The sequence below is a fragment of the Sminthopsis crassicaudata genome, chromosome 3 (assembly GCF_048593235.1).
Source record: "Sminthopsis crassicaudata isolate SCR6 chromosome 3, ASM4859323v1, whole genome shotgun sequence".
Classification (NCBI taxonomy): Eukaryota; Metazoa; Chordata; class Mammalia; order Dasyuromorphia; family Dasyuridae; genus Sminthopsis; species Sminthopsis crassicaudata.
Genome location: NC_133619.1, coordinates 593,367,348 through 593,421,849, shown reverse-complemented (window position 1 = coordinate 593,421,849; position 54,502 = coordinate 593,367,348). Strand labels below are relative to the sequence as shown.

General features: G+C 38.3%; 1 long non-coding RNA gene across 1 annotated transcript; it reads left to right on the top strand.

The window, feature by feature from the left end:
* Window positions 1-16,476: 16,476 nt before the first annotated feature.
* On the top strand, window positions 16,477-38,300 carry LOC141563754 (uncharacterized). The gene is made up of 3 exons (XR_012488505.1): window positions 16,477-16,628; window positions 32,927-33,150; window positions 35,574-38,300. It is a non-coding gene; the product is annotated as an uncharacterized LOC141563754 (long non-coding RNA).
* The last annotated feature ends 16,202 nt before the right edge of the window (window positions 38,301-54,502 follow it).

Here is a 54,502-nt window from a genome sequence, read left to right as displayed (position 1 = left end):
TCCCATTTCCAATTTTTTGCCACTACAAAAAGAATAGCTGTAAATACTTTTACACATATAGGTCCTTTTCTCCATGCCTTGAATTAGGCTGATAACAACCCTAACTCACAACAACAACCCTCGAAGGTAGGGACTCCTTTTTTTTCTTCGTTCAGTTATGTCCAACTTTCTGTGATCCTCTTTAAGGTTTTCTTGGCAGAGACACTCTGGTAGTTTGTCATTTACTTCTCTAGCTTATTTACAGATGAGGAAACTGAGGCAAACAGAATTAAGGGATTTGTCCAGGATCACGCAGCTAGTGAGTGTCTGAGGCTAGATTTGAACTCAGGAAAATGAGTCTCCTTAACTCTAAGATGGGTACTCTGCCCACGTGTCAGTGTAGGAGCTACTACCATTTCCATTTTACAGTTGAGGAAATGGAAGCAGACAGAAGTTACCTGCTTAGGGTCACAAAGCAAGTAAGGGTCAGAAACCAGATGTGACCACAGTCCACTGCACCAACCTATCTGCCTCAAAGTACTTTACCAAAAGCTTTGCTAAAGCCCTGGTTAACTACATCCATGACACTCTCCTTATCTGTTACCATAGTAATCCTGTCAAAAAAGGGAAATAATGCTCATCTGGCACAACCCAATCTTTGAAATCACTACTCTTTCTAGATATTTGACAATAATTTCTTTAATGATCCATTTTAGAATTCTCCCCGATATCAAAGTCATTATCAATTTGACTTTTGATTTGCAGATTCTGTTCTCTTCCCTTCCCCCTCCCCCCAAATCAGAACATCTATTGTTTCCAGTTTTGTGATGCTTCTTCTATTTCCTATGATCTTTCTTTTTTCTTTAAATAATATTCATTGAGTTAGCAATAAGAGAAGAAAAAGAAATTGAAGGAATTAGAGTAGATAATGAGAAAAAATTATCACTCTTTGCAGATTATATGACAATATACTTATAGAATCCTAGGGAATCAACAAAACAACTACTAGAAACAATTATCAACTTCAGCAAAGTTGCAGGATATAAAATAAACCCATATAAATCCTCAGAATTTCAATATGTTGCCAACAAAGTTCAGCAGCAAGAGATAGAAAGAGAAATTCCATTTAAAATAACTGTAGTCAATATAAAATATTTGGGAGTCCACCTGCCAAGGCAAAGCCTTGAATTATATATATGTATTTTTTAAATTTTTTTTTCCCTTTTCTGAGGCTGTGGTTAAGTGACTTGCCCAGGGTCACACAGCTAGGAAGTGTTAAGTGTCTGAGACCAGATTTGAACTCAGGTCTTCCTGAATTCAAGGCTGGTGTACTGCACCACTTAGCTGCCCTGGCCTTAAATTATATAAACACAATTACAAAACACTTTTCACACAAATAAAGTTAGACCTAAACAATTAGAAAAATATCAAGTGTTCCCAGCTAATATAAAAAAAATGACAATTCTACCTAAATTAATCTATTTATTCAGTGCCATACTAATCAAACTGCCAAGAAATTACTTTATAGAGCTAGAAAAAAAGAATAAAATTCATTTGTCAAGAATTTCTAGGGAACTAATGGAAAAAAAAAGTCTACCTGTGGCAGTGGCCATCAAAACCATTTGGTACTGGCTAAAAATAGAGTAGTGGACCAGTGGAATAAGTTATGTTCATAAGACAAAATAGTCAATGACTACACTAATGTAATGTTTGATAAACCCAAAGACTCCAGTTTCTGGAATAAGAACTCACTATTTGACAAAAATTGCTAGAAAAATTGGAAAACAGTATGGCAGAAACCAGGCATTGACCAACACTTAACAATCTATACTAAGACAAGGTCAAAATGGGTTAATGATATATAAGCAAATTAGGAGAACAAGGGATAGTCTACCTCTCACATTTATGGAGCAGGAAGAAATTTATGATTAAAGAAGAACTAGGGAATATTATGAAATACAAAATGGATAATTTTGATTATATTAAGTTAAAAAGTTTTTGTACAAACAAAACCAATGCAACCAAGATTAGAAAGAAAACAGAAACATGGGGGAAATTTTATATCCAAGAGTTCTGATAAAGGTTTCATTTCTAAAATATATAGAGAATTGACTCAAATTTATAAGAATACAACCATTACCCACTTGATAAGGGAATAGACAATTTTCAGATGAAGAAATTAAAGCCATTTGTAGTCATATGAAAAAATGCTCTAAATCACTATTAATTAGAGAAATACAAGTTAAGACACTGCACACCTAAGATTGGCTAAGATGACAGGAAAAGATAAAGATAAATGTTGGATGGAATATAGGAAAACTGGGACACCAATACATTTTTGGTGAAGAAAGGGAGAAAAATTTGGAATATAAAGTTTTGCAAGGGTGAATGTTGAAAATTATCTTTGTGTGTAATTTGAAAAAATAAATAGCTATTAGTAAGAAAAAATAAAAAATTTTAAAAATATTCAATGATATCTTTTATTTTATATTACTCATATTTTCCAATGTATTCCTATTCCCATCTCCCAAAGGAGGCACATGTAATCTCTGGACTTAACCCTCCCAACCCCTACTTGTACTGGCAAATTAGGTTTCCAGAGAATAGCTACTGCTTCTGACCTTTGGATCTCTAGAGGTAGCCCTAAAGGATTGTGGGATTTTCTCAAATATTATCACCTGCCCCTATTGGCGTATTCCTCTGATATGCACAACCAGTTTATGGTCTTTGCAATATCATTTACCCCAGCTGATATCTCCTCAAAATGAGCTAACAAATAAATCCCAAATAGCTTTTACAAAGGGATAGTTATTGAGAAAATAGACCAAGCATAGAATTATAAAAACTGTCTGAAACCTAAAGTACACTTTAGCCTCTTGGTTTCTGAGGAGCCTAGACTCAACAATAGTTCCTCCACCAAGTGTATTTCTAGGCACGACATAGCAATGGACAAGATGTTCTCTTGCTTTCAGGACCACGCTGCCAGATCAATTCTTTTCTGAGCTAGATCAAGCAGGTTGCTCTTCAGTGTGGCTCAGCTTCTGTATCAGCTGCAGACTCTGGTATAGATGCTAGTTGTGGGACTTCTGATCTTTCAAATCTCACAAGCTGTGACCTGGCTGTTACCATCCCAACTCTCCATCCATTTACTATGAGAAAAGAGAAACCTGACAGACATAAAAGACACAAGAGACTTCCTTGTTCATGGCCACATGTCCTAATAGCAGCTCTCTTTGTCTCTGTCTCCATCTCTCTGACTCTGTCTTTCTCTGTCTGTCTTTCCTTCTCTCCCTCTCTTTGTCTCTCTCTTTGTCTCTTTCCTTCTCTCCCTCTCTTTGTCTCTCTCTCTGTCTGTCTTTCCTTCTCTCCCTCTCTTTGTCTCTCTCTCTGTCTGTCTTTCCTTCTCTCCCTCTCTTTGTCTCTCTCTTTGTCTCTTTCCTTCTCTCCCTCTCTTTGTCTCTCTCTCTGTCTGTCTTTCCTTCTCTCCCTCTCTTTGTCTCTCTCTCTCTGTCTTTCCTTCTCTCCCTCTCTTTGTCTCTCTCTCTCTCTCTCTCTCTCTCTCTCTCTCTCTCTCTCTCTCTCTCTCTCTCTCTCTCTCTCTCTCTCTCTCTGTCTTTCCCTCTCCTTCTCTGTCTCTCTTTGTCTCTCTCTCTGTCTGTCTTTCCTTCTCTCTCTCTCTCTCTTTGTCTCTCTCTCTCTCTGTCTTTCCCTCTCCTTCTCTGTCTCTCTTTGTCTCTGAATTTCTCTGTTTCTGATTCTCTCTCTCTTTATTTCTCTCTCTCTTTTTTCTCTGTCTCTGCTTTTTTTCTCTCCTTTCACCTACCCACCCAGAAGCTTCCCACAGAAGCTTCTCCTCCTCCTTTCCAAAGGCAAAGCTCTCATCTCTTCCTGTCTTTTTGTGTACACACTTAGTTCTGGTTCAGCACCCAATTCAAGCATTTCTGTGATAAGGCAGTAAAATCAACAGAAAACAAAGGACGTTTGTTTATGTAACCGATTTGGGAGTAAGACCCCTCTGTTACATTTCAGCATGCATTTCCAGAAGCAGACTTTTCAAACCTCCCTGTGAATATAAGTATTTAATAAATGTTTTTGATTGATTGATGGATATACCACAGGCAGAGAACACTGGGAATGCTCCAAGGAGTGGGCCCTTATCAGCCAGTCCCTTTGTTACTTTTATAATAAAAGGAATTCTTTTATTCTTATAATATTACTTATTATAAATAATTTTTTAAAAAGATTTAAAAATCATAGTTTGACAAAACTAACCAACCTATGGGGCAAGGGGGAGGGAATCTGACGTTTAGGCTGTATCTATGGTTCTCCTCTCCTGCAAAGAAGTGGGGGAGGTGCTTTCTCATATCTGTTTTGTGGGACCAAATTCGGTCATTGCTATTTCCTAGCATTGAGCATCGATTATATCATTGTCATTTTTTGTCCTGTCTATTTTTTGTATCAAATAATTTAACCAGGAACAACAAAGCTAGAATGACTGCTTTCCTGGTAGCTCGGTTGTCACCTAGGTGATTGAGAACTGTGGGTTCTTTCAGTGCCAGAGGATTGAGTTCTCCTGAACTAGGTTGACTTGAATTCAGCAAAGACAACAAGATGCTTTCCTACTTAACATCCCCTTCCCTTTCTTGGTTATCAGCTCTAGTTATTCTTGTTGGTTATCAATTCCTATTCAAAGGTCATTCCCCTTGACAGAGAAAATGGAAGCAAAATAAAAATTGAGCAGCTCTCCCTTCTCCTGTGATCAGTTATCCCCAAAAAATCAACTCCTACAAAAAAAAAAAAGCCCTGCCTTTTCTTTGAATCTCTTTTTTTCCCTCCCAATATAGAAAAAAACAAACAAAAAACCTTGCTGTTGGTTATTCTTTAGTTTTCCTCCCCCTACTTCCAGAGAAAATAGATGACCTCCTTCTCCCTCTTTTTTCTCTCCTTCTCTTCTTTTTCCTTGCTCTCTTTCCTTCCTTTCCTCCCTTTCTCTCTACCATCTTTCTCTCTCCCTCATCTCCTCCTTCTCTTCCAATTGTCAGAAATTTGTTTTCTTTTTCCTTTCCTAATCAAGCTTAATTTTGCTAATTTGCAAATTTTATACATTTCCGGTGGTCCACTAAATTTTCCAGATCTTCTTCAGTCAAATTATTACCCAGCCATACCTATTTGGAATGTCTACCATGTGCAATGTATCACAATAAAATAGCATTTGTGACTCCATTTTCCCTTATTCACCATTTTGTTAAGTTTTGACTTCTTGGAAAACACCTAATTTTAGAGAAGTCACAAGATTAATTCCCCTCCCAACTGTCATTCCACTTAAAGAATGTTACAAAACTACCTCTGCTCTCTCTCATCTCGGTGTCTCCCAATATTCTCCATCAAGAAAAATCCAGATAGTATTCTGTTTTTCACTTTCTCTAAATTGTATGTAATTGTGTGGAAACCACTGGTAATTAGCCTGGTAATGAGAGCCTTGGACCAGGTTTGTTTCTGCAAGTGCAATCATGGTCTGGATGTAACTACTTATTTCACCATAACAACCAAGGTGCCATATTCCCATTAGGATTAAAGCTTCTCAGAAATTCAGAGGAATCATAGAAGGGCAGAGCTGGAAGGGACTCTAGGATCAATTAGTTCAACTCCAATCAAAGGTTAGCCAAATATACCTGGGAGTACCCATTACCTCATGTGCTTCCTGGGTATCAAGACTGGGATACAGTTGGCCATGGTGCATCTGGGTAAGCCCCCAGATAGAGCTTTTAATGCAAGATTCCTCAGCTTCCCCCACTGTAAAGGCCAGAACGAGATCTTGGAACTCAATATTCCAAATCTTCTGACATATACAGATGTGACTTGCTTTATGTCCTCATGAGTCCCAGCTTCCTTTTCAGTGCCCAAGTCCAGAGATTTCTGGTTTAATCCAAAGATGGCATAGTGGTTAGAGTATCAAACTCGGAGTTCCTTCCTGAGTTCAAATTTGGCTCAGATACCCAGTAGCTGTGTCACTTTGGGCTCCTGTTTGGCTCAGTTTCCTTATCTGTAAAATGAGCTGGAGAAGGAAATGGCAAACCACTCCAGTATCTCTGCCAAGAACACCCTAAATGGGATTGTGAAGTCAGACACAACTGAACAAAATGCTAGTATTAATCTAAAGGTATAAATGCATTCCTGATAATAAACCATAGTTTATATGGCTCATTATTGCCCCTATCCCATATTCTAATCTCCTTTCCACTTTATGTGACCCAAAAACATTTTTTGAAAAGATTTTCATGTGAATCAAATGAACATTTTTAATGGAGAAAATGAAACTAAACATACAAGTTTTTTTAAACAGTATTGTATTTTTCCAAATACATGTAAATATAGTTTTCAATGTTCATTTTTGTAAGATGTGTAAGATTTGACAAATTTTTTCTCCCTGCCTTTTTTACCTTTTTCCTCTCCAAGATACCAAGCAATGTGATATAGATTAAATATATACAATCTTTTTAAATATTAAAGACACAAGTTTTAAAACTGCAAAGCTGTCAGTAATCCACTTCTCCTAATGGGATCTGAAACCTTAACTCCATCCCTCCCCTCCCCCCCACCATACACATACCTTCCCAGTCTGTACCTGGGGAGCCGGTTCAAAGATAGCTATCATTGAGGGTAAAAGTTTAACTGACTCATTGTGGGGAAAAGTGAATACCTGACATACTCCATTGTTTGTTCTTTTTTTTTTTTTTTTAATAGCTTTTTATTTACAAGATATATGCATGGGTAATTTTTCAGCATGGATAATTGTAAAACCTTTTGTTTCAACTTTTCCCCTCCTTCCCCCCACGGCAGGTTGACTAATGCATGTTCAATATGTTAAAGTATAAATTAAATATAATATATGTATACATGTCCAAATAGTTATTTTGTTGTACAAAAAGAATTGGACTTTGAAATGGTGTACAATCCAAAATGCAGGCAGACAAAAGTAGGGGTATTGGGAATTCTATGTAGTGGTTCACAGTCATCTCCCAGATTTCTTTTGCTGGGACACACTCTGTTGTTAACATTTTCTCCATTACTCTGTTGTTGGTTTTTTAATAATGGCTTTTTATTTTCAAAATACATGAAAAATTAGTTTTCAACATTCACTCTTGCAAAACCTCGTGTTCCAAATTTTTCTCCTTCCCTTCCTCCCATCCCTCCCCTACAATAATCCAATATTGTTAAATATGTTAAATATAACCAATATATGTTAAACATGTGCAATTCTTTACATATTTCAGCATTTATCATGCTGCACAAGAAAATCAAACCAAAAAGGAAAAAAATGAGAAAGAAAAAACCCCCAAACAAATAGCAACAAAAAGGTGAAAATGTTAAGTTGTGATCCACATTCAGTCCCCACAGGTGTTTTTCTGGATGCAGATGGCTCTCTCCATCACAGGTCTTTTGGAATTGGACTGAATCACTTTTTTTGCTTTAAAAAGCCACGTCCAAAACAACTGATCATCACATAGTCTGTGAACAATGCTTGGTTCTATTCACTTCATCAGTTCATATAAGTCTCTCCAGGCCTCTCTGTATTCATCCTGCTGGTCGTTTCTTACAGAACAATAATTTTCCATAACATTCATAGACCATAATTTATTCAGCCATTCTCCAGCTGATGATTTCCAGTTTCTAGCCACTACAAAAAGGGCTGCCACAAACATTTTTGCCCATTTTGCTCCTTTAAGATCTCTCTGGGATATAAGCCCAGAAGAAACACTGCTAGATCAAATGGTAGGCACAGTTTGATAGCCCTTTGGGATAGTTCCAAATTGCACCAGAATGGTTGGATCAGTTCACAACTCCACCAACAATGTATCAGTGCTCTGGTTTTCCCACATCCCCTCCAACACATTTACATTTATCTTTATCTTTTCCTGTCATTTTAGCCAGTCTCACAGGTATGAAATGGTACCTCAAAGTTGTCTTAATTTCCCTAGTCAATGATTTAGAGCATTTTTTCATATGACTAGAAATGTCTTTTAATTTCTTCATCTCAAAATCATCTGTTCATCTCCTTTGACCATTTGTCAATTCTCCTTCACTTTCTTAAGTCTAAACAATCAACAGCAACCACAAAATAAAACAAGCCCTGATTGTTGTATTTGTGATTTTTGATGATCACACTGAAAATTTAACAATTGACTTTTGGAAGACAGTAAGAGCCAGCTGTTCAGTCCACCACTGGTACATCTCTCAAATATTTTTTAATCTCGAAGGTAAAGGTTCAAAGAGCTCTCTGTTTCTGCTTGCCACATGTGCTTCCACCTACAAATTGGATCTGTAATGACTGTTCTTCAAACTCTTTCATGGGGTCTTCAGTGGTTAAACCATGATTCTTCCAAATAAAAATTCTGCCATGTTTTATGATCTATCCCAAACCTCCAACTTCAGCTTCTTAAATTGTGGGGTCTCATAACGAAAGGTGGGGTTGTGAAATTATGATTAATATCAGCAAATGTTTGATTTGTATACCCATTTTATATACCTCTATACCGGGGGCAGCCTAAAAATTTCTTGAGTGAAAAGGTGTTAACAAGTAGAAAAAGTTTAAGAAGCTCTAAGTTATCTAAGCACTTTCCACACCCTTTCTTATATATTTCATTGGAACCTGGAAGAAAACAAAGGAGAAAATACCAGGGATCTGTGATTGTAAAGGATTATTGGAATTTAATCTTTTCATTCTTCTTGTACCTTACTCCTCTATATTCTGCAATCCAGTGACTGGCCTTCCTGGTGTTCCCCAAATAAAATACTTTATCTCCAGACTGCAGGCATTCTCATTGGCTGCCCTGAGTACATGGAATGCTTTCTCACCTTATCTCTGATTCCTGACTTCCTTGAGGCGCCAGCTAGTCTCATTTTTTTTTATAAGAAGCTCTTCCAAATCTCTTTTAATTCTAGTGTCTTCTCTCTGTTAACTATCTCCAATTTATCATATATGTATACACATATACAAATACACATACATATTTATGAAAATTATATATTCATATGTATTTTTGTTACTTTTTTTTTTCATATTGTCTCCTTCTTTTAGACTGTGAGCACCTTGAAAGTGGGAACTGACTTTTTTTTTTTTTTTTTTTTTTTTTGTCAAGGCAATTGGGGTTAAGTGACTTGCCTAGGTTACACAGCTAGGGAGTGTTAAGTGTCTGAGATCAAATTTGAACTCAGGTCCTCCTGACTTCAGGGCTGGTGTTCTATCCACTGCGCCACCTAGCTGCCTGGAACTGAATTTTTTTAAATCTTCATGTTTCCTTAATGTTTAGCACAGGACATGACACATAATAAGTGTATAACTAGTACTTATTGACTTCTCAACATTACCCAAATTTTACTATTCCTAAATAACCCTATGCAACTTCACCCATTCCATCTTCAATGATGTCCCTTGGTTGTATGCATACATAATTCAGTGGTCCCATGATCTCCATTCAACAGTATAGATATAGATCCATCCATCTCGTCATCCTAACGGTCACTCAGTAAGCTTTTAAAGTGCCTACTATATGTCAAGCAGGGCCTAAGATCTGGGGAAGCAAAGGATGGAGCTCATAATTTAATGAGGGAGACAAGTGAACAAATAGGTCCTATCTATCATATAGGATAAATAGGAAATAATTAAAAGAGGAAAGGTTCATAGAATTAAGAGAGGTGGGGAAAGGCTTCCTATAGATGATGGGATTTTAGATAAGACTTAAAGGGAGCCAGGGAAGCCAAAAGATGGAGATGAGGAGGAGGAGTCTTCCAAAGCCAAGAGATGGGGTGTCCTGTTTGTAGAATAGCTGGAGGCTAGTAGTGTTGATGGGTTGAAAAGTATGTGGCAGAGAGTAGGGGAAAAAGAATGGGAAGGCAGGAAGAAACTAGCTTGTGAAGGGCCTGGAACACCAAATAGAGGCTTTTTGCATTTGATCTTGAAGGCAATAGCGAGCCACTGGAGTTTATTGAATAAGGAGGTGACACGTCCTGCCTAATGTACCGGAGGTCTTCCAGGTCTTTGGACATTCTGTGGGAGGCAGCTTCCCCTGGAGAACAATTCAATGATTTTAGGGATCTGTGATTTCATTGATGTGTGTGTTCCTCCACTGACAGAGATTCTAACCTTCCTATCACTTAGCATACAAATTGTTAGAGTTGCTACCTTTAAAAATTAATTACCTTTAGAATTAAAGCACATTATGTGTTGGCTTAGCTGACAATGAGCCCCTCTGGTCTTTACTAGGTCCATCCCTGGACAATAGAGAGCTAGTGCATCATTGGACTCAAGCTCTGGATTGCTGGGACCTGCCAATATTTGTACTCAACACCAAGAGAAGGTTGGTCTTATTCTCCAATTTCCTTCCAATAGAAGCATTTATTATATACCAACTACGTGACAGATACTTTAAAAGTATTATCTCATTTAATTCTTTTTTTTTTTTTTTCTTTTTTTTCTGAGGCCGGGGTTAAGTGACTTGCCCAGGTCACACAGCTAGGAAGTGTTGCGTGTCTGAGACCAGATTTGAACCCCGGTCCTCCTGAATTCAAGGCTGGTGCTCTATCCACTGCGCCCCCTAGCTGCCCCTCATTTAATTCTTATAATTAACCTGAAAGGTAGGTTCTAACTATTATTCCTGTTTTATAGGATTAAGTGATTTGCCCAGAGTCACACATCTGACGCTGAAGCTGGATTTGAATTCAGATCTTCCTAATTCCAGGCCCAGAACTCTAACCATTTAGCTTCAAGCATAAAGAAGTATGTGTTTAAAAAATGTCATGAGCAGCTTGATGTCATTGGGTGTGCTGTACAGTTTCTCAAATTCAGTCTAGCCATTCTCTTCCCGCATTCAATTCTGTGCCCAGATCCTTTCCTAATCCTGTCCAAGATATTGTACTTTGAATGAACTCAATAGATCGTCCATCCAACTTCATGTCATAGACTGGACATTAATCATCTTCATCCTTCTTTTGGGGGGGTTCCTATTTGGAATATTAAGGGAATTTCTCTTGAGAGGTCTTGGCTCACCATTCTGGAGAGCAATATGGAACTATGTCCAAAGAGTTATCAAACTGTGTGTGCCCTTTGATCCAGCAGTGCTACTACTGGGCTTCTGTCCCAAAGAGATCTTAAAGGAGGGAAAAGGACCTGTATGTGTCAAAATGTTTGTGGCAGCCCTTTTTATGGTGGCCAGAAACTGGAAACTGAGTGGATGCCCATCAACTGGAGAATGGTTGAATAAATTATGATATATGAATGTTATGGAATATTATTGTTCTGTAAGACATGAGCAGCAGGATGAGTACAGACGGGCTTGGAGAGACTTACATGAACTGATGCTGAGTGAAATGAGCAGGAGATCATTGTACACAGCAACAAGATTATATGATGATCAATTCTGATGGATGTGGCTCTCTTCAACAATGGGATGATTCAAATCAGTTCCAACGGTCCTGTGATGGAGAGAGCCATCTACATCCAGAGACAAGCCTGTGGGAACTGAGTGTGGATCACAACATAGCATTTTTCACTCTTTCTGTTGACATTTGCTTGCATTTTTTTTTCCTTCTCAGGCTTTTTTCCTTTCTAGATTTTTCTTGTGCAGAAAGATAACTGTATACATATATTGGATTTAATATATTTTAATATTTTTTTTATATATTTAACATGGATTGGACTACCTGCCATCTAGGAGGGGGGAAAGGGAAAGAGGGAAAAATTTGGAACAGAAAATTTTGCAAGGGTCAATGTTAAAAAAAACTACCCATGCATGTGTTTTGTAAATAAAAAGCCTACTAATTTTTTTTTTTTAAAGAAAGGTCTTGGCTCATACGAAGAATGCTCTATTGTATTTAGGGGCTTAATGTAAAAAGAATAATTATTTTTCAGTAGGGGCATCTGGATTTTCCTACTCTTTCTGGAATCCATTCTTATATTTGGACTCTAATAAAGATCTTCCTCTATGACATCTATGAACACTTTATAAAGTTTATGTTCTCCTCTTTTAAGCCTTGCCTGCTCCTAATCATGCAGAGATCATTGGATAAACTTATCTCAGTGGTTCCATCTATCCAGAAATCTTATAGGACTTTAACATGCATGAGAGATGCCTTAGAATAGATAGAAGCATATTTTTCCACTTTATTTTTCTTGCTCTTTGCAACATATTTATTGTAAAAATATGTTTTATGTGACTTGACATGTATAATGGGTTTCTTTTTTTTTAATGGGAGGGGGAGGATCTGGAGGAAAGGAGAGAATTAGGAACTCAAAATTTAAAAAAAGAATTTTAAAAGGACATGCAAAACAGTTTTGAAAGAAATATATGTCATCATATAGCTTTCTTGGAAAAATCAAATGGTATGAGATGGAGATTCCTAGTTTCATATATGATCCTCTTTTGTGTTCTATTCTGTTTATAGAATGTCTTTTTTTGGAGTGTTGAAATTCAGAATATTTTAAAAGTAAAAAAAGAAAGAATGAAGAAAATTAAAATTAAAAATTTCAAGGTCATACTGGTAATAAGCCTCAGAGAAAAGATTTGAATCCAGGGCCTCTAATTCTTGAAATGATGCTCTTTGGATCGTAAAGCATTGCTTCCCATACATAGTCTGTCCTCAATCCCATCCTTGATGTCTTTCCAATTTGGAAGAAACTGCTAAAATGTGTTCTCTATCATTGTAGCCTTGAATTGACCAGATTCATCTCCACATTCTAGGAAGTAAGAAAAGAGGTCTTCATCTAAGGCATTTAGACAAAGTTTTTGAAATAGTCCAAGTAACTTCAGGATTATGGTTTGTCATGCTGCCATGTTGATTTATCCCTGTGCTTACCTTTCCATTTTTCTACTTTCTGCTTGTACCTTTTTTTATTTTGAAGGAAAATAAACAGAAATGCGATGAAATACACAGAATTAAAAGCGACAAGATGTCATGAATTGCCATACTAAGCATGAGTTTTTGTTTTCTTAAAAAATCACACTGATTTCTCCAAGACATCTACAACAAAGATGCAAGTTACCAGGTGGGGCCACAAACCAATGCTATGAGAGAGAACCCCCCGAAAGGGGGTTTCTTTGCCTAGTAGAGGACTACCTATATCTCTTTCTGGAGCAGCTGGGAATCAGAGGCCACAGCCATCTGCAATGCAAGAGACATGAAAGGGACCTGCTGGAGCCCATCCAGAAGGGAAGCGAGATAGTGGAGATGGTATGGCTGGTTGCTGAGCAGGAATTCAAGGGAAAAGATCCAGATGGCTCCTAACCCTGACTCAGCTAATGCATTTGTTTAACAAGCCAGGCAGGTACCACGAGATGGTTTTTTCCATCACTCTGCGACTGTGACAGTAACAGGAAATGAATGCTACCTCTCCTCGGCTTCAGCAAGTTGTTTAAAAGATAAAACGATGAACTTGGTCATTTCTTGGGGAGTTGCTGAGTTAGCAGAGGGTGTCCTTGATCAGAAACTTTACCACTTTTTAAAGCTAGTTTGTATACATATTGTCTCCTCCAGGAAAGTGGAAGTTCCCGGAAGGCAGAGACTATTTCACTTTTGTTTTTGTTTGTGTCTCTGGCGCAAAGTAGAGGTTTAAAAAATGACTGTTGACAGAAAGATTGATTTTACAGCTGCAAAGGCATATAAACCATAGTGTGTGTGTGTTTCTTTGTGAGCCAGAGAGCAGGGAAATGAGATACTAGCCACAACTAAGTTACATTTAGATACTTTCCTGGAACAAATTCCAAGCAGAGGCAAAATTATGATAAAAGTCTGAAATATTTATGGGGATGATTCTTTTACCTACTTAAATTCAGGACCAAGTCTGGAGGAACTCTGATCGACACTGCACCCCGATATACATTAATAAATGGTTGATGATCATATTGCCCTTAAATGTTTTCAGTGTTTTGTAAATATTACCTCATTTGATCCTCATAACAACTCTATGAGATGGCTGCTATTATCACCTTCCTTTTACAGATGGATAAGCAGATTCACAGAGGTTGGCGCATAGGTGATAAATATGTGAGGTGAGGTTTTAACCCAGGTCTTCTCCACTCTTGGGCTAGGGTTTTTATTCACTTTACCTGACATGTTCTCCTCGCACAGGGGACTACTGACTCCATCAGGAAAACTATTGTCCAGTTCCATGTAAAAAATTGTAACCTCCCCACCTACTCACCCTCCTTACTTTTACACAAAATCCTTATCTCACATGATTGTTTGCTTTCTTTGTAAGTGTTCTTATGGCTTATTCACATAAATACCCATATTCTTCCTTCTCACAAAATCATATAGTTGAAAGTCATTTCAAAGTTTAATCCAACCCAACCTGGAACATATGTCTCCTTTTCAGTAATCGTTGACAGATGGTCAATAGCTTCCATTTGAAGATCTCTAGGGAGCTCACTACTTCCTGAAACGTCTCCTGCATGGGTCTGATTTTCAGGGGCTGAGCTAAAAATCTGCTTCCCTAGAACTTTCCCTGCATTGCTCCTGGGTCTGCCTTCTGAGGTCAGGCAAGACAACCCCATGGCACCCTCTCCCTTGAGAGTCCATATCACTAAGTAAATTGATGTCTGATTTATCCATTCACCAACTAGATGATCCAGGAAAGAGAAAACACAGAACTAAAAGAAAGAAAAAAAAGGAAGGAAGGAAGGCAGGAAGGAAGGAAGGAAGAAAAGAAGAAAAGAAGGAAGGAAGGAATAAAAGGATGGAAGAAAGGAAGAAAGGAAGAAAAGAAGGAAAGAAGGAAGGAAGAAAAGAAGAAAAGAAGGAAGGAAGGAATAAAAGGATGGAAGAAAGGAAGAAAGGAAGAAAAGAAGGAAAGAAGGAAGGAAGGAAGGAAGGAAGAAAGGAAGGAAGGAAGGAAAGAAGGAAGGAAGGAAGAAAAGAAGTAAGGAAGGAAGGAAGGAAGGAAAAAAAGAAGGAAAGAAGGAAGGAAGGAAGGAAGGAAGGAAAGAAGGAAGGAAGGAAGGAAGGAAGGAAGGAAGGAAGGAAGGAAGGAAGGAAGGAAGGAAGGGGGCAGCTAGGTGGCGAAGTAGATAGAGCACCAGTGCTGACATCAGGAGGATCTGAGTTCAAATTTGACCTCAGACACTTAATACTTCCTAGCTGTGTGGCCCTGGGCAAGTCACTTAACCCCAATTACGGGGGGGGGGGGGGGGGGGGAGGAAGGACAAAGGAACAAAGAAAGAGAAAAGAAAAGGGAATAAAAAGAAAACACTGGCCCTAATTAAAAAAAAAAAACAACTTGAGTTCAAATTCTGCCTCAGCTACTTACTAACTGTGTGATCCTGAGCAAGTGACTTAATCTGTTTGCCTCATTTTCCTCACCTATAAAATGGGGAAAACAATAGTACATATGTCCCAAGAGTATGGTGGGGATCAAATGAGATAATATTTATACAGAACTTTGCATACCTTAAAGTACTTTAAAAATAAACTTTATAAATAAAATAATTTATAAATAACTTTTTTCAGTTATTGTTGTTGTTAATACTATTTTTGAATTTGACCAGAATAAGTCTGTCCCCAAAGACTGACCTCCACTAGATGTACTAATAAGATCAAGTTCTTGAGCCTTCAACCCTCAGGACCAGACTGGGGTGGGGGGTGGGGATGGTGACGGAACAATAGATTGCATGCCTTTTCCCTCAATACTGAGATCTAGGGAGGAAAGAGACCCTTCAGAAATCTGGCATGTAGAACAGGAAGCATTTGGTCTCACTGAAGGTGTCCAGAGAGCTCCCATAATGAAAGCCATAATGAAACTTCCCAGAGCTAGAAAGCTCATATATCCCAGGAAAGAATAAAAGGTAATACAATTCTTGCTCTTTTTATTAGCTTGAAAATTCCATGTTTTATTTCCCCCAGTAGAATGTAGACCCCATACCAGACCAGTACCGGACAGATATTTCATTAATGCTTATTGAATAATTGGGGAAGGAGGGGAAGCTTGAGAATGCTCAGATTCATCATTTGTGATGTTATGTATTAGAATTAACTATCTGGTCTTAATACCCTAGACTGTAAACTGCAAAGATACCTTCATAGAGTTAGCAACCCTCTCATGTGATCTCTAGCTCAATAATTCACCATTTAAAAAAATAATTATTTCTCCACTTACTGGTTTTGTTAATTTTTTTTTTTGCAAGAGAACTGGAGGTTCAGAACTGTTCCATTCATCACCACAACTCCCAAAATATGGATATTCATCATCCATTCAATCTCAGGGCACAAAGTACCAATGCAATTTACCAGCCTCCCCTTCACCACCCACTTTCTCTGCATTCCCAAATTCGCTAGCAATTCACACCTGAAAACTGGAAACTCTCCATCAGATTACCTAGGGATGTGGACTAGAACACTCTCCCACTGACTCATGCATTAAATTATAACTCACTGACAAATAGTCACACCAAGAAACACTCCCTCACCTTCCACACAGTCAGTTACCTAATCTCCCCTTGATCTCTCAAGCCAAACACTAACTTTCCACCCTCCACATATTCAAGCTGTGTTCTCAACACATGCCATCATAAGAAAATCACAGGCCAGCCTCCGTATACTCCTACTCTACCTATTACCAGCATCAGGAAAGTGTTTGGATGTTTTCTTCTCTCCTGGAGGTAAGAGGTGCTAGGCTGTTCACTAAATTACAGGAAGCTGTGAAATTTCCTTCTTTGACTTGTCAAAAAAACTGCCATTCTTTTCAGTTCGATTGTCTTTGGGGAAGCATTCCGTGACGAAATTCAATTCAATAACCAGTTATTAGAAGCTTACTACCTGCTAGGTCCTGTGGTAGGTGGGCACTGAACTATATAAATGAAAATGAAAGTCTCTACCTCACAGAGGCTGTGTGTGTGTGTGGGGGGGAATGACCTATACTTAATATATGTGGCACTCCCTCTGGATTCACTCTCCCACCTCTCATTCTTTGGCAGCTTGAGGACTGATCAGGATTCTCCGGATAATCTACAGAAGATAGGATTTCCTAGTTTATGAGCCCCTGTGTGATGTGTTCCTTATTAATAATCAATCAATAGAACTCTTAGCTTCTAGAAAAGGGTTTTTGCTGAGATGTTTCCCTTGGATGTAGCTTTTTGTTAGGCCTCAAGGATGGGTTCCTTTCTACAATCTATGGCCAGCATTTCTCACTGTAGCCTCATTGTCAGGGGATCATATTTCTCTTTCCACTGCAGATATTTTCTATGTTACCAGTCATTACCCATCCAGCAGACACTGTTGGATACTACTGATTCTGTTGGACCTGTGATCACTCTGATGAATATCTTGGTTCCCTGGGTATTCCCTTCTATAAAGATCTTCCTTCCTTCCTTCCTTCCTTCCTTCCTTCCTTCCTTCCTTCCTTCCTTCCTTCCTTCCTTCCTTCCTTCCTTCCTTCCTTCCTTCCTTCCTTCCTTCCTTCCTTTTCTTTCTTCCTTCCTTCCTTCCTTCCTTCCTTCCTTCCTTCCTTCCTTTTCTTCCTTCCTTCCTTCCTTCCTTCCTTCCTTCCTTCCTTCCTTCCTTCCTTTCTTCCTTCCTTCCTTCCTTCCTTCCTTTTCTTTCTTCCTTGCTTCCTTCTTTCCTTCCTTCCTTTTCTTCCTTCCTTCCTTCCTTCCTTCCTTCCTTCCTTCCTTCCTTCCTTTTCTTCCTTCCTTCCTTCTTCCTTCCTTCCTTCCTTCCTTCCTTCCTTCCTTCCTTCCTTCCTTCCTTCCTTCCTTCCTTCCTTCCTTCCTTTCTTTCCTTTCTTTCTTTCTTTCTTTCTTTCTTTCTTTCTTTCTTTCTTTCTTTCTTTCTTTCTTTCTTTCTTTCTTTCTTTCTTTCTTTCTTTCTTTCTTTCTTTCTTTCTTTCTTTCTTTCTTTCTTTCTTTCCTTCTTTCTTTCTTTCTTTCCTTCTTTCTTTCTTTCTTTCCTTCTTTCTTTCCTTCTTTCTTCCTTCCTTCCTTCCTTCCTTCCTTCCTTCCTTCCTTCCTTCTTTCCTTCCTTCTTTCTCTCTCTCCTTTCTTTCTTCTTCTTTCTTTCTTTCTTTCTTTCTTTCTTTCTTTCTTTCTTTCTTTCTTTCTTTCTTTCTTTCTTTCTTTCTTTCTTTCTTTCTTTCCTTCTTTCTTTCTTTCTTTCCTTCTTTCTTTCTTTCTTTCTTTCTTTCTTTCTTTCTTTCTTTCTTTCTTTCTTTCTTTCTTTCTTTCTTTCTTTCTTTCTTTCTTTCTTTCTTTCTTTCTTTCTTCATTTAATGTTTTCTCTTTCCTATATCATCTAGTTGGTGAATGATAAATCAAATACCAATTTACTTAGTGATCTGGACTATCAAGAGAGAGGGTGCTGTGGGGTTCTCTTGCCTGACCTCAGAAGATCATCATTAGCTCAAGATTTAATGATCTTCATTAGGTCTTCTAGATCTAGATTAGGAAACAATAAATACAAAAGAAACAGAGATGCCATATAATCACTAGTGGAAGAGGAGGCAGCTGCCTTTCCCCTCACTGAGCAGCTCACAGTGGTTCTACCATATTTAACTTTAGGCAGGAAAAGAAGCAAAAAGGAGGCCACTAGAGAAGCAGATCACTCCTTCCTATGCACTTTCGGTTCTGGATCAATAACTCAGGGTCATCATTCCTTCCAGTTCCTAACCCAGTTTGTCAACATCCTACACCAGTCCCTCAGTAATTTGTGATTAGAAGTAATCTTATCAATTTCCATGTATTAATTAGAATAATGTAGGAATATCTGAACATGCTCTACATAGCCCACCAGGAAGGGCAAATATAAGTATGCTCTAAGGACTGGGTTCTCATTTGCCAGTTTTCCCCTCCTGCTAACCCTCTATTTGTCTCCCCCCTATTACACAGACAAAATAAATTAAAAGTAACTTTTATAGAGGAGGATTGTAAATTAGGGGAATTAGAAAAGGACTGTATAGAAAGCTGCTCTTTGTCTTGCAGAAAGCTATAGTTTCCTAGAGATGGAGCTGAGCAGGGAAAACTTTACACACATGGAAATAGCCTATGCAAAGCCACAGAAGTGAGAAATATATAGGAAACATCATTGTTGGCTAGTTTGGTTAAAACCCCCACTGAAATCATAGCAACTGGTCCCACCATTTCCTGGCAAATAGAGAAATTGAAATAGTTTCAGATCTTATATTTTTGGGCTCAAAGATCACTGAAGATGGCGACTGCAGCCATGAAAATTAAAAGCTATTGGCTCCTTGGACAGATCGACACAAATCTGGACAGCATATTAAAAAGTGGAGTCATCACTTTGCTGACTAAGGTACATATCGTCCAAGTTATGTCTTTTCCAGGATCAATGTGTGGCTATGAGAGGTGGATCAATAGGAAAACTGAGCACCACAGAATCAACATTTTCAAACTGTGGTGCTAAAGAAGACTTCTGGGAGTTCCTTGGATTACAAGGAGCTACAAAAGGAATTAATTCAGATTACTCATTAGGACAAATACTGAAGCTGAAGATGAAATACTTTGGCCACACAATGAAAATATGGGATTGTCAAAAACATCTTGACATTGGGAAAGATTGATGTCAAAAGGAGAAGGGGACGGCAGAGGGTGAGCTAGTTTCACGCAAACAATGAACATGAGTTTGGACCGATTGATTTTAGGAGATAGTGGAGGACTGGAGGGTCTGGTGTGCTGTGGTCTATGAGGTCTTGAAGAACTGGACATGACTGAATAAATGTACAACAATAAAATTTCTTGAGCAAGGTCAGACCTGTACTTTAGTAAGTTTGGCAGCCATGAGATAAATGGATTTGAAAGGGGAGAGACTGGAAGCCAAGAGATCAATTCAAAAGCTATTACAATAATGGTGGTGAGTGGTGATGTGGACCTGAACCAAGGTGGTGACCATGAGATGTGGGGACAGATACAAGAAATGGTGTATAAGCAGAAATGACAATATTTGGCAACAGATCACATGTAAGGGGAGAGAGAGAAGGAAGGAAGAGTTGAGAATTAATCTGAGACTACAAACCTGGACGGCTGGAAAGGATGACAGTGTCAATGTCAGAAATAGCGAAATCTGGAGGAAGGAGGTTAGGAGGAAGGATAAAGATAAGCATGATTTGTTAATCACTTAAATAGTGATAATAGTTGAAACTCCGGGGGCTGACAAGAATACCAAGAGAGAAAATGTAGAGAATGAAGAGGCAGGGGCAGCTAGTGGCACAGGGCTGTAGTCAGGAGGCCCTAAATTCAAATTTGGCTTTAGATGTTTATTTACTGTGTGACCCCTGGCAAGTTTAATCTTGATTTCTTCCAAAAAAATAAGAAGAGGAAAAAGAAGAAAAAGAAAGAGAAGGAGGACAAAGAGGAGGAGGAAAAGGAAAAGGAGGAGGAAAAGGCAGAGGATATAGGCTAGGAGTACTTTTACAGACATGGATGATGCTACGGTAAGGGATACTAGGGGAAAAAATGCCTGGTAGGAAGAGAATCAGCAGATCCCCCTAACTCTTTTTTTTTTTTTCTTTTTCCCCCTGAGGCTGGGTTAAGTGACTTGCCCAGGGTCACACAGCTAGGAAGTGTTAAGGTCTGAGATCAGATTTGAACTCCGGTCCTCCTGAATTCAGGGCTGGTGCTCTATCCACTGCGCCCCCTAGCTGCCCCTCCCTGACTCTTCTAGTATTCCAATTCTTTGCCTGAATTCTTCCTTTTCCCATCACTCCTACCTTGTGTTATACTTACCTTTGAAAATGATCTAATAGAATCTTTTAATAGAATGTAAGCTCATCAGAGGCAGAGATCACCTCCTTTTTTTCTTTTTTCTTTTTTTAAACCTCATTTCTCCAGCACCCAGAACAAGGCTCCATAAATTATGGATCGTACATAATTGTTCATTGACAGCTACACAAAAAAAAGAAGAACTTTAGGCAGTCAGAGAAAAACTCAGCTCAAACACCATTTTTGTCTACTTGTTAGTTATTTTGATTCTACTTTCTTGTGATGAGTTTAATGTTTTATGTGTGATTGTATGCCTCATTTAAAAATTATTTTTATGGTTATGTTTATGATAACTTTTAAAAATCAACATTTCTTTGCTCGAAATAATGGCAAGTCTTAATAAGTACTTGTTGCTCGATTGATGAAGTGATTGATTGAATGATTATTATAGAAGTTATATCTTCACTGGGAAGAAAGTTGTACTAGGTGATCTCCAAAGTGGATGTGAAATCAGATGATCCAGTCACAGAATCATAGAATCCCTGACTTGGAAGGGGCCTAAGGCACCTAGTTTGAGTCATTAGGAGCCGGAATTTTTTCTATGGTGTACTTGTCTCTGCTTGAAAACCTTTATGGATAATGGAATCACAAGTTCTCAATGTGGGCTGACCAGAATATGACGGGACTATTTCCTCAAAGTTCTGGAAGCTGTGCTTCTATAAATGCCCAGGTTATTACACATTGACTCACACTGAGTTTGCAGTTCACTAAAATCCATGGATCTTTCTCGGATAAAGTGCTATCTGTCCCCTGTTTTGTAGTTAGGAAGTTGCTTTGGAGGTCAAAGTGTTTTTTATTTTATATTTACTCCTTATAAGGTTTTGCCCAATGTTTCAGGCTGTTGAAACCTTTTTGAATCCCAATGTTGCCCAAAGTGTTAGCTAGCTACCATGGGAGGTAAAGTTCTTTTTTTATTTTTTATTTTATTAATTTTATAATTATACATTTTTGACAGTACATATGCATGAGTAATTTTTTATAACATTATTCCTTGTATTCATTTTTCCAAAATTTCCCCTCCCTCCTTCTACTCCCTCCCCTAGATGACAGGCAATCCCATACATATTAAATGTGTTACAGTATAACCTAGATACAATATATGTGTGTAAATCCCATTTTCTTGTTGCATGTTAAGTATTAGATTCCGAGGGAGGTAAAGTTCTAATACCAATATTTTCCTGGTTGGATTTGGATTTGGGGACAAAAATTATTGAATATTTAGCAAAGGAGGTTTATTTTGCTCTGATGTAATGAAAATATTCAAATTACAGTGGCACTTAGGTGTTTGGGGCATGACCCCTTTGTCGCCATCTGGAAATATATCTGCTTGGGTATTGGAGAGTCACTCGGTCTTGGGGACCCACCAAGTCTGAGATGCGCAGGTTCAGTGTGGCTGGGACTTTTTAACACCCATAGATGACCAGGAAGTTTTGTCAGGGCCAATCAGATCTCAGCTTTGTCTTGGATGGATTGGGGGACAGGGAAAGAAGCTGAGTCAGGAAAGCTGAATCCAGTTAGATTCTGAGAATAATTTGTCTTCTTTTTGTTAAAGCTTTTAAATTGTCTGAGGGAAACTCAGGTCCTATCCCAGCTGGCCATGGTAGCTTTGTGTCATCTTTAAATTTGATAAGCATGTCATTTAGGCCTTTATCCAAATCACTATTTAAAGAAAAAAAAAAAAGAATGTGACAGGATCAAACACAAATCACTGGAGTAAACCATTAGAAACTTGGTTCTGAAACTATCACAGAGTCATAATAAACTTACTGAGGCTCCCTGGAATCTTTAAATTTTTTGACCTAACTACTTAATAAGTGGAATTGTTAATTGTTTCTTTTGGCCTGGGGGTACCATGAAAAAATCACTGGCTTTATACAGGCTCTATAACCAAGAAAGATGGGGAGGCTCTTAATAAAAGATACCCTTCCAAGTTGACGTGGCAACATTAATGACTATTCTTCATCGATCAGGTGGCTCAGTGGATAGAACACATCCTTTTCCACCAAAAGGAAAGATCAGAAGAGGGGAGATTAGTAGTGGGGAGGATGGAGAGAATGCAATGAGAAGTATTGTGAAGATTACATCCTGTACATGTCAGTTCATCATGAGTGACTCATAGGGGCTCTTACTCAGCATCCTTTGCTTTTATTGCAGAACCCTTATAAGGGTACCTGCTGAAATCATAAGTTGATGTGGGAGAGAGGGAAGCAGGGTGTGGCTGTACTGAGGGCAGGGAATATTTTGTCAGCACTGCATTATTCAGGTTCTTCTGCAGTTAGGTTATAGTGGTACTGGAAAGCTTACTCCCAGGGTTGGAGGGTGTGTGTGTGTGCGTGTAGGGGATTGCCAGATAACATTTGAAAGTCAAGGACAGGATTGTAGGACACTATGTAGGAGCCCTGAGTGACCCATCCTTCCATCCCCAATCTATAATTCCATGAAGGTCTGCCCTAGCCTATGTAAGGTACAGGGCCCCCACTTCAGAGACTTCTGCTCCAGAATGCAGTTCAATTGGTTCTAAAGATATTAAATCACCACCTTCAGGCCAGTTCCAATGGTCTTTTGATGAAGAGAGCTATCTGCACCCAGAGAGAGAACTGTGGGGACTGAGTGTGGATCACAGCATAGTATTTTTTTTTAATTGATGTTTGCTTGCATTTTGTTTTCTTTCAAAAATTTCCCTTTTTGTCTGATTTTTCCTGTGCAGCGTGATAATTGTGGAAATATATAGAAGAATTGTACATATTTAATATATATATCGGATTGCTTGTCATCTAGAGGAAGGGGTTAGGAGGAAAGGAGGGAAAATTTTTTTGGAACACAAGGTTTTGCAAGGGTGAATGTTGAAAATTATCTATGTATAGGTTTTGAAAATAAAAGGCTTTAATTTAAAAAAAGATGTTAAAGCTTCTTAAATGGTAGATTATATAACTGAATGTGGAACTTGTGAAAAATTTGGCAACAGTAAAAGGTATCAAATGTTCCACCAAAGATTTAATTTTTTATAATACGATAGCTTTTTATTTTCAACAATATATGCAAAGATAGTTTTTAATATCTACTCTTGCAAAACCTTGTGCTCCAAATTTTCTCCCTCCCTGCCTCCAGGTTCCTGGCAGCTTGTTCTCCCTCATCATCATTCCATCAACCCTTCTCCAAAACAGTTTATAAATACAAAATCTTTCTGTTTTCCTTATCTTTCCTGGATGGTCTCAGCACATTCTGAGTTTGAATTCTCCAAACACTATTACGTTAGGACCAGGTGGACTTTTGTACTCATCAGTCAGTACATAAACGTTTATTAAGCACCCTACTATGTGCTGGGCATTATGCTAAGAATTGGAGATATAATAAGAGGCAAAAAATGGATCTTGCCCTCAAGGAGCTGACAATGTAATGGGGAAAACAACAAACAAATATATATAAAGCAAGTCATGTGCCAGATAAATGGGAAATAATTTTTTTTTTTTGAGGCTGGGGTTAAGTGACTTGCCCAGGGTCACACAGTTAGGAAGTGTTAAGTGTCTGAGACCACATTTGAACTCGGGTCCTCCTGAATTCAGGGCTGATCTATCCACTGCGCCACCTAGCTGCCCCCTGGGAAATAATTAACAGAGGGGAAGGCCCTGGACTTCAGAGGGATTAGGAAAGGCTTCCTATAGCAGCTAGGTATTTAGTTGGGACTTAAAGGAATCTAGGGAGGTCAGTAGTCAGAATAGAGGAGATACAATGTACACTTGCATTTGTATATGCAAAATTAATATGAAGAGAATTTTTTGGATATTATTCAGTTATTTTAGTCATGTCCACCTCTTTGTGATCCCACTTGAGGTTTTCTCTTTATTTATTTATTAATTTAAGGGTTTTTTTAGGTTTTCTTGACAAAGACACTGGAGTGTTTTGCCATTTTCTTCTCCAGTACATTTGACAGATGAGGAAACTGAGGTAAACAGGGTTAAGGGACTTTCCCAGGATCACACAGTATCTGAGATCACATTTGAACTTGGGTCTTCTTGACTCTAGGCCCTGCACTCTATCCACTGTGCCATCTAGCTGCTGTCATGAAGAGAATAAATACAATTAAATAAAGCTAGCTCTAGCAGTTGGGGGATGAAGAAAATCTCCAGGTGGAAGCTGGTTCTTGAGCGGTGTCTTGAAGAAAGAATTCTAAGAGGTGAAAATAAGTAGGAGGGCATTCCAGACATGGAGGACTGCTGGACAAGAACATGGAGAATTGTGTGTGAGGAACAGAAAAAGGCTGGAGCATCGAGCCAGGGATGGAGAGTAATATATACTGAGGTTAAAAAAAATTAGTGTGGGTGGGGCCAGCTTTGAAGGACTTACAAATTAAACAGGGGAGCTTCTAAAATATTCTAGAATCCATTAGTAGAGGAATAACCAGATTAATTTAAACTTTAGAAAACTCACTCAGGTTGGAATGTGGAAGTTAGTCTGAAGTGGGAAGACACTTGAGGAAGGGAAACCAACTTTGAGTCCATTGCAGTCCTGAACAAAGGTGGCAGCTACCTATGAGAAGAGAGGAGATGTAGATGCAAAAAACGTCAGGAAAGAAGAAACAACAGGATTTGTAAACTGCTTCGGTGTGTGGGGTGACGAAGAGGAAGAGCCAAGGACAGAGCTTAGGCATGAACCAGGGGACTAGAATAGCAGTATCTTCAGTAGAAATACAGAAGTTTGAACAGAGATGGGCTTGAGGGGGAAAGATCATTTGTTCTATCTTGGACACACTGTGCTTGAGATATTTCTGGGACAACCAGCTTGAAATGTCTGATGTCAAATATGAATCTGAAGCTCGGGGGAAAGACTGGCACAGGAGACAGAAAACTCTATGTGTGTTTGTATATATGTATATGTAATTATGCACACAAATTTATCTCTATTTACACATAAGTGTAAACATATATCTATATACAGCACATATGCACTATGTGTAAACATGAATACATAGCTTACTGCAGACACATATTGTAAATTTGCAGACATACGTCCATGATGCACACGTGTAAACCTATAAGTTTCTGTACACGTGTGTATACACTGTGCAAACATGCAAACATATCTATGCATGTGTAAATAGCCACAAAACCTATGCATGTGTGTACATGCACATAGGTATGAATATGCACACCTGTCTATAATGCATTGCTGTACATGTGTACAAATATGCACACATATAACTTTGCATCAGTTTCCATTACTTTGTCTTTTCCATTGACATTATTGTGGTCATCGTGTATGTTGTTTTCCTGGTTCTTCTTACCTCACTTTAGCTCAGTTGAATCATTCCAGGTTTCTCTTTGTTTATCACATTCATCATTTCTTACAAAAGAATAATGTTCCATTATGCTCACGTGATGATGGTGAAATCCAGGTCACGGCTACGTGTGGCTAAGAGAAGTCAGGAATCTGATTTCAGGAATCTGAGAAATTGGGAAGTTAGGGAGTTGGCTGTCTTGATATGGATATTAGGGCAGATGCAAGCTTTCCACTGGCTATCTCTGGCTATAGTCGCTGCCCATTCCCCGCCCCCCCCCCAGTCAGACATAGCAGTTAACACTCTATAACAGTTAACAGTGATATAAATTAGCTATGATTTATTAAGCACCTACTATGTGCCAGGCAGTATGCTAAGCAGTGGAGATATAAGAAATAACAAAAACTCTCACTTCTCTAAAGTTCTCTCTCTAAAGCCACTCTTTATTGGGGGACACTATGTAAACCATTATATACAAACAAGACAAAGGCAAGATCAGTTGGAGATAATTTCAAAGAGAAGGCACTAAGATAAAGGAGGATTGGGCCAGGTAAAACTTTAGCTGAGACTTCCCTGGAGTCCTTGGAAGCCAGAAGGTGGAGATGAAAGAGAATATTTGAGACATAGGGGACAGAGGGAGATCACTTGCAGTCAGGAGATGGAGTATCACTGGATGGAGAGGAGAATAAGAACTAATGAGGGAATTGTGGGAATTGAGTGAACCACACTGACTTCACTTTATAACTCAATTCTGGAGCTAGCTCAGTTCCCTTTTGATTCAGTTATGGGTCTAACCCAATTTTTGTCTTATCAGAAAACTTTATTCAATTATGGGAGTTGTGAGAAAACTTTATTGCACTGTTTGAACTTAGCTCTACATAACAGGAAGCTGAACCACCTCTGCTTGCTGCTTAGAGACCCTCAACTAAGGACCTAGTTTATCCTGACCAGAGATCTAGTCAGCTCTGAAAATCGATGGAAGGAGATGTACAATTGTACATCTCAAGCAACCCATATGTGTTAATGAAAACTGGCCCCATAATACTGATCGATTCGTTATTGTTTCTGTGATCCTTTGATTGAATTCAGACCCCTGGGGAAAGGGACACAGAATACCTCTTTTTCTGATTTTAGGAAATTACACCTGTCCACTTTCCTCCTACCAACTTGGACAGAACTTACTCCTAATCTTTTTAATTAAATTAAATTATTTTTATTATAGCTTTTTATTTACAAGATATATGCATGGGTAATTTTTCAGCATTGACAATTGGAAAACCTTTTGTTCCAACTTTTCCCCTCCTTCCCCCCACCCCCTCCCCCAGATGGCAGGTTGACCAATACATGTTACATATGTTATAGTATAAGTCAAATACAATACATGTATACATGTCCAAACAGTTATTTTGCTGTACAAAAGAATCAGATTTTGAAATAGTGTACAATTAGCCTGTGAAGGAAATAAAAAATGCAGGTGGACAAAAACAGAGGGATTGGGAATTCTATGTAGTGGTTCAGTCATCTCCCATCTTCATTGGGAGTAACTGGTTCAATTCATTACTGCTCTATTGGAACTGATTTGGTTCATCTCATTGTTGAAGATGGCCATGTCCTTCAGAATTGATCATCACACAGTATTGTTGTTGAAGTATATAATGATCTCCTGGTCCTGCTCACTTCACTCAGCATCAGTTCATGTAAGTCTCTCCAGGCCTCTCTGCAATCATGCTGTTGGTCATTTCTTACAGAACAATAATATTTCATAACATTCATATACCACAGTTTATTCAGCCATTCTCCACCTGATGACCATCCCCTTAGTTTCCAGTTTCTGGCCACTACAAAGAGAACTGCCACAAATATCCTTGCACATACAGGTCCCTTGGGATATAAGCCCAGTAGTAATGCTGCTGGACCAAAGGGACTTACTCCTAATCTTATATCTTGGTTTAAATCCTATTATTTTCATTTAATGGGTAAAAAGTCTATAGATCCTGTATTGGGGGTTCAGTGATAAGTTGGTCCTGATTTGTCATGCAATTGGCACGCATTGCTTATTAAATCAATATGCTCAGAAGCTTGAAGCTTTGTTTCTTCAATTATTTCAGATTTACTCCTGTCAAGATCAGAAAGGTGGAAAGGGAACAGGTTATGAGGAATTGCCAAACAGGACTTTATATTTGATACTGGGGGTGATAAGGAACCACTGGAATTTATTAGCTGGGGGTGGGAGGAAAGGTGATATGGAGAGACTTGTGCTTTAGGAAAATCAATTTGACTGCTGATTGGAAGATGGCCTAGAAGGGAGAAAGAGTTGAAACAGAAAGAAAGCATTGCAATAGTCCAGGCTTGAGGTGTATCAGGAAATTGATTGAATCAGAGGAGATAAGGAGGTGTACAGGAGCCTGTCATGAAGGTAGAATTGACAGGATTTGATGACTGATTGAATAGAAGAGAGAATGAGAAGTTGAGGATGACACGTGGGGGGCTGCCACACTACAGATCCTAGGTTCAGGCCTCCTAAGCCAGTGCATAGACTACAGTGCTCTCCAGTACTCTACAAAGTTTCTATAATTTTCTCATATTTATTGATTTTAACCTTATCCCCAAAATGTATGTGCTAACTTCATTTAAAAAATAAATTTCATTGATATATTTTTTATGAAGTCACCTCTTATCTCCAAACATAGCTCTTCTCTTTTCAGTCATCTATTCCTTTCAATGAAGAATAAAAATAAAAAGGGGGGAGTTCACCCAAATCACCCAACATAAGCCTGATGTTATATATGTCTTACCCTCATAATCCCCTGCCTCTGCAATGGAAGTTGATGTCTTTTCCTATTTTTCATTTGGAGCCATTTTTATTGACTCTAACCCACATTGTTCTTGGTTCTGTCATCTTCCTCATCTCATTTTCTGTCTCCGAAATGTTAAATGTCAGATGAATGATATAAGCAAAGAAGTGTGGAGAAAAGCAAATGCCATCATCTTCTAAAAGGTGGATTCAAGAAACTGCAAACCAGTTAGCAGACCAATGATATTTATTCCTCAGTGCAGTGAAAACAACGCCAGATTTTTTTGTTTTGTTATTTTTATTATTACCAGTAACATGTAAAACAATTTTTTATATTTGTTTTTAAAACTTTGAATTACAGATTCTCTTCCTCCCCCTCCCCCTCCTCATTAAGAAGGTACATGTGAAGTTATACAAACATTTCTATAAATCTTATGTTGCAAAAGAAAACAGAGATCTCTCCCTCAAAAAAATCTTCAAGAAAAAAAAAGTATGCTTTAGTCTATATTCAGACACAATCAGTTGTTTCTCTGGGCATGGATGGCATTTTTCATCAGAAGTCCTTCAGAGTAGTCTTGGATCATTGTATTGCTGAGAATAGCAAAGTCATTCACAGGAGATTATCCCACAGTTTTGCTATTCCTATGTACACAGTACATCTCACTTTGCTTGAGTTCATGAAGGACTTTCCAGGTTTTTCTGAGAGCATCTTGCTCATCATTTCTTATAGAACAATAATATTCCATCATAATCACAAACCACAATGTATTCAGCCATTCCCCAGTTTTGCTCTGAGAAGAGAGCTGCCATAAATATTGTTGTACATATAGGATTCTTTTTTTTATAGATCATATCGTTTTCCTTTTAAAAAAATCTATTTTGGGATTCATGCTTAGAAGTGGTATTGTTAGGTATGATTTTATAGCCCTTTGGACATAATTTACTTCTTTTGATCATCTTGTCAATTGGGGAATGAAGAGCATTAGATTTAAACTGGATTCAGATCCTTGCTCTTCCATTCACCCCCATATAATCAGATGATTTTTTGATTCTGGATTCTGGATCTGATTTCTCATAAATGTAGGGGTTGTATTAGATGGCTCCAGAGATTCCTTCTAAGATTCTCTAAATCTGAGAGGATTTATGATTTTATAGCTGTGAAACCTTTCTTGAAACCTCCTCTATACTGTAACAGGTGAAGTTTGGATTTGGGTATTGGTGTTTTTCTGTTTGTTTTGTTTTGTGTGGGAATAATTGTTGGGCCTGGAAAATCCATCACTCTTTGAGGCATGTGAACAGGCAGTTTTCACAAGAAGAAAATGCAAATTACTAACAACCACGTGAAGGAATGTTCTAAATCATTAATTAGATAAATGCAAATTAAAAATAACTCACACCCAATAAATAAACAAAGATAAAAAGAGATGAAAGGAAGGGAATGCGCATTTACGTAGCACCTTCAGTTGTGTTAGGCTCTTTACAAAAATTATCTCAGTTGATCTCACACAACCCTTGGAGGTAGGTGCTATTATTTCTCCCTTTTTATAGATGAAGAAACTTAGGAGGGGGAGCTACAATGACTTGCCCAGCATTATAGAGCTGGTAAGTGTCTGAGGCTGTGTTTGAATGTCTATTCTGATTTAGCTGCCACCTCACTCAAAAACTAGGAAGAGAATGAGAGTGCATCCAATCTGAACTTTTTGTATGTATATTTAGTTTCAGTTCAGCAGCTATTGAGTCATTGTCTCCTGAGGCTCTACAGTCAACCAGAAAATTACTTATAACCATATAGCAAAGTAATTTGTGGTCAGAAACAGAAGCACCAAGCCTCCATACATGGTTGGATTGAAAATAGGCCAAGAAACATCTGCATTAATATTCTGAAGTAACTGAGCTCTCACTGCTGATTCCTCCCCCATCCTCTCCTGACCCACATCCTTTATTTTATTTTATTTTTTCTGCAAGGCAATTGGGGTTAAATGACTTGCCCTTAAATATTAAGTGTCTGAGGTTGAATTTGACCTCAGGTAATCCTCACTCTGTAGCTGGTGCCCTATCCACTGCACCATCTAGCTGGCCCCCATCCCTTATCCTTTAACACAGTCTATTTATCAAACCTTCTTCCACATACCCTGCTGGTTTTTTAAGTATCACTCATTACAAACACCAGCCAAGAGAACACCTCAGTGCTTCTTAAATAGTTTAGAGCTGCTTAATTTGGGGCAGGTGCATATGCCCACCGCTTGAACCCCCTTTGTTGATAGCCCCCAAATTTAATATAGGAAGACTGATTCATAAGCTAGAACATCAGTTTCTTAATTTATAATGGGATAAAGTGCAAATGATGTATACCAATGATCAGAATGGTTTTTGTTTTTATTTGTTTTTGTTTGTTTGTTTGTTTTTGAGGTAACTGGGTTTAATCCCAGGGTCACACAGCTAGGAAGTGTTAAGTGTCAGAGACCAGATTTTTAAAACTCAGGTCCTCCTGACTTCAGGGCTGATGCTCTAGGATCAGAATGTAACAAGAAATTCCAGTGCTGGGAGGTGGGGGAGAGCAGAGGACAGTCCCTCACCCCTGTGATCCTATTATCTTGGACTTGTAGATTTGAGTGGGAACTTGGAAAAAGGAAAGTTGGTGGAAAATAGGTATCTGCTCTATAGACCTTATGTGAAACATGTCCTCTGCCTACAATGGACTTTTTCTTTACTTACAGAATCAAAAAGGATTTCATTCTTAAAAACACACACACACACACACACACACACACACACACACACTCACACACATGAAAGGTCAAGTCTTTTCCCAGAAATCAGGTACATCCTGTACAGGGCCAAGGATCCCAAATCCCTGCTGTTTCCCAAGCTTTGGGAAAAGATTGGTGGGAAAGTACACTCAGGGTGGCAGCCTAGGGCTAAGTGCAATAACACAGATGATCACAGTGCATAGTACTGGACCACAGAGAATAGCAGAGTCTTGTATATGAGCTTCTCTTGGCCTCTTGGCTTGCTTTGGGAAGGACCCTCCTGGCCCTTGCCTAGAGGCTCTCTCCCTACTTTGACCCTCTGGTTTATAATTTGCTAAGGGAGGCCTCCAGATTCCTCATCTCTTACCAAACCAGAACCTTGGAATCCCAATCCCTAAGACCAGAGAAGAAAGCAACTAGGTGAGTTTCCAGGCTCCTGCTCCCTTATCAGGGGCAAATTTTGAATACCAGAATTTAAATTTGCCTAGAGTGTATTCACCATCTATGTCTGCCATTTGAACTCTTATTCATTCTATAAACCTTAATTCAAATTACTATGGCCTCCTGGAGACTTTCACTTTTTATTCTAGTCAGAAATAACCTTGCCTCTTCCCTTATTACTCCCAAGTGCAACGATAATATAGGATATTGCCATCTCCCAACAGTGCTGCACCCAAAGTAAGCCTATTGATTTTTGTTGCATTATATATATAACATGGCCACAGAACCATGTTGCTTTTCTGGTCTGTAGAGGGCGGGAACTCTGGAGAAGTATACTTGAACAAGGTGTTAACCCAGTGGAACTCATGAGATAATGGTTCACTAGTTCACATATATATTTAGTACTTAGTATGGTGATGTAATGATTCTCTAGTTTACACATAGCATACTGCAATGATGTAATTGTAATTAGGTGTTTAAACTGGGGACAAAGTCAGACTTGGGGGGAGACTGGTTGAGACTGGCAGACTGCTGGAGGAGATTGGGTCAGACTATGACAGGCACAGACTGTGAAGGAGACAATAAAGATTTTAGACTCTATTCTTGTCCATTTTTATGTCCTGCTGAGACCAAGGCCTTCTGGAGGACCACCAGAAAGCTAGCCCGGACATGGCACGGTCAAGCTCTGTGGCTGTTGCACGGCCTTGGTTCTAGCTGCACCTGATGGGCTCTGAAAGGAACTTACTAACTCCAGCCTACACAACACGTAGAGCTTCTCAGGGAGATTTTCAAAAAGAAAAGTTCTGATCCGAGAATCTTCTGGTTTGTATCATCTCCCTGAGACCCAGGCCTGACCAACATAAGGACTGAAAAGCCCCCAAGTTGCTCCTATGTAAGAGAGTGATTCCCATTTTTTTTTGAATTCTAGGAACCGTGGACAGCTCCGGTAGATGGCAGCAGCTCACTGGAAAAGAAACCCAGCATCAGACAATGGATCAGGTCTGAACCTGAGCAGCTTGGGAGGAGGAGAAAGGCTCATGTGTTGCTAGGAGCCCAGATCAGAACTGTGGGAGGTCTTCCAGCTGTGATGCAATTCTAGCATTATGACTTGTCTGAGAAGCAGCCCCTCTCCCACCGGCAGCATCATACTCAGTGAGCAATTTCACTTAGTTGCATATGGAAGGTTTCTTCAATACTGATCACCTTTTTCTTCTGTTTAAACCAGTGAATTGCTTTGCTTTGAATTGTATGGCTCAGGAATGTATCAGGGGACATATGGGAGGGGGAAAGGGAAAGACAACTGTGACTAGATAGGTGGTGATAAATATTTAACAAGCAGCTCCCCAGGGGGAAAAGAAATATGTGTGATGCATTTGCAAGTTTAATCTGCAGTTTGATATTTTCTCCATCATTTTCTTAAATCTACAAAGGAACAAAAACAATTAATTGAACCTTGGTTTGTAGTGTTTGCCAATTTCCAAAGTATGAATGCTCATAATGAAAATTTAACAATCAGTTCTACCAACTCCCTTCCACTACTCCAGTAGTATCATAACCCTGGTAGTAGCGAAGAAGGAAACCACTCTGAAAAACATCTAGGGCTACAGATTGTATCATATAATCTCTGTTGGTGTTATCTTGTGGCCATTCAATCACTTTTCAGTCAGGCCCAACTTTTTGTGATCCTATTTGGTGTTTTCTTAGCAAAAATGCTGGAGTAGTTTGCCATTTTCTTCTCCAGATCATTTTGCAGATAAGAAAAATGAGGCAAGCAAAGTTAAATGACTTGCCCAGGTTCACACAGTTAATGTCTAAAGCCGGGTTTGAACTCAGGTAGATGAGTCTTTCTGACTTCCATTTAGTGGCTCATTGGTAGCATCTTATCCCTGTACTAAACTAAACATTCAGGACAGGACTATGTCTCACCTCAACTTTCCAGTGGATCGAACAATACTCTGCATACATTAGACACCTAATGGATACTTGCTCTATGCAAATATTATCAGTCCACCCAGAGAGGATCAGGCTCTGAGGGATCAGTGCACCTAGAAAACCTGTCTTCAGCCTGGGATTTTATATTGAGAAACAGAAATTAGACAGCTCTGTAGGCTTTCTTCCTTCAATTATCTAAGGCTATGGAAGGGCCTGAAACTGAATGGCTCATCCAACAAACATTTATTGGGGAACTAGCTGTGTGCAATAGTTTTCCGAAAAGAAAAAAAAATCATCAATTAATTGGCTGTCAATAAATTTCAGACACTACTGAAACAAATGAACAATTTTCAGGGAAAAAAAAATGCTAGCTAGGCTAGCATTTGGTCATAGAAACCTGTTGTTCTTTTATACTATGTCATGTTAAGGCCAGTTATTTTGTGTTATTGTGTGGATTTTGGTAACCCTAGAAGGCACTTGTCTGTCACCACTAAGCCAGGAAGAACAATGCGGGTGGGGACCGTGTAGCAGAATTCAGAGGAAGCTGGGACAGGCCACAAATAACCAAGCTCATAAATACATAAGCCTAGCAATTCTTAAAGTATGATCAGAAGATTCCTGGAGTTCTCCACAGTCAAAACTATTTCCATAACAATACTAGGAAAATATTTGCCTACTAAACTATTTCTCCCTTTTCCAACTATGTATCTGTGTGAAGCCAGATTTTCTTCATCTCCTTCCACCATAGCAACACATCGTAACAGATTGGAAGTAGAAGCAGATATGAGACACCAGCTGTCTTCTATTGAGCTAGGCATTAAAAAGATTTGTAAAAATATGTAAGACAAGGCCACTGTTCACTTACTTTTATTTTGGAAAATACGATTATTTTTCATAAGGGCATCATTGCTAACATATAATTGGGTTTATTATTAATTATCCATCATAACTAATTAATAAAAATTTTAAAATTGTGTCAGTTTTAATTTCTAATATGATAACACTGATATGTTGACAGTATTGATAAATATAAGCCACATAAACAAAGGTCTTTGGGGTCCTCAACAATTTTTAAGATTATATAAAGTAAAGTAGGGGAAGCTAGGTAGAGCAGTGGATAGAGCATCAGCTCTGAGGTCAAGAGGACCTGAGTTCAAATGTGACCTCAGACACTTAACACTTCCTAGCTGAGTGACTCTGGGCAAGTCACTTAACCCCATTTGCCTTGGGGGAAAAAAGAATATATAAAGTGTTCCTAAGACCAAAAAGCTTAAGAACTACTTCATTAGTCCAAAGAGTATCAAGTACAGAAAACTGAGAACTTTTTTCCAAACTCAGTCATGTTTTGTCAAACTTGTTATCAAATCCCTAGAGTCTTATTCTGTGCCTTGGCTCTGGCCAGCTTCCTGATTTTGACCAGCCTCTAATAGAGGTATGGATGACTGCTGCTGGCCCTTTAATTCCTTAGCTCACTTCCTGGTACTGACCTTCTCACAACTGAGCAGAAACTTCCCAGGGAGACCATTCCTCTCCTTTCCTAACTTAGCCTTCATCTGTTGCCATGGACCTCATTCTGCTGTAGCTATGATGGTCATGATGATAACAGTTCCTTTTATCTTCTTGTATTTATTTTCTGGTCTTAGGTGAATGAGTACCAGATGTAGAAAGGACCAAATTACATCCTTTTGAGCTTCAAAAGGTAAGAAGAAACATTAAATGTTTCTTTAGCAACCAGAGGAAGTATCAAGTAAGAGCTAAGTATGATGAGGAGCCAGTCCCGAGGAGAAATCTGTTTGTCCCAATCCGGCAATGAATCAACTCAGCAAAGGAGACATTGTACCTTGAGAGCAAGACATCTTTTGGCTATAGTCCATCAGAAAAGAACTTGGAAGAAACTCCAAGAAAAGAAAAAAGAGTTGCCATAAACATAAAGCAGACTAGAAACAGACTAGAATGGGGGAGTCATAGAGAAACCTCTCCTACCTCCTGCTAAGGCAGTGGTTGTATTTTATATTAATAACTTTAAGATGGAATATACTCTCTCTAAGGTCTCAGTAGATGTAAAAAGTAATAACTGAACCCTGGGGTTTGGGAGGGGAGAGTAAACTTTTTTATTTTAGTCTTTGCTATTTCTTTTTAGTAAATATTCTTTTGTAAAAGCTGATTGGTGTCATTGATTAATATTAGGGAGATGTTAAATGGTCAGTTAATAATTGGAGAGAACATATCAATAGTACTAAAAAAACCCTTCCTATAACCCCACAGATTACTCCTGGAGCCCAGCGGAAAGCAGCAACCACACTCTGAGGACCCAAGGCAGTAGAGGAAATTAGAGTAGATAGATTAATCCTAGGGCCTATATTATATGTGGGGTTTTTTTTGGGGGGGGACTTTTCTTTTCAGGGTAGGTTATTTCTAGGTTTATTATTTCAATAGAGACATGAATGTTGCAGTCTATTATATTGCCACCAGTATCTCATTGTATCTTTAAAGACTTCAAGCAGAGCTCAGATGTCTGCTTGTTAGTGATATCATAGAAGGGAATCCTGCCCTCATATGTATTGAGCCAGATGGCTCCTACGGCCCTTCTCAACACCAAGGATAGCTGATTCTGCATTTCTATAGCTTCAAATCAATTCGAAAAACTAGGGAGGAAACAGAGCTTTCTTTGAGCTAGGCATTTTGCTAAGTTAGGGATGCAAAGAGAAAAAGAGAAAAAAAAAGAAGAAAGGAGAAGAGAGAAAAGGATATCCTTGTTGGATATCTTCCCTTTAATTCTGCAGTCTGCAAACAAACCCTCTTTCTTTTTTTTAATTTACAAAGCATATGCAAGGGTAATTTTTCCAACATTGACCCTTGCAAAACCTTTTGTTCCAAATTTTCCCTTCTTTCCCTCTCCCCTCTCCCCTAGCTGGCAGGTAGTCCAATACATTTTAAATATGTTGAAATACATGTTAAATGTTAAATATGTTGAAATACATGTTAAATCCAACCCCTTTTTCTTATCTTATATATGTATATTATATTATATCTCTAATATGTGTTCTTTCTTTGTGTTCTAATATGTGTAAAACTTTCAGATAATTCCCACCCAATGTGATGCAGAGGAACTCCCTGAGAACAAGGGAAAAACATTTATTAAGTGCCTACGATGTACCAGGCACTATGCTAAGTCCTTTACAAATAGTATATTATTTCATCTTCACAACAGTTCTATAAGGTAGGTGTTATTATTATCCCCATTTTACAGATGAGGAAAATAAGACAAAATGAACCCTTCTGACTCCAGACCCAGCTCTATTCACCACACCACTTTCCAGCCACATAGAGAACAAGGACTGTCTTTGTCCTTTCTTGTATCCCCAGTACTTAGCACAGTGCCTGACACATAGGAGACATTTAATAAATGCTTATTGATACACTGCCTGACAAACAGCAGTTTTGTTAAATGTAACTATATACTTTAAAAAAAATTAGACAGATCATCACGCACAATTCTTCTTTTTGTTCTTTATATATTACAATGTTCATATTTGATGTTTAAGTTCATAATTTTTAAAATAAATAAAATTTAAAATTAGAGAGACCCTAGTATAGCACTCCTACTGCCCATCCATTATCCCTCTTTTCTGGTAAAAGAGTCTGGCTTGACTCTCTCATTAGCTAGAAACAACAGTGTAAGGGGATAAGCCTTGGATCCTCTCCCTCAAAGCCCTTTCTGATGGTACCTCTCCACCTTTTACTCCAATTTCTGGGCACAAGCTGTAACTGGACTTACAAGCATATATTCATAATTTAGAGCTGGAAATGACCTCAGAGGTCACTAGTCCAGCCCTCTCATTTTACAAAAGAGAAAACTTAGACCCGGAGAAATTGTGATTTATCCAAGATCACAGAAGGATGGTCCTGACTTCTACTACAGCACGCTGTCTCCTCCCAGAGGTGTCATGCCCGCTCATCATTAACACTTTCTTTGAGAAAAGGATCAGAAGGCTCTGGAGATGAAAAGCACAGAATAAAATTTTAAAAAATGAAATTATACTTAAACAGGCAGGAAATGATTTAGTGCCAATATTGGAGTCGTTCTCAGTCAGCTGTATGTGAACAGTTAGACTTGTTAGAGCAAAGAGAATATTAATATGATAACATGATGTATCCTGTTTATACCCAGCACAGGTTTTTGCAAATGATTTCTTTCAATGGAATCAAGCTGCTCTTTTAAAGAAAAATTCTTTTAAGGAGAAAAAAAAAAGCAGATTATCTTGTAAATGCCTATGACTATGAATCATTAAACTTTATAAATTTTTTTCCTGAAGCAATTGGGATTACGTGACTTGCCCAGGGTCACCCAGCTAAGAAGTATTAAGTGTCTGAGAACAGATTTGAACTCGGGTCCTCCTGACTTCAGGGCTGGTGCTTTATCCACTGTGCCACCTAGCTACTCCCTAAAGCTCATAATTTCTAAAGATGACTCAAAAAGCAGTGGAGAGATATATGTGTGGGGTATAAGTAATTTCATTCATCATAATAAATCAGTTGTTGTTCAATCATTTTCTGTCATGTCTGAGTCTTGGTGATTCCATTTGGAGTTTTCTTGGTAAAAGAGTAGCTTCCCATTTCCTTTTCCAGGTCATTTTACAGAGGTAAATAGAGCTTAAGTTACTTGCCCAGGATGACTCAGCTAGTAAATGTCTGATGATCTATTTGAATTTAGGAAGATAAATCTTGTCTTCAGACCTAGCATTCTATCCACTGTTCCACCTCTCTGCCCCAATAATAAATGAATGAGGGAAGAAACAATGTGTTAATTAATTGATAAATCAGATGACATTATAATTCCAAATAATAAAACAGTGAGTATATTCTCCAAACAAATTTAGAATCATTTAGAATCCATCTCAAGGTTTGTTTCTTTTAAAATCTTTTAAAATCTTTTAAAAGATTAGTTGTATATGGAAAAATCCAGACGAAGTACTTGGAGCTTACTCTCTCCACATCTTGGCCTGGTGAGATCTTTTGAATTCCAGTTCTGTAATATAATATGTTAATTTTTCCTTACAGCTTTGTGAATTTGATAAACTAGGGTTTATGTCTTTATCCATGTTACTTACAAAAGTATAGATTCTTGTGGTTGTCTTGTAAGCTTCTTGAGGGCAGAGACAGTAGCTTCTTATCTTTTTAAAGTATACTCAGAGTCTTGTAGTGTTTAGAGGCTTTTAAAATGTTTGATGAATAAATGATTGAAATAAAATATTTATTGAATAAATTATTGAAATCAATTCAAGTCTTATGAATATATGGAAACATCCATTTTCATGTAGGTTTTGGTATTTTCAACCCTATGCTGTCTATAGCTGTCTTGTTAAAAAAAAAAGTTTCATCCAGTTGGCCAATAGTGATGAAAAATTAAAAAAAAATGTTTGAGGGATGATGGTAAATTCAGTGTTGGATTGGAGGAGAAAGAGAAGTTTATAGTTTACTAAGACAGGTCTTCAGATAAGTAAAAGAGAATAAGAAGCACAATGGCAAGACCTAGATATAATGTTCTAAAAAAAAAATCTGAGGGAACTTCTTAATCTTAAATCCAAAAGCCCTTTTCTGTCCTTTCCTTCTCTACAGCATGGAATCTAGTGGACAGCTGTCTTCCGGATGCCTTTTCCTCCCTTGACTTATGTGACACTGAGCTCAACTGGTTTCCCCCTAGTGACTCATTCTCTCCCCTAAAATGGCTCAGTATTTTCCTTTTGTTCCTTAAATGTGGGCGTTTCCCATTATTCTTTCCCTAGTCCATTTCCCCCACTCCCTGCCTCCACACTTTCTCCTTTGGTGATCTCATCAACTATCATGTCTTCAATAATTATCTGTATGAAGGTGATCTGTATAATCTCAGTGTAAAAAGAGGTAGATTCAACTTCAGGATTCCCAGATACTCAGACACCTGAAGGCTTGTACCCTTTGTTTTCTTGATCTTTGGAAACGTACATGGTCACGGGCTCCAGATTAATGTCCTTGACTTAAAACAAAACTTAAAACAAAAGAACTTGTATTCATGGGACCACATGTTGGCTTTGAGGGAGAGGATCCAAGGCTTATCTCCTTACATTATTGTTTCTAGCAAACAAGAGAGAGTCCAGTCCAGAGCAGGAATACAATCAGACTCTCAAAGAAGCCAAGGTTGATTAAGGTCTTTTGAAAGTGCCCTAATTCTGGTTATGAAACTGTAGGTAATCAAAGAAGCTGCTATCTACTAACCATATGATTAGCACGTTAGAACCAGTTATAGAATGTCTTTGCACACTCCAAAAGTTCTTTCAAAGCATTCTATTACATGTCATTATAACTTTTCTATCCTATATATACACAATAATTTCAGTAGGGAAGGAGCACTAATAATTAGCGAGAATAGGAAAAGTTTCACAGAATATTGACAGCAGCTCTTTTTTTGTGTGTGTTGGCAAAGAATATGAATGCTAGAGGATTCTCTTTCATTTGGAAATGACCAGACAAATCATGGCATATAAATATAAGGGAATTTGGTTGTGCTAGAAGAAAAGATGAAGGGGATGGTATTAGAAAAACTTGAGAAGATTGGTATGAACTAATAAAAAATGAAATGAATAGACCCAGGTAAAGAATTCACACAAATAGCAGCAATATTGAGAAGACAAACAACTCTGAAAGATTTGGGTCCACAGAATGACCAATCACAATTCCAGAGGGTTTGAGATGAAACATGTTTCTAGTATTGATAGAGAGATTATGAAGTCAAAATACAAATTTAGACATTTTTGGGAGAGGGTTGGCAGGCAGGGAGACATGCCCAATGTGGGAATTTGTTTTTCTTGACTATATTATAGTGACGTAATTGTGTCCAATTCTTTATGACCCCATTTGGGGTTTTCTTGACAGAGATACAAGATACAAGAGATACAAGCTTGCCATTTCTTTCTCCAGGTCATTTTATAGTTGAGGAAACTGAGGCCTCAGGGTCACACAGTTAGTCTGAAGCCAGTTTTTTTATTTAAAAGATGGGGTCTTCCTGATTCCAGGCCTGGAGCTCTATCCACTGTGCCATCTAGACACCTATTCCTACATGTTTATAATAGAAATTTAATTTTTCTGGCTTCTCAATGTGTGTGTGTAGGTAAAATTAGGGAGGAATAGTGGGAGGATATTGAAAGGAGAGAAGAAGGATATGAAAATAAAATATAACTTAATTAAAAAAAAAACTTCTTCACAGAAGTAGGTATCCCTGGGCTCAGCCTTGGAGGAAGCAAGGAATTCTTTTTTTTTTTTTAATTAATTTTATAATTATAACATTTTCTTTGACAGTACATATGCATAGGTAATTTTTTTTTTACAACATTATCCCTTGTACTCCCTTCTGTTCTGAATTTTTCCCCTCCTTCCCTCCACTCCCTCCCCTAGATGGCAGGCATTCCCATACATATTAAATATGTTATAGTATATCCTAGATACAATATATATGTGCAGAACCGAATTTTGTTGTTGTTGTTGTTGCAAAGGAAGAATTGTATTGGGAAGGTAAAAATAACCTGGGGAGAAAAACAAAAAAATGCTCACAGTTTACACTCATTTCCCAGGGAAGCAAAGAATTCTAAGAGGCAAAGATAAAGAGGGAGTACTTGCCAGACTTAAAAGGAAAGTTTGCACAGGGACAAGAAATGTATATCATATTGAAGGGAAGAGTAAGTAAGTCAGTTTGGCTAAAATGTAGAATGTGTGAAGAAAGAAATCTGGAGAGGGTAGGGGGATTCAAACTGGGAAAGGCTTTAAATGTTAGACTGGGATATTTGAATTTTATCAAAGAATCAACAGGGAGCCACTGAAGATTTCAATGGGAAAGTAATTACAGTTAACTTTGAGTCTTAAGAATATTAATTTGGGGGCAGGTAGGTGATACAGTGGATAGATCACCAGCCCTGAAGTCAGGAGGACCTGAGTTCAAATATGACTTCAGACACTTAATACTTACTTGCTGTGTGACCTTGGGCAAGTCACTTAACTCCAACTGTCTCAGCAAAAAAGAAAAAGAAAAAGAAAAAAAGAAAAATAAAAAAAAAAAGAACAGATGGATAGAAGATCAGAAGCAAGAGAGTAAAGTGAGAAAGGAGAAAGGAGGCTATTGCTTGGTCCAAGTAAGGAGCCTGCAACTAGACTGTAGCTGTGTGAATGGAGAGAAAAATATAGATAGACAGGTGTGTTTAACAAGAAAAATTTGGAGAGAAAATATGTATGTATGTATATGTATGCATATATATACATTATATATAATTCAGATACATATATACACACAACACATTTTAAAGTATAGTTAGCATTACTAAAAATAGTTTTCTTCATCGCTTTCTTAAATCTAGACAAAAAAGGGAAAAGAAAAATAACAAATTAAGCCCAGATTTGTAGCATTCGCTGATGTTTAAGGTTTAAATACTCAAATTGAAATTTTAACAATTGTCTCTTCCTCTTAAGAATCCCTATTGGTGTTCCAGCATACTCCTGGATAGAACTGAAAAGGGCCACGCAATGATTGATTGGTCATGGAGAATGAGGGGGAAGAGGGAAGAAGGCCTCTAGAATGATGAATCTGGGTGATTGAAAGGATTGTGACCCCATCAGTAGAAATAAGGAAGTTTGAAAGAAGGATGAATTTTAGGAAAACCACAATGATTTCCATTTCGCTCATTTGAACTTGAGATGCCTAATATTATCAATTCTATGTCTACAATATTTTTCATATCCACCCCATTCCCTTCACTCTCACCACAACCATTCTGATTTAGATCCTTATTAACTCATACCTGGACTGTCACAATAGCCTCTTAATTGGAGTAAATATAGCTAGTCTTCTTTCTCCTCTCCCCAGTCCATTCTCTACACAGCTTCCAAACTGATATCCCTAAAGTACAGGTGTGATGATGGCTTTACTCCTTTACTTAAGAAACCTTGAGGGCTCCCTATTACCTCTCGAAATATGCAAATTCCTTTGTTTGTCATTTAAAGTCCTATATTTTTTGCCTCTAGCCTATCTTTATGGATTGATTTCCCATTTCTTCCTTTTTTATTCCTAATTCACCTGCTGCTGAAGGAAGATGGAATCATGGGACTGAACTGACAAAATCCAATAAAATTTATGTTACATAATCTCAGCTCTGCCCTCACTGTATCCTCTTACACATCTCTAATCATTTCAATATTCCATTCCCCACAACAGTTCTTTAAAACCTTTTCATCTCTTCTCAAATTTCCCAAGGCTCTCCCTCCTCCAATCCTCTCAGCTGAAAACTTTGCCTCATATTTCACTAAAATGCTGAAACCATTTGCCAAGAGTTCTCTCTCCTCTCCTCCTCCTCATCTCATATTACTCTGATGCTTTCCATTTACATCGCCTGTCCCATCACCTGACTTGAAGAGGTGGCCTTTCTTACCAAAGCAAACCCCTCCTCATGGGCAACAATTCCATCCAATCCTGAATTCTCCAGCAAATTACTCCCTTTATCATCTCTCTCTCTCTCTCTCTCTCTCTCTCTCTCTCTCTCTCTCTCTCTCTCTCTCTCTCTGTCTCTCTCTGTCTCTCTCTCTCTCTCTCTCTCTCTCTCTCTCTCTGTCTCTCTCTGTCTCTCTCTCTCTCTCTGTCTCTCTCTCTGTCTCTCTCTCTCTCTCTCTGTCTCTCTCTCTGTCTCTCTCTCTCTCTGTCTCTCTCTCTGTCTCTCTCTGTCTCTCTCTCTGTCTCTCTCTCTGTCTCTCTCTTTCTCTCTCTGTCTCTCTCTGTCTCTCTCTGTCTCTCTCTCTGTCTCTCTCTCTCTCTCTGTCTCTCTCTCTCTGTCTCTGAGTGTCTCTGTCTCTGTCTCTCTATCTCTTTCTCTCTCTCTCTCTCTCTCTCTCTCTCTCTCTCTCTCTCTCTCTCTCTCTTTCTCTTTCTTTCTCTCTCATCTTCAGTCTCTCCCTATTGGCTGCTTCCCTGTGCCTACAAACCCACTCAAATCTATCTCCATCTTCAAAAACCCTCCCTTGATTATGCATCCATCTCTGCTAGCTATTGTCCTATATCTTTTTTTGAGCTCCTTGAGAAAGTCATGCACAATCAATGCCTCCCCTTGCTCTCCTTTCACTCTCCTAACTCTGCAGTCTGGTTCCTAACTCGTAATTCAGCTGAAAATTCTCTTTCCAAATTTTCCAATGATCTATTAAATTATTAAATCCTTTATGATTTCCCAATAGCTCTTGACATTTTTGATTAACCTCTTTTCCTGGTTACTATCTTCTCTTTAAGTTTTTGTAACACTTTTCTCTCCAGGTCCTCCTGCTATCTGTCTGCTGGATCCTTCTCAGTCTCTTTTATTGGATCATCTTATAGATTATGCTCTGTTCTGAACCGTCTCCTCTTCTCCTTATATCCTATTTCACTTGATAATGTCCAGGTCCCACGAATTAGATTATTGTTGATAGAATCTTTAGGATTCAATAGTGACATTTTAACCATCATTCTTCCATAGTTCTCATTCCTTGAGGATACAGTGAGGAAGGTGTTTTTTTCTTTAATATATGAGGAATCTATGAGGATATAGAGTTTTAATTCATCTGCAAAAAGTATGAGTTTTAACTGTCATTTGTAAAAAAAAAGACTGAGGTTGTTGTCTATGAAGATACTGGCAGTTTCATTTTCAATCTGGAAAGACTGTTATGTCATGCTTGGAATAAGACTGAGAGGACACAGAGGAACACTTTTTTTCCCTAAAGGAAATGAATTCTTGAGGGATTTTTTCTGTAATCTTAAAAATTGAATGGTGGGACTGTGTTTCAGAAGTGAGGAGAAGTTGAGACTGATAGTTGGAGGTGACTGGATGTGATCTTTTTCAGAGCTAAAGTATTGTAAATAATTTATGTCTTTGTGTTATTATTGATCACATCATGAATAAATTGGAAAGGCAATAACTGGGGTTTTGTTATAGAAAGATAAATAACTACTTATGGGAAAAGAGGTTTCTCTAGCACAAAATTAAAATGATTGAATGTAATAAAATAATTATTGAACTACTAAGTGTTCAGGATTGTGTTAGGTACTATCAGTCTAAAAAAGGAGTAAAAAATATGATTCATCTTCCTTATATTATTTATGATTTCATTGAGGAGATAAGACCCATATATATTTAATGCATATAATGGAGGTAAGGTGTATGTATATATATATATATTTAATATAACTATATATGTAATGTATATTTATTATATATATTTATAAATATACATTTATTTATGTAACAATATTTATTTATATTTTTATATTTAAAGTAATTATGCAGAATTATAGAGTACAAAATCAGGGTCATTAATAACACTTGCTAGTGGATATAGAAAAGAGAGAAATCATTATGGGTGACAAAAGTACTTTTTTTTTTTTTTTTTTTTTTTTTCCTGAGGCTGGGTTAAGTGACTTGCCCAGGGTCACACAGCTAGGAAGTGTTAAGTGTCTGAGACCAGATTTGAACTTGGGTCCTCCTGAATTCAGGGCTGGTGCTCTATCCACTGTGCCATCTAGCTGCCCCACAAAAGTACTTAATAATTGTTGACTGACTGTCTTATTCAGGCTGTTGTACTAATAAAAAAAATGATGATCTACTTCATTATCATTCTATTTTGAGGACTGCTTTGTGCTGGTCCCAAGATTAGGTTAGGGAAGGGAAACCTCTTTCTCTCTCTGGCTGTGGAGGTTGTAAGCATATAGCTGTGTATCTTTCTATATATTCTTGCCTACTTTTAGGCAAATGGGGTATTCTAAAATAAAAGTACCCACACACCTTGTGATATAAAGAAATCCAAAGACCTCATCAAAAATCACACTGGTAACATGAGGAAGTATCAATGGCCACCACAATAATGATAATCAAAAGCAGTAGAAGCATCTACAAATAAATGTAGAAAGACAATCATCCAAAGGAGGTAGGAGCTTTAGTGGCAGCAATCCTTCCTGAAAAAGAGATATGATAGCTTGAGATTTAGAAAAGCACCAAAATTCCCAGCAGAGAGCTATATGTAAGAGTGACTCCATGAAGACTTCATGAATGACAGAAAAATTGGATACCTCTTTGCCACGTGTGTTCTCCCTAAATGCATGTCACTTAAATGTTCAAGGTACTAATTTGCTCCTGGTTTGGATAGTATATTTTTGTATAAATTATTCTTGTTAAATCTTATTAAATCCTTCTTATTAAAATCCTAATAATTAGGAAGGAAATTAAGAAAATATTTAAACATATCCCTGCATTATTATAGAACTCAGGATGGTGGGAATGAAAATGGAAATGGAATGATTAGCAGGCTGAAGGATGAATCACTTATGTAGGATATACATGAGCATTGTTAAACTTTCCCCCCCAAACCCTGCTATTCTTGGTAAAGTAGGAGGGAAGATGTACTGAAAAGGAAGGGGGACTAGGTAATCTCAGAGAATAAAAAAAGTATAGGGTAGCTATTTGGAGAGTATGAGAAAATCAACTAGGGAAGAAAGAGTAAAAGGATTGCCTTACAACAGTAAGGGCTCAGTGATATTAGATAACAAAACTGCATGAGTTTCTCTAGTGGCCTTCAGTAGCATTTGAATGGACATGATGAAAGAAGATGGTTGAGAGGGATTCATGTTTGGTGTTTGGAAAGGCATAAGTGGCAATAGGAAAGAAGGAATGGGTGGGTATTCAAAGGAAGAGCACAGAATTCAAGGCTGTGAAAGGAAGAAAGGAAGAACAGAATAAGAATGATAGAGTGGAAGAACAGGGAAGAGAGGAAGAATTAGAGTTTCTAGAGAGGATGCCATGGGCCATTTCTCTATTCAATAAATTTAAGTGATTCCCTATTTTCTCTAATATCAAATATAAACTTCTCTGTTTGTCCCCAACCTACCTGTCTCTTTCTATCATCTAGCCAAACTTATCGTCCTACATGGTGCTCTATTTTTCATTTTTGTGCCTTTGTATTGACTGCTCTTTATCCCAGAAAGCATTTCTGCCTCAGAGAATCCATAGATTCTTCAAAGCTCATCTCAAATGCCATCTTCTACAGGAAATCTTTCTTAATCCCCTCAGTTGCTGCTGCCCTCCATCCTTAATTGCCTTGTATTTACTTTGTACTTATTCTATATATAATTATATATGTTCATGCTGTCTTCCCAAAATAGAATGTAAGCTCCGTGAGGATAGGAACTGTTGCATTTTTGTTTTTGTATTTCGTATCTCATATCTCAAACACAGCAGTCTCTGGCTACACAGTTTTTTGCTTAATTGATTAGGAGAAATGAGGCAGAAATGAAAGGATATAAATTTTAAAAAAAAGAAATGGAAGGATAGAAGATAATAATCAGAGAGGAATTTCAGATGTAGCCTTAGTCCAAAAGCTCATTGGTATGGAACTCTTTTCCCTGGTGGAGATCCATGCCTTGCAACATGTGAGGGAGAATAGAAGAGGGGAGAAATTTGTTCTTTAAGTTTGAGATTCTTTTCAAGTCTCTTCCAGCTTTTGGCTTCTACCTTTGAGAAAGAAGATGGAAAACACCAACCCCATTTTGAACTGTTGAAGGAAAAGATTCATGAAAGAAACCTACATGAGAGGAGTGATCCACCATATCCTAACCCCTAATTTGCTACCTAGAGATCTCAGGGAACTTCTCACATCTTTGAGTGAGACCCAGGACTCTCTCTTAGTTGAGGTGTTACCTCACTCCCAGGAGGAAAGCTCCTTCATTCTGTATTATCTGGCCTATATTCTCCCATATATACTTTCTTTGATATCTGTTTGCTATGGACTTAGATAAATGGGTTTATTTGCTACCTGCTAGATGTATTCATTGTGAAACTAGTATAGGAATCAGGTTTTAGATATAATGTTTGGAGTCCAGCCCCCACCCCAATTAGTGAAATCATGATCAGAAGTTAGCTTGAATCCAAAAATCACCTTTCCTACACTAATAATATTTAAGGGAGCAGATAGATGTAATTCTAGCCTGGTACTCCATGCCTCTGAGGGGAGCAGAATGATCAAGTGTCTGGCCTGAATCTCCTGCCTCCCCTCCCTGGTGGGGAATTAAAATCTCCCTTGGAATGGAGTGGAAAGGTGGCTAGAGCTATCTATTCTGTCTCCCTCTGAGCCGCACAGCACCCTCATGCTATATATGGAGGACAGCCCTCGATATACAGAATTCTGGATTATGAGAGTATCTCAGCTATAAGGGATGTTGTGATCAAGGGGATGATCATTCCTGAAGATGACTATGTAGTGGTGGGGATGCAGATCATGGGAGCCAAGAATGTTGATAAACTAGGGTAGTTAAAACATTTGAGGAGTCACTAATGTGTCCCTTTAAGCCTCTGATATATGGAGATGAGCATTAAGATGGAGAGAAAGACTGTGAACATGAGAAAGGAAAAAATAGTAACCTGGAGAGTGGTAAGTGATCCGAAGATCCGAAGACAGTGATTTAGATGTAGAAAATAAAGGGTATGCTGGTAAATGTTTAGCTCCCCCAAAATGTAACCCCAGAACACTTTTAAGTTCAATCTGTATTATTAACATCTTCATTTTCACTGTCTTAAGACTAATCACAAAACAACAAATCAAGCCCAATTAAAATTTCTGAGATGTAAATGCTCATGCTAAAAATTTGGGCATACAAATTTTGTGCGTGATGAGGTGACGATGAATGACAAAAGCATGTCTGCCCCTCCTGCTCCTAGACCAGTGCGCCAAGAAGGCATGTGAGGAGACTCCAATGCTGGAGAAGCTGTCCAGGAAAGCAGATTTCTCTTCTGAATGATCCAGACAAACTAGCGGTAGGTAGGTGACACAAGGGTATTTTCCATATAAAGATACCAAAACTTACTTGTAGTTACCTAAGTCACAATAATGATGTGTCTGTAACATTGTCTAGTTTAAAAAGTGCTTTCCTGGTAATTACTCCATGAGATGGATAGTTATAGGTCCTGGATTCAAATCCTTCCTGGGATACTTCTTATGAAATGATACTTATAGGAACTGGATTCAAATCTTTCCTAAGATACTTTTTATGAAATGACGTAGGACATGTGATCTACCCGCCCTGAGCTTCATTGCCTGTAAAATGAAGGGGTTAGCTTAAAAATGGCCTCTGAGAAGGAACACTGGGAAGTGAATGTAAATTGTTAGCACTACTGTCTTTCTACCCAGGTTACTTATACCTTCGGAAGCTAATGATTAATGTGCAACAAGAAAATGGTATTTACACACATATATTGTATCTAGGTTATATTGTAACTCATGTAAAATGTATGGGATTACCTGCCATCGGGGGGAGGGAGTGGAAGGAGGGAGGAGATAATTTGGAAAAATGAATTAAAAAAAAATGGCCTCTGAGATCCTTTCCAGCCATATGTTATTCTGGGACTAGTTTACCGAGGAGGACCCAGAGTTTAGGGCTCACTCCATTATACCCCCACTCCCACCTCACTATTTTCTCATTTATTATTTCCTTTTGTATTCATCGTTCCTAAAAAAGGACCCTGGAGAAGAAGTTAGGGCTTCTTGTTTCAGATTGGGTAACAGAGTCATAGAGATACAACACGATTGACTCAGATTCCCACAAAACAGTAAAGGGGCATCCTGAGAACCAGACAGCTTTCCAGAGGAAGACATGGAGAGTTCTGATTGGTTCCAGCAGGTGGAGCTCTGCTCCTGCTTGTCTCTCAGTCTCTAGTTTGTCCAGCTCTTTGGGGATGGCTGTATTGGATTCTCAGAGCTTGGGAAGCTGCTATTGCCTCCCTGCATTGTCCCCCAGAATGCCCGGCCTTAGAAGGCAGTTGCTAGATCTCACTGGGTGATGAGATTCATCGTTTCATAATTTCATAAATTTTCTGATCTTATTTTTCAACAATGAGATGATTCAAGGCAGTTTCATAGACTTGCAATGGAGAGAGCCATCTGTGTCCAGAGAGAGGACTATGAGGACTGAATGTGGATCAAAGCATAGTATCTTCACCTTTTGTTGTTGTTTGCTTGTTTTTTCCCCTTTTGTTCTGATTTTTCTTGCACAGCATGACGAATACGGAAATATGCTTAGAAGAATTCCACATGTTTAATCTATATTGGATTACTTGTTGTGTAGGAGAGGGGAGAGAAGGGAGGAAGAAAAATATGGAACATAAGGTTTTGCAAAAGTGAATGGTGAAAACTATCTTTGCATATATCTAGAAAAATAAAAGGCTATTAATAAAGTAGTTTTTCTTTGTTTTTTTTTTTTTCTTTTTTTTTTTTTTAAACATCTGAGGTTATCTGCAAACTTCAAGAATCTGATTTTTCATTACGTGGCCATCCCTTCCACTGGAGCAGACCTCAGCTTCTCCGTGTAACTTAGAAGATGATCTCTAGGAGCTGTCCTTACCAAAAATGCCATTGCTCTGGGGAGGTCAGATTTAGCTAGGCAGACCCTGGGGACAAATCTCCACTTGTATCCAGGCTCATGTTTTGTTTTTTTTTTTTCCTGGTTATACATGTACATTCATCTTTTTGAGAACGTATTTCTTTTTTTTTTTATTCATTTTTCCAAATTATCCCCTCCCTCTCTCTACTCCCTCCCCCCGATGACAGGCAATCCCATACATTTTACATGTGTTACAATATAACCTAGATACAATGTATGTGTGTAAATACCATTTTCTTGTTGCACATTAAGTATTAGATTCCGAGGGTATAAGTAACCTGGGTACATAGACAGTAGTGCTAACAATTTACATTCGCTTCCCAGTGTTCCTTCTCTGGGTGTAATTATTTCTGTCCATCATTGATCAACTGGAAGTGAGTTGGATCTTCTTTATGTTGAAGATTTCCACTTCCATCAGAATACATCCTCATACAGTATTGTTGTTGAAGTGTATAGTGATATTCTGGTTCTGCTCGTTTCACTCAGCATCAGTTGATGTAAGTCTCTCCAAGCTTCTCTGTATTCCTCCTGATGGTCATTTCTTACAGAGCAATAATATTCTATAACCTTCATATACCACAATTTACCCAACCATTCTCCAATTGATGGACATCCATTCATCTTCCAGCTTCTAGCCACTATGAAAAGAGCTGCCACAAACATTTTGGCACATACAGGTCCCTTTCCGCTCTTTAGTATTTCTTTGGGATATAAACCCAGTAGTAGCACTGCTGGGTCAAAGGGTATGCACAGTTTGATAACTTTTTGGGCATAGTTCCAGATTGTTCTCCAGAATGGCTGGATTCTTTCACAACTCCACCAACAATGCATCAGTGTCCCAGTTTTCCCACATCCCCTCCAACATTCATCATTATTTGTTCCTGTCATCTTAGCCAATCTGACAGGTGTGTAGTGGTATCTCAGAGTTGTCTTAATTTGCATTTCTCTGATCAGTAGTGATTTGGAACACTCTTTCATATGAGTGGATATAGTTTCAATTTCATTATCTGAGAATTGTCTGTTCATATCCCTTGACCATTTAACAATTGGAGAATGGTTTGGTTTCCTATAAATCAGGGTCAGTTCTCTATATATTTTGGAAATGAGACCTTTGTCAGAACCTTTCCTTTTAAAAATATTTTCCCAATTTATTACTTCCTTTCTAATCTTGTTTGCATTAGTTTTGTTTGTACAGAAACTTTTTAGTTTGATGTAATCAAAATCTTCTATTTTGTGATCAATAATGATCTCTAGGAGAACATTTCTTTATGAATCATGTTGGGAGAGAAAAATCAGAACAAAAGGGGAAACCAGGAGAGGAAAAATGTAAACAGAGCATGCATTGATTTATATTCAATGTCCAGATTTCTCTCTTTGGATGCAGACGGCTTTTTCCATCCAAAATTTATTGGAGTTGCCTTGGGTCACTGAGTCACCAAAAAGAACCAAAGTTTTCATAGTTCATCAACACACAATCTTGCTCTTACTGTGTACAGTGTTTTCCTGGTTCTACTTGTTTTGCTCAGCATCAGTTTATTACATCTTCCTAGGGCTTTCTACAACCAGCTTATTCATCATTGTTTATAGAACAATAACATTCCATTTCTTCATATACCACAACTTGTTCAGCCATTTCCTGCAATGTGCCAGACTGTACTTGAAACAAGGATGCTTACAAGGTGTTAATTCAGTGGAATTGATAATACAATGGTTAGCTAGTTTAGCACAGTGATTAATAGTTCTCCAGTTCAGTATGATTGATTTAATCTTACAACAAATATGATATGATTATTCACTATAATGAATGGATTTAATTGTAATAGAGTGTTTAAGAGGTCAAGTCAGACCTAGAGAGGACTTGGAGACAGACTCGGAGAAGACAGAGGACTGGAGGCTGGAGCTTGGCTGGCCTGGCCTCCTCCTTCCCCCACTGAGACCAAGTCCTGTCTGCAGGGTCTCCAGAAAGCTAACAGGAACACTACAATTCCCCAACTGTTGGGCATCCACTCAGTTTCCAGTAACTTGTCACCATAAAAAGAGCTGCTACAAGTATTCTTACACAGGTGGGTCCTTTTTCTTCCTTTATGATTTCTTTGGGATACAGACCCAGTAGAGGCACTGCTGGTTCAGAAGTATGAAGAATTTTATACAGCCTCTTATTCAAAGTCTTTCCAGCTCTGTGGGATCTCCAGGGCAAAGGAAATATCCTTTGAGAGTTAAGGCAGTACATCTGGGGAAGTGGGGGGGGGGATGGAAACACAAGGGTTCTCGAGGATCAATGTTGAAAAATTATCCTTGCATATGTTTTGAAAATAAAAAACTTCAATAAAAATATAAAAGAGAGTTAAAGCAATTCCTCTCCTCTCTTTGAGAAGTTAGAAGACTGTGAGTGTGAAATATACCACATACTGTCAGAGAGTATAAGCACTGATTGGTTTCTTTAAGTTTTTTCTTTCCTCTTTTTTCTGTCATTGTTCAGTCATGTCTGACTCTTCATGAAGACTTTTGGGAATTTCTTGCAATGATCCTAGAGTGTTTGAGGAAACTGAGGCAGATAGGATTACTTGTCCAAGGTCACCCCAATAAAAAGTATCTGAAGTTACATTTGAACTTGGGTCTTCCTGACTTGAAATACAGTACCTTATCTGCTACATCTGGGAACCTCAATAAAAATAAGACTTTTAAAAAGAGAATACCCTTCAAAAATTCATGGTCACCTTTGTTCCAAGAGGAGACTCTGGAGAAGGATTTGGTGAAGGTTCCTATTCTGACTCCCACATTTTACAAATGAAAAAAAAATGAGATTTTGGGAGCTGCCCAAAATCATGAGGGCTTATTGTAGGTGCATACAGGTGGTCATTTCTGGAGGATAGGTGAACATGCAGAGAATCAATCATCAAACATTTATTAAGCACCTACTTTGTGTGTCATGGGGCAGCTAGGTAGGGCAGTACATAGAGCAACTGATCTGAGTTCAAATTTGACTCCAACTTTTTCCCTTAAGTCCTATTTATCTCAGTTCCTCATCAGTAAAATGAAGAAGAAAATGGCAGCAGTCCAGTATCTTTGCCCAGAAAACTCCTTGGACAATTACGTACACGAGGCCACATTGAGTCAGACATGACCGAAAAACAATGTGTCAGGCATTATGCTAAGTTCTGGGGTTAATAAATGTTTGATGGGAGAGAAGTAGGTGGGAGTGGTCCAGGAAATGTCCATTTGTTTGGGGAGCTGCTGAAAGGTCTGAGGCTGTGGAGCAATGATTGGACTGGCTAAAGATGGTGCCAGGGAGAGATTTCTCTCTGCAATTTTCCAATGTTTTACATTTATTGCTGCTCTGGATCCTGGATCCTGGATTAAGATTATTACCCTCATTTTCTAAAAGAGAAAACAAGCCTCAGAGAGAATAAATCACATGAGCAAACTGCCACTGTTTCCAAATTACAGGGACAGATTCATCCTGGTTTCCAGAGCTCTTGCCACCAACAACCCTGTTCCTCTTTCCTTAAGACTTTTCCTTGCCCTATCTGAAGGATTTTCAGCTCAAAGACACATGATTAATTTGTGTGATAACCAAATATAATTGGTTGTTGTCCTTCATTCTCAAAGAGAACCAAATGACATCATTATCTTAGACCAAGTTAGTGTCCAGCTGTGGTTGATCAGACCAATATGAGCTCGGAATGCTTTGCTGCAAGTGAGACCCAAATAGTCCCTATGAACATTTGGGGCGGAATCTCTAACTTTGGGACTTCGTGTTTCTTGTGAGTTAATTCACTTCTGCTTTGCTCATAGATTACAGCCCCTTCTCTGATGGGGGCCTACCATGCTGGCAGTCCTGTGCCAGTGTCTCCCATGTCATACCGTCAATTCTCACATTCCTAAGAAAGACCTTGAGGGTGTCCTTGTATCAGTTTTTCTGACCATCTGGTGAGCACTTGCCCTGTGTAAGTTCTCTTTTGGACAAGCTTATTTGGCATTCCAATAATGTGGCCAGCCCAGCAGAGTTGTGCTCTTTGCAGAAGAGTTGAAATAACAAGTGCATTAAGGAAACTGGAAGGGTCTTGAACGTCAGAGCTGAAGGGACCTTAGAACATGGAATGTCAGAGC